General features: G+C 51.3%; 1 protein-coding gene and 1 pseudogene across 1 annotated transcript; both read left to right on the forward strand.

Annotated features, from left to right (window-relative positions):
• The first annotated feature begins 2,842 nt into the window (after positions 1-2,842).
• Positions 2,843-45,302, forward strand: BCAM (basal cell adhesion molecule (Lutheran blood group)). The gene is made up of 16 exons (XM_066639065.1): positions 2,843-2,957; positions 28,992-29,119; positions 29,248-29,464; positions 31,738-31,808; positions 32,347-32,443; positions 32,949-33,131; positions 33,544-33,668; positions 35,768-35,927; positions 36,049-36,164; positions 37,580-37,721; positions 37,895-38,019; positions 39,723-39,861; positions 40,412-40,447; positions 41,235-41,382; positions 42,396-42,510; positions 42,715-45,302. The coding sequence occupies exons 1-16, from the start codon at positions 2,894-2,896 to the stop codon at positions 42,718-42,720; spliced, it is 1,872 nt and encodes a 623-aa protein (XP_066495162.1). The 5' UTR covers positions 2,843-2,893; the 3' UTR covers positions 42,721-45,302.
• LOC136662026 (5S ribosomal RNA) lies at positions 19,203-19,322 on the forward strand (annotated as a pseudogene).
• Positions 45,303-60,612: the final 15,310 nt, after the last annotated feature.

Here is a 60,612-nt window from a genome sequence, read left to right on the forward strand (position 1 = left end):
AGCACCACTCCGTTGTTCTAAACAGGTTCTAAGAGGCTGAGCGGTGGGGAGGGGTCCTGTGCGTTTCTGCTTCCCCCATGGAAAAGAAACAAAAAACCTGCCTTATACTGACCCTTGACTCTTGTTGGTAGCAACAAGCTCCCCAAGAGTACAGAGGAGATTTTTGCTGCCCTATCAGGAAATTAAAATGGGGGTCTTCTTGGGCACAAAAGGTAGACGTTCTTCCGCTGAGCAGCAGCCCTTGAACCAAGGACAGGGAGCCTCCACTGTTCCACCATCTCTTGCTGCCTAGCCTTGGAAAGAGGCTCTCTAGCTCACGTCTCCTCCACACTTCCTTTCCTGTTTCCTGGTTTCTTCTTGAAACCACAGAGTGGGAAAAGGGAAGTGGCAGGCACACCACTGGGTGTGATGGTGGGATTTGATGGCCTCTTCAGCTGCGGGGAGCTCTTAGGTGGGCCTCGGGTGCCTGCTGACAGAGCTGGGCTGGCGTCATCCAGTTCCCAGGAAAGTTGGGTGTTTGGACTCCAACTCAGGGTCTGTGTCCCCAGCTGTGTGATGTGAGGACAGAGCTGACTGAGGGCCAAAACAGAGAGGACGCTGGGAATCTGTGAGTGGTCCAACTTGAAAAGCAAACAAACCTCAAAGCAGCAGCGAAGTCCAGTTGGGATTGGAGCAGGGACACAGGGGGTGATGTTTGAGCCTGTGTCCCTTGCACCATTTTCCCCAATGCGAATTGCCCCCCCCCTTGATCCACCCCCAGCATCATTAGCCCTGCTGCATGAAAACAGGCAGGCATTGTCTTTTTGCATGCTGGGAATGCAGTCCCCAGAGACGCAACCTGCTTTGTTTACCCATCTTTTTTTCTGCCTTTCTATTTTGACTGGCTGACCTTGAGCCAGGCTCCTATCTGCCCAGGACAGCTGGGCTGTCCCCTTGTCAGAGGATTCACCGGGGCAGAAATTTTAAGTCGCTGGTGATCCTGGCAGGCCTGATAGCGAAGGCGAGGATTGCCTCCCGACCTTGCAGTAGAGCCAAGAAGAGCTTCCCGGGAAACCAAGACAAAGGGAGCACACAGTTTTGTGTCACGCATGCACACGTATAGGGGATTCACAGGGTCCCACTCACAGAGAGTAGGAACGGACCAAAGAAAATATTTATTTACCCAGCATGTAATTAGTCTGTGGAACTCCTTGCCGCAGGATGTGGTGATGGCGTCTGGCCTAGATGCTTTTAAAAGCCACTGTGTGATACTGGAAGCTGGACCAGATATGCCTTTGGTTTGATCCAGCCGGGCTCTTCTGATGTTCTTATGGGAAGCAGTGACGAGATGAGCATCACCTTGCTAACTGGGCACTTTTTCAGGTGGTGTTCCTCTTATCTTTAGTGGGGCAGAGTAACTGTTCCTTTCACCCCAGCATAAGGTCTTTTCTGATGGCTATTTGCTGGTGTCTCTTCTGCATCCTTTTACATAGTGAGCCCTTTTGGGGGGCAGGGAGACATTTAGCTGTTTGATTTGCTCCGTCAACCGCCTCGTTTCTGATCAATATCAACGATCAATCCATATCTGATCAATATAAGTGATCAATCCATATCTGATCAATATCAATGATCACAATAATGCACAAGGCTTGATGGGGGGAGGGGGGAGATGGGCAGACAATTTCTAAGGAGGATGCTTTCCGGAAGCCACAAGACTGTAACGTGGCAGATTTTATTAGTTTGATTCCAGATGTCTGCCAGCTGCTTTTGTCTTCTCTATGAATAATCGCACTGGAGATTGAAAAGAAACCATTCGAAGAAGTGATGTAAGGCTACAATCCTATGCACACCTTCCTGGGAGTAAGCCCCATTGAGCTAAGTGGAATTTACTTCTGAAGAGATATGCATAGGATTGCGCTGTAAGTTGATATCCAACGATCCCCACTGACTGGACATCGCCAAGCATGTGTCATTGACTCCAGTGTTTCTCAACGTTTGTCCTCCATTGTACCACTTCACATGGTCCTTTATTCAAAGTACCACCATAAGTAACTGGCAGTGACATCATCACCAATGACTTCTGGATTGGTAGGCCCCATGGACTACCAGAGATGGTGGGACTCCTCACAGCCGAAGTTGACACTTCATTGACAGCTAAAGACAGTCTCTTCTCCACCCTCTCTGGTGGTCTGTGGGGCAAGAAGCTTAAAGTGATCCAGGCTATCTCTTTTTTTTTCTGAGATCTTGTGGACCACTTCTCAGGGTCTCACGGACCACCTGTGGTCCCCAGACCACAGGTTGGGAATCAGGGCCCAATCCTATCCAACTCTCCAGTGCCGGTGCAGCCGTGCCAATGGGGATCGAGCCGCATCCTGTGTTGGGGAGGCAGTAACAGGCTGCAATCCTATCCACACTTACTTGGGAGTAAGCCCCATTGACTGCAATATGACTTATTGTGAGTGTGCATGCATGGGATCGGGCTCACGGAGGCCTGCTCCAGGTATGGGAACTTTTGTTCCCTGACTTCCGGGCTGCACGGTGCTGGAAAGCTGGCTAGGACTGGGCCCTCGGCGTCCTAATCCAACGAAAACACAGCCTTGGGGAGCGCTCTGCACGTGCTCAGAGGCACTCTCGCTGTGTGTTAGAAGCCGAGGCCAGCAGGAGTGAGAGGGGGCCAGGGAGGTCCGGCTTGGGCAGCAGGGCCAGCAGTGGCTTTGGGGAGCGCAGCCGCTTGGAGAGGAGGGTCCCCAGGGCCGGCGGTGCGTGCGCGGCTGTCCGGCCAGCCGGCCGGGGATTGGGCTGGGCGGCGGGGGCGGTCCGCGGGGCGGTGCGCAGCCGGGCAAAAGGGGGGGCGAGGGAGGCGGAGGCGCTGCTGCTCGCTCCGGAGTCGGCTCGGAGGCGCAGGGCGCGCATCATGGGCTCCGCTGCTCGCCCCGCGACGGCGCCGCTGCCGCTGCTGCTGCTGCTCGCCTTCGCAGGTAAGGGGCTGGCCGGGGCGCCCCGGGCGCGGCAGCCCAGCCGCAGGCGCCTCCCTGGCGCCCGCAGCCTGCCCGGACGGTGCGCTCCCAGCCCGGGATCCACCTGCTCCTCCCCGCTCTCCGCCGCCCGGGCTCCTGCTCCTCCTCTTCCTCCCGGCCGCCCCCTGCCAAAGACCCCCGGCCGGCTGCGCATCGCTCCTTGCCCGAGGAGGGGCCGCGCTCTCTCGCCCAGCCCCGAGGGAGAGGCAGGGATGAGCGGCTGGGGCCGGGCGGGGGCGGGCAGGCAGGCAGGCAGCGCGGCGCCCAGTTGGGTGCCCGACGGATCTACGGGACGGTGGCGTAGCCGGAGGGGGGCAGAGCACCAAGTTGGCCAGGGAGTCCCTGCCAAGTGCCTGCTCAACTTAATGCTTTGACCCCCCTCTACCTACAACACTTTTTTGCTCCCCCCACCTGGAATAGCTCCACAGGGGAGAGACCCCTTGCATGCTGCGGTGAGGCTCCCAGCAAAACTTAATGCTTTGACCCCCCCCTCTAGCTATGTTACCGTTTTGCTCCCCCCCCCTTGGAATAGCTCCAAAGGGGAGCGGCCCCTTTCACGCTGGGGTGAGGCTCCCTGCAAAACCTAATGCTTTGACCCCCCTCTAGCTACGCTACTTTTTTGCTCCCCCCCCCACCTGGAATGGCTTCGATGGGGGCGGACAACTTGCACGCTGCAGTGAGACTGCTGCACAGCTTAATGCTTTGACCCCCCCTAGCTACACCACCGTTTTGCTCCCCCCTGCCTGGAATGGCTCCAAAGGGGAGGGGCCCCTTGCACGCTGTGCAAAACTTAATGCTTTGACCCCCCCTCTAGCTACGCCACTGATATAGTATGCGCGTAACTGGAGCGAGTGGGTTCTTTGGAGCGCTTGCAAGAGACGCCTTTTTCGGAACTCTGCAGGCATCCCCTCTAAAGCAGTAGTGGGGAAACCAGGCAAGGTGCCTCTGCCTTATCTGCCTGCTCCAGCCCACCCTCCTTCCTCTCCCCAATTAATACTTTCCAAAATCCTTGGCCAGAGAACAGTCACCGGGGGGGGGGGGAAGCCATCACTTCTCTTTCCCCCTCCCCAGCCTTCCCCTCTGCTCTTCCACCCCATCCACACCCCTTCCTACCCCCTCCACAGCTCATCCCTCCCCCATCCTCTTTTCCCATCCCATCCCAGCTGGCATCATCATCATCCCCCCCCCCCCACATTTTCTTGGCTGTTTCTTGCTCAGCAGTGACTTGGCCTTTCTCAAGTGACTCATGGGAAGGGTGATGTGATGGGAGGGGGGCTGTTTGCAAGATGGAATGGGGTGAAATGGGTGTGTGTTGCAGTGGCTGCAGCCTAAAGAGACATCTCCCCCCCCCCCCAAGAAAACATGTGCTGAGCATTCCCTTAGATGGGGAACAGAAACTGGGGAGTGGCAGTGTTGTGAGCCATCTTGTGGGCACACCTGCTTCGGACAATGAATGTCCCAGACTATTTTATTTCAAGTTAACCGACCTGCACCAAATACCAAGCTCCGGTTCTATATTGACATTTACAACATCCCAAAGTGTCCCAGGACACTCCAACCTTTCCCTCCGCCCCAAACCACTGCCACCCTTAAAACCCCCATCTTTTTGTGATACTTTTAACTGAATTTTTAAGGGGTTAAAACATTCTGCATAAAGGTTCTTATCCAGGGTCTTAATTTGTACTGGGACTTGACTGCAGAACTCATTTTGAGTGCCAAGGTGGTGTGCCTTGTCTGGAGCATGCTAGTTGCTGCTAAAGAAGAGTATGTGGAGCCATGGAGCATGTACAAAGTTGATCTCCCACCTCTTTCAATAACAGCAGCCCACCTCCCTATATTCAGAATCAGGATATCAAAGTCATTTTCATGCAGGCTTGAGCCCACCTTAAACATAATAGATCAGCTAATGTGCAACCTGAATTTGCTTAGTTTTATTTATTTAGGCCACAACAAAATATAAAAGCCACTTGTAAAAGAGAATCAAGACATTGGGGCCACTGGCTTAATGATTAGGATCAACAGGCTTCCAAATTACCAATCGTGAATTAACAGATCCCAGCTCCAAGCAAATAGAACAATCTGATAATGTGCACCTTTTTCCATAACACTTATTACTTTGTCTTTTAGTGAATTATATTTTAATTAAGTTAAGTGACTTTTGACAGCCTTGCGGCAACTGGGCTCCTGCCTGCCGCAGTGTGGTTCTCTCTAGTCGTAAATGGAAGACTTTTTGACGTTCATATTCGTGGTGTTTTTGATATTTGTGGTGTCTTTGATACAAAACGATCACTGGGCTGTTTCTCCAGGCTACCTTTTAAATCTGCCCGGAGGCTATTGCAACACCAGCAAACAGCAGCCCGTGTTCCGCACCTCCTATTTAATCAAACATGCATTAAATTCCAGTGATATCAGGGCTTGATTTTTGATTGCTGTCACTTCAGCCCTCTTGAGGGTTTGCAACAGTCTCTGTTTTCAGTGCTTTGCAAAGAACCTGAGTGTGGAACGAATGGGGGAGGGGCTGTCGCTTTGCACAGACCTGGTTCAGCCCCTGACATCTCCAGCTAGAACTGGGAAAGACCCCCCCCCCCAACCTTGGGAAAAAAAATGCCACTAATATCCAGCAGGATGGAGCTGTGGTCTGATGGGCTAGGAGGCAGCTCTGAATGTGTAGAACTTTGCCTCTACACATGGTGCCTCTTCAATGGTTCTAGCCATTGAAGGCCACTCTCCTTCCTAGGTGAGGAGAGGAAACCCAGGAGTTTTGCCTTCCCCCTTTCTATGTATCAACTTTTCTGAACTCCAGAGTGCTTTGGATTGGGTCCCCTGGCACTGAACTCTGCCCGCAACTGGTACTGAGAGGAGGATGTTTACATACTACTTGCTCCTTAGGGAGGGAACTGATTTGGGCTGGGATGCCAGAGTGAGGAGGAGGAAGGTGAGGAGGACAGGACCCATGTAAATCAGTCTCAAGTCACTGGTCCCCTCCCCCAGCTTGAAGCCCGGGGAGGGATGCTCTCTTTCCCCGAAACATGCCCCAGCTGGTTATTTGCTCAGCCCCAGCCCCTTACATTCCAGGTCCCCGGCTTAGCTTTTCCCAGCCTCCTGGGCTGTGTCTGCAGGAGCCGCTCCCTTTTGCCACTCCAGGCGATGGGGGAGCTCTTGCTGCTCTAGAATGGGTCCTGCTTTGCACTGGGTTGGAGGGAACAGAGCTGGGGAGGAATTTGCAAGGGGTGCAGGCTAGGCAAGCTGGTTCTCAGGATCCTCCAGCCCCCTCCCCAGGTCCTCTCAGCCAGTCCTTAATTCCTAGGGCTTCAGCCTGCGTGGAACCCACCTAGCCGGTTAGGTAGCGAGACTGCAGGCCGGGCCCCTTTGAATGTGTTTCATTTAATCCTCTGGTCCTGAACAGGGCTGAGCATCAGGCCATCTCCTTGCCTGGAAGTCCCAGACGTGTGAGGCTGGCCATGGTGCCCGAGTAGCGAGGGAATTGCACTCTGTAGGTCCTCAGAGGATTCAAGCCATTACCTCGCCTTTGCAACTCATTCTTCTCCCTCTGGGGATCCACACTTTTGCGCAATGTTTCTTGGGAGGGTGAGAGGCAGGACAGCTCCTGCCTTTCTCCCCTGCACCTGGCTACTAGGGGTGTTGTATCTAGTTTGACTAGCCTCTTGAAGTGGGTAGCTGCCCTCCCCAGTGGCTTGCCTTCACTTCCTCTCCTCCCAGGGGCACGAGGTTGGCACGAGTGCTGCCATCTTAGCTGTATTCACAGCCCCAGTGTATATCACCAGAACTTGTGGCCGGTCGCTCAGATCGATTTTAAATTGACTTCAGCCAATTGCCTCTTGGTTTCAGCGTGGATTTTAAAAACGGTTTTGACGTATAGTATTTTATTAAGTGCTTTTAGAGACTGCCAAGAAGCAAGGTGCAAACTTTAAAAGCAAAGAGATAAGATGGGAGGGATCTCTGTCTCTGGAGGGCTCACACTGCAAGGGCATGTAATCCAGATTGCTGAAAGTAGTTCCATTACTCTTGGTGCTCTATAATGTCCTTTGATTATGTTGTGCTAGCAGCGAATCTAAGCACCCCATTGGTAACTTAGGGGTGGCCATAGAACTGCAGAGGGGATTGGTCGTTTGTACTGTGTACCCAAGTCGGTACACATAAGGCATGCGTGTGTATCATTTCCGCAGGTTTCTGATGTGGTGTGGACGTGTGCAGAGAGACTCCAGATGGCCAGCTCTCCATGTGGTTGCGTGGCTGTTCCAATCAGACCCCCCCCCCCATTCTTCCAAGCACATGTGAGGATAACATGGTGATTCTAAGCCCCATTAATGGTTAGGGCTCCAGAACAGGGGCACGTTTAGTTAATGTGGGGTTTGCAATTACAATCTTGTGTGCTGCGGCATCAATGAATTAAGAAGAAACAAGGGAAGGAGCATGAAGGGATGTACAAAGCTTAAACCCTTGATGCGGAAGTCTTGGTGCTTGAGACCACAATCCCAAGCATGTTTACTTGGGAGTAAGTTTCAGTGGACCCCATGAGATTTGCTTAAGTTGGACAGTAACCCAGATATGGCATGCTCAGCTAGTGGTGAATTCATACAGACCAGTTGGTCACTGACTGCGGTGGGCCTAGAACTGGGGAGATAGCTAGTTGAACCTTCTAGAGGGGCAGGCTGTGGTTGTCTCCCTGTTGCTTACAGTATTGTTGCTTACAGTATTTGTTCATGTTGCAGTTTGTTGCTTAGGTGTTCTTCTTGGCTGCTTTTGTCATTTTGTGGTGTCCTGTTTTAATAGTTTTTTGACCGCTGTGAGCTGTTTTGAACCTCATTTTGACGGAAAGCAAAACAAACAAACAAACAAACAAAAAAAAGAGCAAAATATTGTTGTGGGAATGTTTGTTTGCTTTTACACATTTAAGTTTCTAGTCCTCATGGACACAGAGAAAAGTTTAAAACCAAAAGGAGTGGCTAGCAGAAGGGGTGGCTAGCAGGTTAGGGAATAACAAGCCCAGTTGGCAGATCTCTGTCTAGGGGGAGGGAGGTTTGAGGGTGGTGCTGTCTTGGTCTGTGGGAAAGGTTGGATTATTGTGGTTTGCCTCTTTGGGGCTTGGCCTGGGGCGGTGTTGTGACCGAGGCTGATGTGTACCTTCTGGTCTTGTCTGGCACATGTGGCGATTGCCTTGGCCTGCTCTGGGGAGAGCCGGTTGCGTTAGGCCAGGGAAGAGACAGGGCTTGGTCCAGCCTCCCACGAGCGAGTGGCTCGCAGATTGCCAGAAGTCCGCGTCTAGGTGGCGGCCGCTCCAGACAGGGAGGTGTTTGTGCCTCGCCGTGGCCCCCTGTGCCGCACATTGCATGCGCCCCCTACACTTTCCCATTCATTCTGCAGAAAGGCCCTGGCAGACTTCTGTGCATGTGGGTCTGCCTGGCAGCACACAGGACAAACGGCATAGCATCTTCCATGCGAAATGCGTGCCGGGCCAGTGCAGTTTCAAGCGGCACCCAAGCCACCCAAGCGGCACCCTGTCTGCGTGCCATGTTACCTTGTTGGATCTGCCTGCCTCTTCCTCCCCCCACCCCTTGGCTCCTGGCTGCCTGTGCCAGAGCTATGCAAACACTTGGCTTCCCAAAACCCAAACACTTGGCTTCAACGTGGCTTGCAGCAGTGGCCATGTTTGATGTCTTTCCTGTAAAGGGGGCCCGTCTCCGCCACCTTGGCTTTCCTGGCAGCCTGGATGCCACCTTGCCCGCTCTTCCCCCCCCCCCCCGTGTGTCTCTCTCCCACCCTCTGCCTCTGGCTTTCTGCCCTGCTGATAACATCACATAGGTATTCCTGAGCTGGCACACAGAGAGACAACCGGTCTGGCCACTTCCAGGGGCCCTCGGAGCGGAGAGCGGCTGGGGGAGGCCTTGGCTGGAGAAAGGGACGCAATTATTCCCTCTTGGGGGCCTGCGTGGGGATGCGGCACCCTCGCCCCCTCTCCCCAGCAGGCCTGTTGTCCCGCCCCCCCCCCGCTTGGTTTCCCCCTTTTCACCGAGGCCTCTCCAAGCCCCTCTGAGTGGGCGGGCTGCGGTTTCAGGTGTGTTCAGGCCTGTCCTCGTCCCACAAGAACACCTTTCATGACTTGGCACCTGTCCCCGGCTCCCCTCCTCCCCTGTTTTTGCGCTCTTTTGCTCTCTCTTTCTCTGTCTTCTTTTCTTCCCCCCTTTCCATTTCTCCCGCTCTGTGCGACTCCTTTGCCCGCCCGCCCTCCTTTTGCGGCATTGTGTTTGGCCAGCGGACCATGTAACCTCTTCAAATCACAGGCTAGAAATTAATGATTTTTCTTTCTCTTCCGCTCCCACACGTGTCCACTGCGGGGCTCGATACAGATCCCACCCACCCCTTCATTGAACGACTCCAAAGAGTCGCTTCTTGTCACACAACAAGAATCAGGAATTTGATCCCGAGGGCTTGACTTCCAGGGCTTAAGGTTGCCATGCCATCCTCCCCCCCCCAACCTGGAGTCCCTGCCTGAAATCCCATCCCTCTGAACGTCAAGAGCCACGACATCAGCTGTGCTTGGGAACTAGGCCTGGAACCATTTATCTGACAACCCTGCAAAGCCTTCAGTGTCTCTGGGCACGTGCAGAGGGGCTTTGTCCCCTAAGTGACAATAGCCAGCCTTTTGTGCATTTATGACCATCAGAGAGGCGTACATGGTTTCCTCTCCCCCCCCCGACATTTTATCTTCACGACAACCCTGCCAGGTAGGTTAGATGAGAGAGCGGGCAGGTCCACAGTGGCAGACCCAGTAAGCTTTGCAGCTCAGCCAGGGTCTGAGCCTGGGACATTCCCCACCCTAATCCTTTCTAGGCAGGACACCTTCCATCCAACTTGGACACCTTCCATCCAACTTGGAGAAAGATGTGACTGGATGTATGAGAACGGATCCCAGGCATCACTGCTATGACCCATATGTAGATGCCATTCTCTTGGAATTCACCTCCTCTCCCCCCCCCCTCGCTTCGAACCAGGGCTGCGTCTGTGCTGGTGTGTTTCTCCCTTTCTTGCTTCCTTGGCTGTTTCCCCCAGGTCCCCCCCCCCAATCTTAATTATCTACGAGCACCCAGGCACAGCTGTGATGCCGAGATCATTCCTTGCCCTCCTTGCTGTCCTGGGAGCCAGGCGGATAAACACCCGTGTCCAGCGGGCACCACCCACTCTTTCATCCTTAGACGGGCACAGTGGAGTTGTGGAGGGGAGGGGGCCGGAGCTCGAAAAGTCCTTGCACTTGGTTATTTCTAGAGCTGGGGCCTTTTTTTAGCTCCCCTGGGGACCTGGGGCCCGGTCTGCCCAGGCAGCCTCCAGCTAGAGCTATTCATAGCTGGGGCATTTACTGCTGAATTTTCTCACGACAGCCAGGAGGGGAGAGGAGCAAGCCTCTCGCTGTTGGCTCAGAACGTTGACACCGGAGCAAAGGAGCATCGTGGGATTTTGGTCCCTGGCTCCACCTCCCAGAATGCATGTGTGGGGCATATCGCAAACCTGCTTTTGTGCACACTGTTCAAGCGTGACCAGGAACCCTCTCACACGAGGGCTGTAGCCAAGCTCCAGCCCCAAGACTTGGTTGCACACATAAATGAGAGGTCCTTGGCACATGGGGAGGCCGGGTCTTAGGCACTAGTGCCTTCTGGTGTGCCGGGACACCCTCCTGTGAGTCTGCCACAGAGGGAGGGAGAGAAGTGTATTGTGGTTGGTGTGCATGAGCTGAGAACAAGTGCAGATGATCTGCTTGTGGAGTCCAAATGCTGCCACGGGGGGAAGCAGAATATTGCAGATGCATTAAAAAAATCTATCTGATTCACCCACCTTTCCTTCTCCAAGGAGCTGAGTGCAGTATATTTGGTTCTCTCTGTTTTATCCTCACAACAGCCCTGCGAGGTAGGTTAAATTACCAGTGAACATCATGACTGGGAGTTGGGGAGGGGGGGTTCAAAGTCCAGTCATAGGGTGGGTTACTTTAAAGACAGCCTCCTCATTTTGTATCAGGGTTCCAGGCCATTGAGGGCCTGAAACAGCAACCAGTGGGTGAAGTCCATGACTGGCCTCTTGGTTTATAAGGCATGTGGGTAGCTGGACGAGGAAAATGTCTCTTTCGGAGACCCCGAGGCTCCCTGGAGAGCTGAGTTCAAGAGAAGCTGCCTTATAAGACACTGGTGGGGAGACCGTGTCTGATATGCAGGTCCTGATGATGCAGGTCCTGTCGGCAAGGGAGCTCCCTCCCTCCCTCCCGTAAGTGAACTTTTCCGAAAGTGTTTACTGCACCTCTGTCACCCAGAGAATCCCAAAGATGCACCCGTCTGCGAGCTTAACAGTCCAGCCCCTTTCGCTGGCCTGGTTCGGGATGATGGACTGATGTCATGCGCTCTTTTAGCAAGGCTGTGACACCTCTTTGATGTTTGATGCAGGCCTGTCGACCTGGTCACGTGCTCAGAGGGTGGGCACACGGGTCCGACGTGGCCCAGGAGTGACGGAGCTCTCAGGAAAGGCAAGGATGGCTGTGGGTAGCTGCGAGGCTGACCTCTTGCTGGTCTGTTATTAGCGCCATCTCTGCCTGGAGCCCCTGGTTTCCATCTCCTTTTGGGCCTCCCTGCCTTCCTCTCCCCTGGGCCCTGGACCCTCCCTCCCTTCTCCTCTCTGTGTTGCTTCCTTGGGTGTCCCTGGCTCCTTTTTCATGGCAAACCACAGCTGTTCTCTGGGCCAGCCCAGAGCACCTGTTACTGTTTAATCAGTCTCTCTGTGCTTAGTGGCCTTGTAACTCCTTGCTGCCCGCTGTCCTCAGGGACTGCCTGGCACCCACACAACCAGTGAGGGATTCCCTGGGGGCCCCTTGCAAAGTGAGGACGGCCTGGGATCCAGATATCAGTGGCTGCCATTTCCTCATCAGGATCTAACCTTTGTTGTCAAGTTGGCAAATAGAAATCAGGGTTCAATTGCAGCACAATCCTGTCCCCATCTACTCAGCCCAATCCTAGCCACACTTTCCCGGGAGTAAGCCTTATTGACAGTAATGGGACTTACTTCTGAGTAGACATACATAGGTTTGGGCTCTTTTAAGTTCAGTGGGACCCGATTCCAGGCAAGTGTGTCTAGGATTTCAGCCTCATTCATTCGGTTATTCATCTTCCACTTTTTCTTTTCAAAAAAGAACCCAAAGCAGCCCCGATAAAGATGTCTGCCTATCAGAAACCTGAGCTGCTTATTCGGGAAGGATGCCTTAACCCAGATCAGTTACCATTCAAAACTTTTAACCGTGATGTTGTGCAGAGGGCTGTTTTTCCATCCTCCTGTTGCCTGCTTAACAAACTGGCAAGTTCTCCAAACCGTAACTGCAAGCACCTAATGGAGAATCTTTGAAGGAACTGTGTTTCTCCCAATTTAATCCAGCAAAACTCCTTGCGTGAAGGAAATGTCATCTTTAACCACCATTCATCCTCCTGATGCAGTTACACACCAGAGCCAAGAAGACTTAAAAGCCCCCTGGAGCAAGCCAGCATCCCCTACCTACAGCCTTAGCCCTGGCCATGAAAATGTCCCTCCAGTTGGCTGATGGAATCTACAGGTGAACCTGACGAAAGCTTGCAAGCCAAATGTTTAGGGCAGGGGTGCTCACACTTTTTTGGCTCGAGAGCTACTTTGAAACCCAGCAAGGCCCGGAGATCTACCAGAGTTTTTTTTACAATGTTCACGCCATCATAACATATAACATTTATGTGTACAATGTATGTTGGTGTACCTTGAGCCCCACTGAGTATAACAGGACTTACACCTGACTAGACATGCCTAGAATTAGGTTGTGAGGCTGCAATCCTAGCCACACTTACCTGGGAGTAAGCCCCATTGAGTACAATGGGCCTTACTCCCGGCGTTTCCTCCCAGAGGCACCTGAAGGGGGGGGGGGTCGGCACTCCGCGATCTACCCATTTTGCCTCGCGATCTACCAGTAGATCGCGATCACCTATTGAGCACCCCTTGTTTAGGGGGTTTCTCCTGTGTGTTGGTGAACACCTCTATTGGGGGAAGGGCTGATCATTCCAGATGAACCATTGCAGAGTAGGAGGGGTTGTATGTGACATCTGGGTAAAATCTTGGGGCTTTTTTCCCACCCCTTCTCCCAGTGCCATGCAGAGTTTCTTCATTGCTTCGTGTCAAGTACATGATGCAACTTGTTTGCTGTGCTTCCCCAAAGTTTGGGGAAGTGTCTTGTACTTCCTTTTCTCTGGGGTGGATGCTCAAGTATAGGGGATAGGTCTGACCTCTGCCCCTTTCTCCTGCTGAGGGGGCACCCTCCGCTGAAGTCAACCTTGCCTCGCCTATGGATTGAATTTTTGCTGCCAGCCCACCCTGCGGGCCCCACCAGGAGTAGAAAATCAGGATAGAAGTATTTTTAAATGAAGTACACCTACTGACAAACAGCCAGCTAGCAAAGCTTCTTTCTCAGCTGTGAAGAGGTATTTGGAGAGGGTCTGTTTTAGTTTTGCACACACTGCAACGGAGAGGTATCCGAAGGTGCTGCAGTTGTCCATTGGAGTAGAAAAGCAGCTCTCTCAACATGGCTGGTTTTTTAATTTTTAATTTTTTTTTAATTATTATTATTTACTAGCTGTTTGTGGAATCCATTCCTTCACCCACTATGCTGTAGGCTAGAGCAAAAGAGGCCAGCAATTATCGAGGCAATTGGCTGTTTTTGTCAAGGGACCCGGGGCGCCACCGAGACAATTCTGTGTTCCTTCGCTCCTGTGTGACCTGGAAGTGGCTTCCAGAGTGCCGTTGAGTGCACTGCAGCCCTGCAAATGGCACAGTTTTGCAGCAGTATGATTCTGACTTTTTAAAAACACTTCTAAAAGCAGACCCTGGCATCTGCGCATAGTGAAATTCACAGATGCCAGGTGGATGCCCATCGTGGATGCCAGACCCACGGATAAGGCAGATCCGCTGTGCAACATTGTGTATCATTGCATTTCTTCTGCTGGGAACCACGCAGGGGCAAGGACCGATGGGAGCAATGCAGGTCGCTGGTTATATTCTCAAGACACCCCTCCTCCCCAAATATTATGGAGGCAGGCACAGGTGTGGCCTGGAGGTTTAAATCCACCCCTTTGCAGCCAGACGCAGGCTCGGGGTGGGGGGACGGGACCTCGCTTCGTGTCCTGGGAGCGTCCCCAGCGCCAGCTGTCACCGGTCTGCATCCCCTCTGTGGGATTCCCACTAACGAGGCTAATCTGTCACTCTGGCCTCCCTTCCCCAGCAGGGGTGGCCTGAGGGAGGACAGGGCAGCCTGAGCCCAGACGGAGCTTGGGGTGGGGAGGGAGCGGCCGCGCGCAGATGCACTGGCTGTGCGGCTTTTGTGCCTGAGCGTGGCCAAGGTGGGCAGCGCGGTTTGTGGCCTGATGAGATGGCGCCGGAGCAAGCCAGGCGGGCCCAGCTGAAGTTTGCCTTCCACCCAGAGTGCGCCTTTTAAAAACCGATAACAACCCTTGAATAAAATCCAAGGGACTCTCGGGATATCTAAAGGAAGCAGGTACTTCCGTTTGCAGGTGGAGGAAAAGTAAACAAAAAGAGAGAAAGAAATCGGGATTAGGAAAAGAAAAGGATTGGCAAAGTTTTGTCTGGGACTGGAAGAGCAGGTAGAGCCGTTTAAATTTAAAATCATGCAGACACCCGGTGAATGGGCTGATGTGCCTTCAGGTGGTTGTGAATGCTGAGCATTAATGTGGCATCTTTATTTATATATTTATATTTTACATTTTCATATCCAAGGAACTCAGGGCAGTGTACACAGCTGCTCTCCTCCTTTTTATCCTCACAACAACCCTGTGAGGTAGGTGAGTCTGAGAGAAAGTGACTGGCCCAAGGTCACCCAGGAAGCTTCATGGCTGGACCATGGTTCATGGTTCAAATGGTTCATGGTTCAAACTTCATGGCTGGACCATGGTTCATTGACCATGATCATGGTTCAAATCTGGACCTTCCAGGTCTAAGTCCACCTCCCAAACAACTACACCACCCTGGCTCTTCATGATTTGGGATATATATTTCCTTTGAAAACTAAAACAAAGGGTTTATGTGATGAATCTTCGTGGTACAAACAGTGTTTAAAATTACCTTTATAAAGGTGGGTCGCTTGGCCCCTAAGACTCTGTCCTTTCCTCTTTTTTGGTTTTTTTTATAGTACCCTCACAACAACCCTGTGAGGGAGGGAGACACTCTGTGCACTACAAAGATATCTCAGTTTGGTCCCACTAGAATGGTCAAACAATTCTTCCAAACAAGCCTGAGAACTGGAGAAGATGCGGAGAGTTCTTTTATTCAGAGATCTCCAAACTTCTCCCACTAAATCCCCCAACCATTTGGGTACTGCTGCAGCCTTGGGCTGTGAGTCCATAATGTTTTACGTGGCCCCCCATTCCCATTTCAGACTGTGATTGGACCTCGTCTGGCCAGGACGGGCAGGGAAAAGGCACACAAGCCTGAAGGTTTATTTAGGGCTAACAATCTCAAAAAGTTAGCCCCCAGGGCCCAATTTCTAATATTGAGGTTCATGTCTATTTATGACCTCATCTGAGCATTTCCACTCTGCACCTGTTGGAGAATGCCTCAGAGCATGTGCAGAGTTTGGTTTGCTCACTAAAGGGCCACCCCAGCCTGTTTCCTTTCATCTGAAACTGATCAGGCCTGGGATTCTTCCAGAAGCAGCCTGGGTGCTCCTTATTTTACAAAGTGGACACAGCAGAAAATGCATTTCAGGGACATTTCTTGCCCACACACATGGCTGTGTGGAGGGGGGATTAACTGTACGCTATGGGCAAACATGGCAACATGCTCCCCTTCACTTGGTTGCATAAAAACAGGCAGCAGGACAGGGGGCAGAAGTATAATTTGCAGTCAGCCAGATGCACATGTTCAGTTTGATGAGCTTTTACCAGAAGGGCAGCCTCAATTGGGGTCATTCACTCTGTTCACTTTAACTTCTAAACTTGGGCAGGAAGACAGCCTGCATTTTAGCAGCAAAGCACAATCATGTTTGGGTTGAACAATCTACATGAGAACATAAGAACAGCCCCACTGGATCAGGCCATAGGCCCACCTAGTCCAGCTTCCTATATCTCACAGCGGCCCACCAAATGCCCCAGGGAGCACACCAGATAACAAGAGACCTCATCCTGGTGCCCTCCCTTGCATCTGGCATTCTGACATAGCCTGTTTCTAAAATCAGGAGGTTGCACATACACATCATGGCTTGTAACCCGTAATGGATTTTTCCTTCAGAAACTTGTCCAATCCCCTTTTAAAGGCATCTAGGCCAGATGCTGTCACCACATCCTGTGGCAAGGAGTTCCACCTGTGGCAAGGAGAATCTGCTAGTAAACCAGCAGCTCTCAAATGTTTTAGCACCAGGACCCACCAGAAGTGATGTCATTAACCTGGAAGTGATGTCATGGCCAGAAGTGACATCATCAGTTTAGGCTTCAAACCCAAGCTGCAGTCAGCCAAAGGTCCCATTCCACAACCTGCTGGTGCTGTTCAAACTCCAGCTCAGAAGCAGACCTGGGTCCTTCTCCAACCATGCAGCTCTCCCCCCTTTCCAGGGTCCCATCTTCCCACCTATTTATGGGAGAGAGGGCAAAGCACCAGTCCTCTCTCCCACCAGGAGCCCGTCCTGCCCAGCAGCTCCATACCCTGTATTTTCTGCTCTGTATTCTCATTGGTGACTGAGCTAGGCGACCCACCTGAAATTGTCTGATGGCCCACCTAGTGGGTCCCGTCCCACAACTGTGCTAGTTAACAAACCCATGTGCCATTTGAACTTGGCTGATTCTTGTACCCAGGTTCGAAAAGTAAAACGTGAATTCTGAGATAAGAACATAAGAACAGCCACACTGGATCAGGCCATAGGCCCATCTAGTCCGGCTTCCTGTATCTCACAGCGGCCCACCAAATGCCCCAGGGAGCATAAGAACATAAGAGCAGCCCCACTGGATCAGGCCATAGGCCCATCTAGTCCAGCTTCCTGTATCTCACAGCGGCCCACCAAATGCCCCAAGGAGCACACCAGATAACAAGAGACCTCATCCTGGTTCCCTCCCTTGCATCTGGCATTCTGACATAGCCCATTTCTAAAATCAGGAGGTTGCACATACACATCATGGCTTGTACCCCCTAATGGATTTTTCCTCCAGAAACTTGTCCAATCCCCTTTTAAAGGCGTCCAGATGCCATCACCACATCCTGTGGCAAGGAGTTCCACAGACCAACCACACGCTGAGTAAAGAAATATTTTCTTTTGTCTGTAACTCTCCCAACACTCAATTTTAGTGGATGCCCCCTGGTTCTGGTGTTATGTGAGAGTGTAAAGAGCATCTCCCTATCCACTTTGTCCATCCCCTGCATAATTTTGTATATCTCAATCATGTCCCCCCTCAGGCGCCTCTTTTCTAGGCTGAAGAGGCCCAAACGCCGTAGCCTTTCCTTGTAAGGAAGGTGCCCCAGCCCCGTAATCATCTTAGTCGCTCTCTTTTGCACCTTTTCCATTTCCACTATGCCTTTTATGAGATGCGGCGACCAGAAATGGACACAATACTCCGAGATGGACCGTTCCATCTACCCCAGTGGTTTGCAACCCTTCCCATGTTACCTTTGCTGTGCCATGTCTACCGTGGAACCATTGTATGTTGTAAAGGATTCTGGGCTGTGTTGTAGGGCAAGTTTTCCTGTAATATTTGCAGTGATAGCAGCAATAAGAATATGGTTGTGTTGAAGAGCTTTGTAAACTGGTTTTTAAATGGAATTGTAACGAAGTGGTGAGCATAATCCAAAACAGATGACGAGAAATACAGTAGTTTTAAGAGAGAAAGGTCAACGGGCACAAACAGTAGAATGTTTAGTTGCTAACAGGCAGCAAACCACAAACAGCTGTAGAAAAACTCAAAACCAGTATGAAAAGCAGAATGGGGAAATTGAGACCAGTGGCGTAGTTAGAGGGGGTGCAAAGCACTAAGTTTTGCATGGAACCTCACCGGAGCGTGGAAAGGGCCCCTCCCCTTCAGAACCATTCCAGGCAAAACAGAGGCGTCTGCTTGCTCCCACTGCCTGGAATGGCACTGAAGGGGAGGGGCCCCTTGCACGCTGCGGTGAGGTTCCGTGCAAAACTTAGTGCTTTGCACCCCTCTAACTATGCCACTGGTTGAGACCCCAGAGCAGCCAAACTGATCCACAAGTGGGGTTGGCTCCAGGTTTGTGGGAGGCCTTTGGCAAAGCGCCCCCCATTCATTCTCTTCCTTTGTGGGTGGTGAGGTGCGCACCACCTTTTCCTGGGGTGGTGCAAATACGGTCAAGTTCTTTGCCCCCATTCTGGAGAGTGTCTCCATCTCACCCATCCTTGGAAGAGGAATGAACTGCTTGCTTTGGTTCAGATCCCATTTCAGTCATGGGTTCCCCAGTCTTGATGCTCCTTCCCTCCGTATCTATTTAAGAGGAAACCAAAGTGAATTTGTGTCCATTGCTTGAGCATCCATATTCCCAATTTAACTTCCCTGCCAAGTGCCAGGCAACGCTAGGGTGGGGAGGAGAGAGGGCTATGTTAGGAGTCATGCCCAGCCATCCGCTGCCAAGGGGCACGACCAGGGCATTCAAGCGGAGTCCACTTCCGAAATGATTTGTTGTGCGATTCTAGTTTGGCTTCCCTACTAATGCTGCCAGGATAGGGGGCAGGAAGTAAACACGACTGGCCAGCTTCTAAGGCTGGCAGGCTTGTGCCCCAGGAGTTGTAAAAAGCTTAGCGTTGGCACCGCCTGTGGCTTACTGACCTGATCAAGACAGTCCTGGATGAATGTCTTCTGTGCAGGATGTGGGGAGCACACCCCAGGACCCCTGGTAAAAATTGCCTTGTGTTTGCATAATCCCTGGCACCTTCTGCTGTTGCCTAAAGCAAGATAAAGGAAAGGATTCTCCCAAAGCAATTAACAACAATAATAATAAACCAGCCATGATGAGATAAGAGACTCTTATCTACTTCTCCCCATCGTATTCATGGATCCTGCTCTGTAGCAGGGTGTGCAAAATGAAAGCAGGCTCTCTCCAAATGCCTTTTCTGCAGCTGAGAAAAGAGCCGTGGTGGCCTGTTTTCGTAGATACTCAAGGCAGCAAACAAGAAATGTTTGCCCCACAGGCAACAGCAACGGTTACCCTGCACATGCCTGATCTCGTCTGATCTTGGAAGCTAAACAGGGTCAGGCCTGGTTAGTACTTGGATGGGAGACTGCCTGGGAATGCCGGGTGCTGTAGGCTTCTACCATGATCTCGGAAGCTAAGCAGGGTCAGGCCTGGTTAGTACTTGGATGGGAGACTGCCTGGGAATACTGGGTGCTGTGGGCTTATACCATAGTCTTTCGAGACTGAAGGTTGCCAACCAGGCAAAGACCAAGCTGGCCTTAGGAGAGGGTGCCTTGTCAGCAGCAGAAAGGGGGAAAGGTTGGACAGCTCCCCCTCCCAACCCTACCATGCACGCAAGCCAGATCAGAGGAAGTAGAAGGTGCTTTGCAAGGGCAGGGAGTGTGGTCAGCCAGCTCGTTTTCACGCCCCAGGTCACGGGAAGAGGGCTCCTTCCACAAGCCGGGTCTAACCAGAAGGACTCTTGATGTGGCCCAGAGTTCCTCAAACCTTTGTTCTTTCTCACCAGCAGGTTGTGCTTCCCCAAACTTCAAACATAAATGCAATAATTTGTAGACAAAAACGTCCATGGCTGCAGCCAATCGAAGGAAGGTGGGATCCATATGGTTTCATGGGAGACGGCATACTGGTGGGCCACCGGGAGGAGGACCCCAGGGAAGCCATTGAGGAAGCAGGAGGAGAAAGTTGATTCTCAGCACCAACCCTTGTCGCAAGGACTGGAGTCTGCCAGGCTCTTTGGCTTGTGTCTCTTTGGGCAGGGTGGCAGCTAGTTGGCAGGGTGCCTTCTGGCAGGTTCCGCCAGGCACTCTTAGCACTTCCCTGGCATCTGTCTCCCTCCCTCCCACGAGAGGCCCGTCCTGCCTTTGAAAACCACGGATGTAGGCCAGCCCGGCTCCAACCGAATGCCGCCAGTTTTCTAATGTAAAAAAAATTACTTGTTTACTAGTATTACACTAAATATCTAGCGATGGGACACAACACTTCACACTGGCGTTGCATCCTGATATAATTGGGTGAGAGAAACAGAAGAGAATACAGAAAGAAAGCAAGGAAAATGACCTGATTTTCAGATCCATTAACAAAGTTGAAATGGATGTGCTTGTAAGAACATAAGAACAGCCATCTAGTCCAGCTTCCTGTATCTCACAGCGGCCCACCAAATGCCCCAGGGAGCACACCAGATAACAAGAGACCTGCAAGGCCTCCTGGGAATTGTAGTTTAAGAACATAAGAACAGCCCCACTGGATCAGGCCATAGGCCCATCTAGTCCAGCTTCCTGGATCTCACAGCGGCCCACCAAATGCCCCAGGGAGTACACCAGACAACAAGACCTGCAAGGCCTCCTGGGAATTGTAGTTTAAGAACATAAGAACAGCCCCACTGGATCAGGCCATAGGCCCATCTAGTCCAGCTTCCTGCATCTCACAGCGGCGCACCAAATGCCCCAGGGAGCACACCAGATAACAAGAGACCTCATACTGGTGCCCTCCCTTGCGTCTGGCCTTCTGACATAGCCCATTTCTAAAATCAGGAGGTTGCGCATACACATCATGGCTTGTACCCCATAATGGATTTTTCCTCCAGAAACTTGTCCAATCCCCTTTTAAAGGCATCCAGGCTAGTCGCCATCACCACATCCTGTGGCAAAGAGTTCCACAGACCAACCACACGCTGAGTAAAGAAATATTTTCTTTTGTCTGTTCTAACTCTCCCAACACTCAATTTGAGTGGATGTCCCCTGGTTCTGGTGTTATGTGAGAGTGTAAAGAGCATCTCCCTATCCACTCTGTCCATCCCCTGCATAATTTTCAGATTTAAAGTGTTGACTGGCGTGGTCAATTTCAAGTATGTCTGCAGCCAGTAGAGGTTAGAGAGAGAAAGACTGTCCCATGAGACTGTCAAATCCATAATCAAAGGGTTTTAGTAGCCCTGGTTTCAGGAGCCGTTAGTTTTCCAAAGAGATGAATAAAATAGCATGGAGCGTTGAGATCCAGCCCTGCCAGCTCGGGGCTAGAGAGCCTGTTCAGCTTCGGCGCTCACGCCGGCGGGCTGCGGCTAACCTGCCTGCCGTATTTATGCATAATTAGCTTGATTTGCATACAATTTAGCGTGTGCTCGGCGGGTGCCCTGCTCCAGCTGGTGGACATATTGCAACACCGCGGTGACAGTCTTTTGTGCAATTTCCCCGTCTCCGGGCTAGAAGTGGCTGTTGTTGTTTGCAGGGTTTGGGGGAAGGTGGTTACCTCTCAGGCTTGGGCAGGTTCAGAGTTGCATCCCCTCCTGCCAGGATTGCCCAGAGTGGGCAGGTGGTCAGTTTCAGGAAATGGGTCTCGTGCAAGCTTTACAAGTCTTCTATAAAACCTTCCATCCGTATGCAGTGGAGGGGGGTAGCTCCCGGACTTGTATCGATTGCATCAAGAGAAAATTACGACGGTGACAAGCTTGGTGTACCGTGAGTGGTCTGCAGGTGTGCTGTGGGAATTTGGGGGAGGGTCATATATTATTAGGGCCATTGGGGGGATGTGAACCCCCGGCCTGCAGTGCAGTGTGCCGTGTCAGTTGTCAAAAAATTGATGGTGTCCCTTGACAATTTTAGTGCTTTCTCGGTGTTCTGTGAGATGCAGAAAAGTTGACAATTGCTGGTCTATTCAGTCATCGTGGCGGTCGTAGCTTTGCACTGGTTTGGTACCCAAAGAATCACTTGAGCTTCCAAGCATGCAACTGGCAACCACAGCTGAGAACATCCTGTTTGCCTTGATTTTTGGCCTGCTCCTTCATCAGAGTGCTGCAGCCTTTAGAGGTGATGTGACATTACCATATTTGGCCAATGCTTGCATTTTGCCACACAAACCACAGATGGAAAAACCCACTTGGAACCACCGTGCTGGATTCTGGTTTGCAAACCCTGGTTTGTCGATCCGCACAACTCTCCAAACCGTGTTTAAAAGTCCGTGGTGTCTGAACTGAGGCAGAGCTACAAGGCTGCTCACCTTACAGGTTTGTTCGTTGAGGCCAGAGGTGCCCAAACGTCCTTGTTTCACAGCCCCCTCAGTGTATCAGTAATTTTTTTCACAGTGCCCCTAGGCCGTGTTCACAAATTTTCCACTGAAAATTTAAAATATCCTGCAGCGCTCCTGTGAGTTGACTGCAGTGTCCTTGGGTGCCACAGCACATGGTATGAATTGTAGCATTTATATTCTGCCTTTCTAGGATCAATCATATGCAAGACAGCTGATAAACAAATCACAGCAAGCCCCAGTTCAAAGGCCCCGGGAATTTCAACGCATGTGACTTTTTACTCCATTTCTCCGAGCCCAGGATGCGCTGTCATCCAGGCTTGTCAGTTTTTCCTCTGCAGGCAGGAAGCCTAGAAATTGAGGATGGGGTATCAAACAAGAAGCCCCCCTTCTCCCCTATTCTGCTGACAGAAAACCAGATTCTGAAGCTGGAATAAATTGTCCACGTCGGACAGCTGCCATCGCCTCCACGCACAAGGATCGCAGGGTTTGTTTGTGAAGCCCTGATCCAGTGCTGTGAGAGGTCCCACTTGGTTCACTGGGTTTCCTCGGAGTTCACTGGGTTTCCTTGGTTCACGTCGGTGAGCCTGGAGTCCCCGTGGAAGGAGGAAAGCCCTTTGTCGGCCTTTAGTTCTATGCATGCAAAGCAGGAATGCTCTTGCTGTTTATGCGCCGGCATGTGGGTTGCTCGGGGCAATTGTTCAAGAGGACGTGTTTGGATCTGTGGGAGGTGAGCGGCTGCAAGGGCTTGTTCTCTTGCCACCCATGTCATCCTGCACCCAAATTTCCAGTGCTCCCAAGGGGGCTGGGCTGAGCGTTCACAGAGTACCTTTCAAGAATTATTTTCTTTGCAAAAGCGGCTTGCCCTTTGTTGCGTGCCCCTGGATGCTGTGTGTTCCCCACCACACCCCTGTGAAGCTGCTGAGACAGGGCGGTCTGTCTGTTGGCAGCCTTCAGTCTCGAAAGACTCTGGTATCGCGTTCTGAAATGGTGGTTCTGACACAGCGTCTAGTGTGGCTGAAAAGGCCGATTCGGGAGTGACAATCCCTTCCACACTGGGAGCAAGTGCAGTCTGTCCCTGGTCTGTCTCCCTGGCTATGGGCTTTCCTTCTTTGCCTCTTTGCCTCAGACTGTTGGCCAAGTGTCTCTTCAGACTGGGAAAGGCCATGCTGCACAGCCTGCCTCCAAGCGGGCCGCTCAGAGGCCAGGGTTTCCCACCTGTTGAGGTCCACTCCTAAGGCCTTCAGATCCCTCTTGCAGATGTCCTTGTATCGCAGCTGTGGTCTACCTGTAGGGCGCTTTCCTTGCCCGAGTTCTCCATAGAGGAGATCCTTTGGGACTGCTGAGACAGGGCACTCTAGTGTCATCTGTACTGGCTGGCAGTGGCCAGGCAGGTCCCTCCTTCCCACTTGCTTAGCCCCACCCCTCCAAAGATGCGACTGCGTTAACTCCACCTCTCCCAAAGGTTTGTCACTGCAGATGATCCCTGGTCATCGGGAGGTCAAGGGATGGGGATGTCAGCGTAGGGACGGGGCTAAGCTGGCACGATCCTAGGAATCCCTCCGACGTTGGTTTCCCCATGGAGATGAGGACCTGAGCAGGGCTATGATGTCTTGACAGTCTCCTGATGTCGGGAATAGTGTTGGGAGCCCAGTTGGCAACCCTGCCACGGAGGCTGCCCTTTTCAGCCATCACGAAAACAGGTGACGCCACCCTGAATGTCCTAACAGGGTAGGATAGAATTTATTCCCTAAGAAGGAGTGAAAGAGAGCCGTGGGCCTGAGGGGCACGGGATCTGGGACTGCGTAGCCTTGAGGCGAACAGCGCTTCTAACGTCCAAGCCGCCTGCGGACACGTCTCTCTCTGCCACACGAAGAGTGATTTGGGGCCTCTTAACGCCCTGGTGCCTGCCTCGAAACGATGCCCAAAGTGGAAAGCTTTTAATTTGGCCTTGCAGCTGTTCCTGCTGGGCTCTTAATTTGTATTTCATTTCCTCCTTTCATCTTGCTGCTGCTTTATTTTCCCCTCCAGTTGTGCCACGGCAAGGCGCAAAAGTATCCAGGCCTCTTCTCCCCTCTCTTGGCAGGCCAGGGTGACACTGGCAAGTGGGGCAAACTGTTCTCTTTTACACATTCAAATGGGCTTTTGACAGCCAGGGATGGTGGGGCATGAGATGAGGCACATGTCTGAAGGACCTCTGCAAAAACCGGTGCCCCAGTCCTTTTCGACGGTACCTTTATCAAGGGAAATTAACCCCCCCAAAAGACTCAGTGGCACTGCAGTGACCGCAAACGGAGGAGGGTTGGCATATTTGCTGTGCATGGAAGATGACGGTGTTGCCCAGTGGCATATCTAAGGTATGGCAAACCAGGACACATGCCTTAGGTGCCACTTGAAGGGGGGTGCCAGCTTCTGTCGCTTCCTAAGTCACAAAGCCACTCTGAGTGTCCACAAGCCCCAGCCACTTCATGACTCAGGAAAAGACGGTGAGAACCCAGAAGTGATATCACATGATGTCATTATGTTTTCTGACATCACAACATTGGTGCCTTAGGCCCCACAGCCCCTGGGTGTGCAACTAATTTTCTCTATCGTTAATTTTGGGGCAGGGAGGTCTCTTAGTCTGATCGGTAAGCAACACCTACCAAAATCCCAGCTCCTTTAAGAGGAGCACAGTGCCCCCCAATACCCAGACACCTTCTCCAGCTCTTGGGGGGGGGGCTTGCTTGCATCCCCACTCGACACAAATATCGCCGGTTGTTTGCCACGATCTCCCATGTTGCCTGTCTGCTGTCTGTTTCCCTTGGAAAGTGTGTGGGGTAGAGAGAATGTGGAAGGTTGTGCCACGCTTTGGACTCTTGTGGTGGCTCCGCTGAAACTGCTTTGTGTAAGGACTGCTGGGGAGTGTGAGGCTGGAGGGGGGGGGCTCTTTTTCTCCCAGTTCTGAAAGCAGGACGTGAGCAGCATCGTTGCCTGCAGTGTAGATGCTCATCCCAGTCTTGACTCTGGGAAACCGGCTCTTGTCGGGCTTTTTTTGGAAACCGAGCAGGGGTTCAACAGAACGGTGTGTGCACAGAGCAGAAGTGGAGAACCCCCAACCCCCCTCCCCCAGTCTGCCAGTGCCTCTTCTACCCACTGGCTTTCCTTCCCACCTTGCAGCCACCCTGGCACTAGCCCTTGTGCCTGCCTGATCTGCATCCAAAGTGTCTTCCTTCTCGGCAGATCCAACCCTATTCTTGCCTCTTGCTCCGGTCTTTGGGCACCCTTGGGGGCTCCAGCCTTCCTGGAGGATGAGAGAGACAACCTGCCCTGCTCTGTCATCTGTCTCGGTTTGAGATGTTCTGCGGAGAGAAACCTTCTGTCTGTGGGCCGGTGTTTGTGAATCAGCCTCCCTTTCTTCTCTTGGGTTTCCCAGCTGGTTCCCTGGCGTTTAGCCGTTTCTGGGCACTTAGCCTTGCCAGAGTTTTTCTCGCCCCCCCCCCTTCCCTGCCCGACCGACAGGGAGATGAAAGCTCACTTGCCCTCCCCTCGTTCGGAGGGGCTTATCCTGGAACAAAGCCCTGAGTGCCAGCCTGGAATCCCAAGCAGCTGCTGACTGCTTTGCTGTGGGCCTTTCATATCGCCGAGCTCCCCCTCCTTTCACACCCTCACCCACACAGTCTCAAATAGCTGCTTTATTTCTCCCATCTCCCCCCCAGCACATTTTTTATTCAAGATTGCCTTAAGTATGGCCAGGGGCACATAATAAACATGCAAGGAAAACGGGAGGGAAAGAGGTGTTTGTTTCTCAGTGGAGCAAATGAGAAACTCACATCCTAGAGGCAAAGAGGCTCTGTGTGTGTGTGTGTGTGTGTGTGTGTGTGTGTGTGTGTGTGTGTGTGAGAGAGAGAGAGAGAGAGAGAGAGAGAGAGAGAGAGATGGCATGTCCCCCTCTTCGAATAACTAAAAATATTAATTTCAAAGTTGCAGATTTCACAGGTTTTAACAGATACCGGAAAACTGTGTATGTTTTATTGCCACACAGACTGCCTTCCAAACATGCTCCTGTCTCGCCTCCCCCCTTCCTTCTCTGTTTTGTGTGTTTTGCGCTACCCGCAGTTTGCTGTGACATCCGACTCGGGGAAACCAGGGCTAGCACTTGCTCTCCAAAGCAGACCCACTCAAGCTCTGGCCTTTAGTTCCAGGTTCTGGGCTAGCATGGGCCATACTTGGTCAAATTTCATTTTATGGCAAGCTGAGCTTAGTGCCCAACAGGGAGGGAAGTTATGCGCAAGAAGGCAGCAAAATGTGCACCAATCTGGGGCTCATTCATGAGCCTCTTTCGGTCTGAATTGAGTCGATCTCTCCTCGACAAACGCGCTTCAGAGTTTCAAGCTCCAGAGAGTGCTTCCTGAAAGCATCATCAGTGTACCGAAGAGAGAGCAAGGCAGGGAGCTTTCTGCCCCAAGGAGCTTCCAGTCTACTGTAAATTCAGACAGGTGGAGGAGACAGATGAGGGAAGGAGGGGATGGCAAAGCAAGGGCAAGACGGGATGGACTTGTTAGGTGCAATTTCACATGCTTTCCTAGATGTACATGTTTACTAGATGTAAAGAGTCATTTTGTGCACTGGGTCTTTCTGCCAGGTTCACGAATGTGTGATTGTAGGTTCAGTTCTCTGCAACAGAGGCTCACCGAAACAGGGGGAATTTGGACTTGAGTCTGAAGGATGAGAAGAGACGTGACGTAGGCTTTAAGGGACAGTTGTTAGGCGTGTGAGGCCATAGGGGAGAGTAGGTGAAGTATTTGGAGAAAGCAAGAGGCCTTTGGAGGTGTTACTCTCTTGCTGCTGTTGGCTTTTTGGGGGGCCTGTGTAGCGCAAGGCTGGTGGCTCATAGGGTTGCAGAACCTCTGCCCGGGCTCCCTAAGTTGTCTGATCCTGTGTGGAAGGCAGAACGGTGGTTAGTTTGGAGGGGTAGGACTCTGTGTGCGCCAGCTACAGCGCCACACAAAGTGCGAAAAAGTTAGGCTAAGGTGAGGTGCAGGACCCGAAAGCCAGAACCCCAAGCAGCCCCATTGATTCATATAGCAAAACTTGGAGTTATGGGGTGGAGGGGGGGAGGCTGCATCAACTGGGAATTTAAACTTCGACGTTTAGATGGCTTTGGAGGATGTTGCGAAGGATGTGGCTTCCTGGTGAGAGCCATTAGGTGGTTTTGCAGTGGGCTGGTGAGTGCAGTTTAAAAATGTTCATGCTTTCCATTTGGTGACAGAATTGGCGGGGGTTATTTTTAGAGAGGCCAAGGAAAGAGGAGACAGGGCGGAGTGCTGTTGCACGTTGGAGAGATGTGGAGGGCACAAGCTTATCTTTGGAAGGCTCCATAGTCCGGTGCAGGTTTGAGACACCTCTGGCAAAGTGCCCCTCAGTAGGCACCCACCGACATCACTGGACCCTGGCAAGCAGCAGCAGTGCATCTGGGGGACACAACATCTTGGGGGCATCAGCAGTGCCCCAGAGTGACGCTATACCAGGGGCATTGTGGGAAATTGAAATGGTGACTACCAGCAACTGTTACCCTACACATGCCTGATCTTGTCTGATCTCGGAAGCTAAGCAGGGTCAGGCCTGGTTAGTACTTGGATGGGAGACAGCCTGGGAATACCGGGTGCTGTAGGCTTATACCATGATCTGGGAAGCTAAGCAGGGTCAGGCCTGGTTAGTACTTGGATGGGAGACAGCCTGGGAATACCGGGTGCTGTAGGCTTATACCATGATCTCGGAAGCTAAGTAGGGTGAGGCCTGGTTAGTACTTGGATGGGAGACTGCTTGGGAATACTGGGTGCTGTAGGCTTATACCATAGTCTTTCGAGACTGCAGGTTGCCAACCAACCAGCTGGCCAGCATTGGAAGGAGCTCCGATAGGGAAAAAAAATTGTGTTTTCAATGGGGGGGGGGGCAGTGGTAGGCTTTGCAAGGCCTGACAGTGTTGTGTGCTGATGCCAATCCTGGAACAAAAATGTGCGTTAAAAACTGGGTAAACCAGTGTTTCCCAGCCTGTGGGTCAGGATCCACCAGTGGGTCATGAGCCAATTTAAGGTGGGTTTCTGTTCGTTTCAATGTGGGTTTTATTTTTAATATATTAGACTTGATGCTACCTTGACTGCATTTGAGAAAATGTTGTAGATTGTACTTTTAACAGGCTACTGTGTCTATAGTTTTAACAATGATAGTCAAGGGGGCTTACTCCTGGGTAAGTGTGGATAGGATTGCAGCCTTTGGGATGTTTGGGGAATTGTTTTTTAAACAGATTAGCATCTGGTTAGGAGGTCTCTTTTTGATATTAAATAAATTTTTAAACTTATTGTAAAGGTTTAATTTACCTACTTAGATTTGATTTTGTCATACAGGGGGATTGTTAAAATTTTTCCTGCTTGATGATGTCACTCCTGGCCATGACATCACTTCCAGATTAATGACATTACTTCCAGTGAGTCCCGACAGATTGTCATTCTGAAAGTGAGTCCCAGTGCTAAAAAGTTTGTGAATCGTTGGTGTGAACAGTTTCAGCGTTCACGGAAAAAGAGAGCCCAATTTTGTACTCTGGCCGTGCGGAGCTGGAGTGCGTGAAAGGGAGCATGCAGCCTGATTTTCTTGGAGCATGAAGAGGGAGATGAAGCTGTGAAGGTCCAAGCAGTCCATGCTTGCAGCAGAACGCCCTGGTAGCATTGCAGGGTGTGGTCCACATCCATCTAATCGTCTTCTGTTCTTGCTATGTTTTTCTCCTACCAGCATGCCAGGCTGAAGTGCAAGTGTCCGTCCCGCCCGTTGTGGAGGTGCTGCTGGGCCAAGATGCATCCATTTGGTGCACACACAGCGCGAAGGGGGCCGATCCCTACCTCCTGGTGGAGTGGTTCATTGTGAGTATGTGGGGTTCGGGAAAGGAGGGGTGGGGGTGCGGCCGTGCTCACGGTTGAGATGATTTCAAGGTTATTTTAATAACCGACAATTCCTTCCTCTCCCCACTGCTGGCCAAAAATGCAACCAGATGGACAGGAATGGGGAGCACCGGCGGGTGGCCTACAGCGAAGAAAATCGCCGCGGGGTGGACACAGGCACGGAGTACACAGACCGTGTCTCCATGGATGCCGACAACAGCCTGGTCATCCGCGCTGTGGAAGTGAGCGATGAGAGAAACTTCACCTGCCGGGTGATGTCAAGCACTTCAGGAAGCAGTGGGGGAGCGGCCCACCTCAAGGTGTATGGTGAGACTCCCACCAAGACCACTGTCCTCTGTTCTGGCTCCATGACACACTCATGTTCATGTTGGCAACCTTCAGTCTCGAAAGACTCTGGTATCGCGCTCTGAATGGTGGTTCTGGAACAGCGTCTAGTGTGGCTGAAAAGGCCAATTCGGGAGTGACAATCCCTTCCACACTGTGAGCAAGTGCAGTCTGTCCCTGGTCTGTCTCCCTGGCTGTGGGCCTTCCTTCTTTGCCTCTTTGCCTCATACTATTGGCCAAGTGTCTCTTCAAACTGGGAAAGGCCACGCTGCACAGCCTGCCTCCAAGTGGGCCGCTCAGAGGCCAGGGTTTCCCACTTGTTGAGGTCCACTCCTAAGGCCTTCAGATCCCTCTTGCAGATGTCCTTGTATCGCAGCTGGGGTCTACCTGTAGGGCGCTTTCGTTGCACGAGTTCTCCATAGAGGAGATCCTTTGGAATCCGGCCATCATGCGTCATGTCTATTCATGGGCTTCCTGTCTTCTTCTGTGTCCAAACCAACACACTTCTCCTCCCGCGCAGGCTTATTTCACCTTTCTCTCCCATGACCTTCACGTTTCCAATTTTGCCACCTTCAGCTGTCCAAAAAACCTCCCATTCTCTTAAATCAGTGGTTCCCAAACTGACCTGGGTCATAATGCCCTCTTCTTCCCGGCTCAGCTTATCTCACAAGATCCAAGATGGCTGCACCCAAATGTAGTGAGATCCAAGAGGGCAACGCCTGGATGGCGGAAGATTTGGGCACCGCCATCTTGGATCTCATGAGATTTGATGGAATCCAAGATGGTGGTGCCCGGGGGAAGGGAAGATAGGAAGGGCCCCGGGGACCTCCTGCAGCACGCCTGTGAATGCTGCATGTCGCAAACATGCTGAAAGGCATGTCCATGGTACCTGGAGAGGAGGGTCTGCCAGCACTGGACCAGCGCCAGTCAGCGCTGAGCCTCAGTGCCGCATGGAGGGCTGGCTGGCACTCTTGCAATGCTGGCTGGCAGTGAGTATTTTGGGGGCTGGGGAGTGGGCAGAATGGGACAGGGGAAGGGTGGGTTGGAACCAGCCTGGGAAGGGGGTGGGACTGGCTGAGCCCCGCTCTGCCGTATCCTATCCTCCGTGTTGGGCTGCAAAATAGCTGGCGCAGACTTGATAGTGGTGCCGCTGTGGCATTGCTGCACCTGGTGTAGCTACCGGGGATAGAATTGGGCTGTCGATCCGGTCGTTGCACAGAGCAAGCAGTTGCTTGAAGCAGCCCCCAGCTCCACTGAGCAGCTGCAAACACAGACTCCAGAGTGACAGAAACATGGCAGGGGGAGGCAGGTCTGTTTATTTTTTTGCACCTTCCTGGCTAACAAAAGGAGGCTTTCCATCATTTCCCTTTTTTGCGAGTGGGAAAACAGCGGGATTTATTATGCTCCTGGGATCCGGCTGGAACCGTCCAGCACAGTGACTTTCTTTTGAATCTTGCTTACAGGAGGGCTTGCGTTTTTTAAGGACATAAGAGCAGCCCCACTGGATCAGGCCATAGGCCCATCTAGTCCAGCTTCCTGTATCTCACGGTGGCCCACCAAATGCCCCAGGGAGCACACCAGACAACAAGAAGACCTGCAAGGCCTCCTGGGAATTGTAGTTTAAGAACATAAGAACAGCCCCACTGGATCAGGCCATAGGCCCATCTAGTCCAGCTTCCCGTATCTCACAGCGGCCCACCAAATGCCCCAGGGAGCACATCAGACAACAAGAGACCTGCATCCTGGCGCCCTCCCTTGCATCTGGCGTTCTGACATAGCCCATTTCTAAAATCAGGAGGTGGCACATACGCATCATGGCTTGTACCCCGTAATGGATTTTTCCTCCAGAAACTTGTCCAATCCCCTTTTAAAGGCATCTAGGCCAGTTGCCGTCACCACATACTGTGGCAAGGAGTTCCACAGACCGATTCGGGGGAGGGTCTTTAATTTTTGTTGTGGATAGGCTCCCCCTGAATTTTCTCAGTTCTCCCCCTTCTCCTTTCCCCTTGGAGCTCAAAATGCTGGGTCAAAAAGAGCCACCCTGCCTGCTTGGGCACCCACCACACATCTGATGGTGGGGGGCACGAGGCGCGGAGCCTCAGAGGAAGAGCTTCATGGGCGGGTTGGTCTACCTGGGCAAAGGTGGTCCTTATGTGAGCAGATCTCCTTGCTTTCTGTGACCTCCTCCCCAATAGCCTCCTGTGGCCCTGTCTGACTTCCAGACCTGCCTGATTACTCTGCTGTTCCCCTCACAGGTGCACCTGAGGCCCCAGAGGTGACCGTTAACCATCGGACACTGTCGGTGACTGAGGACGCCGCTTCCGAGGTGAGATTCGGTGTTTTAAAGAGGCAAATAGATATATCATATCACCTGAAGGGTCAGAGTTGGTTTGGGGTGGGTTGAAGGGGTTGACTGTGGTGCCTTAGTAGGAAGACAAGAGCACTCTGTACATGCCTAGAGGAATTTGTACTTCTCCAGCCACCCTTCGGGTTTTGAAGTAAAATGGTTCCTGGAGAGGTATGTGTTTGCTTAAAGGATTAACTAAGGTTGGAAAAAAGTTCTTTGTAAGCCGGTCAGAGCCAGCCCCACTTCACTTTCCTACACACCTTTGTTTTTTCCCCCATATCTGGCAGAAGCAGAATAACTTAGATGCAGAATAAGGGAGAGTGTGCTTGTTTGCATAAGTTAGAGAGCCTGTAGAATTCAGAATTTTGCAGATGCAGGACTTAGATGTATTTATCCTGAAACAGCACGGAGGACATGCGGTCCCACCTGTGGAGGGAGAGGACAGCAACCTAGGCGTGGGGAGGGCAACATCAAAGCAGGCCTCGGCAGTCATTCACAAGGTTTCCTTCCTTCCCAGATTGCCAAGTGTGAGAGTCGGAATGCCAACCCGCTGCCCACAGTCAGCTGGTACAAAGATGGCCACCCTCTGAACGCCCCCACCGAGCGCAACAAAGGTACAGACACGGCTTGCCCCTGTTGCCTTTCCGGCACAGACACCAGCAGTCAGAATACTCCGCTTCTCAACCCAGCCTTCACTTGGCCAGCAAAGATATGTTCCTGGCTGCCATCAGAAAGCTCTTATCCTCTGGCTGATTCAGGTGTTCTCTGTAAACAATAAATAATCCCCCCCCCCGCCAAAAATATAGCAGAGGTACCTTGCCAAAGTGCGGAAAAACCACCTATGCTGCCCATTTACTTAACATGCCCCTTCCTCCTGCCCCCACCCAGTGGCATACCTAAGGGAGGGCTGGGGGGGTCCATTGCCCCGGGTAGCACGCCTTGAGGAGATGTCAGGGGAGTGCCTTCCAGTGGCTTGGGGGTATGGGGGGGAGGTTAAAAATCTATGAGATCCGGGTGCCAGATGCCCTAGCTATGCTACCGCCTCCACCTCCCTCCACAGCTCCTCTGGCCTACCCCTTACACCCTCCCCGTTTCCCATATTTCCGTGCTCCTCCCCAGAACTGTACGTGGTGTCCCGAACCGTGACGGAGGCTTCAGGGCTCCACTCGATCTCCAGCGTGCTGTTCCTGCGGCCGACCAAGGCGGACAAGGACTCGCACTTCAGCTGCCAGGTCAACTACTCGATGCCACGCGGGGAAGTCGTCAGCAACTTCTCGGAGCCTTTCCAGCTCCAGCTGCACTGTATGTACTTTCCGGGAGTCCTGGCATGAAGTGTTGCTAGAGCCCCCCAAAAAGAATTTAGTGGCATGCATGCATTGCCAGCCGAATATTTTCTGGCAACGGTGGCTATGTGCCAAATGCTGGCACCCCTTGCCATGCGGTGTGCGGCACAAAGGCTCCTCCTCTTCCTGCTGTCTGGATTGAAAAAAGAGAGGCAACAAACAGAACAGGAAGTGGAGAGGAGTGAGCTAGTGCATTGCCACTCTCCTCCCTTCCATGCTTCCTCTTTCATTTCTTCTTGAATCTGAGGAGGGGTAGCAGCAGAGGGGGGGTGTCCTCCTGCCAGTCTACTGCCTGAGGAGATCTAACAGCCCCGCTGGTCCAGGTTGTGTGCCAGAAAGTGATCTTCCTTTTGCCTCTCCTCCCGCCCCAGACTACACAGAAAATGTGCGGTTTGTCTTGATCTCTCCGGAGGTCATCAAGGAAGGAGATGACGTACAGCTCCGTTGTCAGGGGGATGGGCACCCCCCATCTGAGACGGTCTTCTTCAAAGTGGAGGTAATGCTTGTCCCTTCCTGGGGTGGGTCGTCGCGAGGTTAGGCATGTCCCAGTGTGATCCGTAGAAAGAGATGGGAGGTTGGAATAGACGTTCTCCAGCAGTGTTACCAACCAGTTGACCAGCCAAACTTTGTTTTGTTTTGGATCAGACCAAAGTTCTGTTTCTTGCCATCCTGTTACAGTGGTGACTAGTTAGATATCTCTGGGTCGCTCACACTCAGCCGCTGGCCCAGTGTCACTATTGGCATAGACAACTATCTACTGGGGTTCAGTCATATCAGGGGCTCACTGCTTATCGTCAGCAGGAGCAACTGAAATTGATCCTCTGGACTCCAGCTTGTGCCTAAGCTGGTGAAAGACTCCTGCTGCCCCTGGTTTTCATTCCAGAGGAGCGGGAAGGCAGCCTGGCTGCTGAGCAGGCTTGGTTAAGCCAGGGAAAGACAGATTTCCTCTTGGGCTAAGAGGGGTCTCCAATGCCCAGACCTGGGCTGCTGCCCTGTTTACACAAAAGTTGCCTTGTGGAAGAGGTCGGGATGGAGAAGCAACCATGCAGAATCAACCATAGGTGAAAGATTGAAGCTGAGAAGCAACCACATGTGAGAGATTGAAGCTGAGCCTCAGCCCAGCCTGTGTGTGCATGTATTGGGAAAGAGGCTCCACCAAGATTCTTGTACTCAGGGCCCACAAAACACTGCAGCTAGCCCTGTTTGGCCCCTGTAGCAATAATTCCCAAACTTACCTGGGTCACGGTGCCCCCCGCAGCCTCTTCTTCCCAGCTCAGCTGGGCACTGGCATCTTGGATCTCATAAAATCTAATGGCATAAGAACATAAGAACAGCCCCGCTGGTTCAGGCCATTGGCCCATCTAGTCCAGCTTCCTGTATCTCACAGCGGCCCCACCAAATGCCCCAGGGAGCACACCAGACAACAAGAGACCTGCAATGCTTCCTGCGAATTGTAGTTAAGAACATAAGAACAGCCCCACTGGATCAGGCCATAGGCCCATCTAGTCCAGCTTCCTGTATCTCACAGCAGCCCACCAAATGCCCCAGGGCGCACACCAGATAACAAGAGACCTCATCCTGGTGCCCTCCCTTGCATCTGAAGAAGAAGAAGAAGGCATCCAAGAAGTTGTCACCCAAATCTCACAAGATTTTGAGAGATCCAAGATGGCAGCTGCCAAATCTCGCAAGAGTTGAATGCCACCACCTTGCATCTCACAGTCTTGTGGGATTTCATGAAATCCAAGATGACAACACCTGGGCAAGGAGGGGCGACTATGGCGCTCCTGTGAGTGTGCCACGACGTCATAAGGCAGGGGTCTCCAAACCCCGGCCCGGGGGCCAGATGCGGCCTGCGACAAGCCTCTATCCGGCCCGCAGCCAGCCTCTTGTCCCCTGAAAGCCTCTGGCCCACTCAACTGTACATGACCAAGCAGTGCTCTGGTTGTGTCTGGAGGGTGTTCTGAGGGCCAGAGAGGTTGAATGAATGAGCTCATTCATTCATTTATTTACTCATCTAAATTCCATCCTTGTACATGCTTGATCTTGTCTGATCTTGGAAGCTAAGCAGGGTCAGGCCTGGGTAGAACTTGGATGGGAGACCACCCGGGAAAACCAGGTGCTGTGGGCTTATACCATAGTCTTTTGAGACTGAAGGTTGCCAGACAACAACAACAATTTATTTATTTAAATTTTATATTTAAAATTTTTTTCCGGCCCTCAATGCCACGCCAGATATTTGATGCGGCCCTCTGGCCAAAAAGTTTGGAGACCCCTGCCCTAAGGTGTTGGCGATGCACACTTTGGGAATCCCTACCTTATAGCCTTCACATGCCTCTTTGATCTCTGGCTTGGCAGCTGCTGGGCCCAAAGATGCCTCTCACAAGGGCCACAACCTGTTGACTTCTTGGGGGGGAAAAGTTTGCTGCCTTTTGGTCCCAGCTGGCTGCAAGTTTGACCCAGTTGCTGACCCTGTCCCTGCACCTGTCGAAAGGTGTTTTAAAGGAACCTCTTAAGACAGTTTGGATAGCAGAAGTTTGCCAAGAGCAGGAGTCTAACATCTCTTCTTTGGGGCCACTCTTGTTGCTCAATGTTCAGGCAGGGAAAGCCATGGAGGACCTGGGCACCAAAACCGATGGGATCCTGTTACTTAACCAAGTGACCAAGGCCGACAGTGGAACATACCGGTGCCAGGTACTCGATTTTGATAGTCCCCCTGAGGTGAATCTGGAGCAGGAGATGACCATCGATGTCAACTGTGAGTGTCCTGTGGAATTCTGGTAGAGGTCAATGGGGTGTCCCTGGGGAAGGAGTCCAGTTCAGGCACCCGTAGCTTTTCTCTTTTAAGATGAACTGTGCCCTGCTGTGTCCTACTTTAGACCTGGACCCGCTCATTCTGAACCCAGACAAGTCAGTCTCGGTCAACCTGGGCGAAAGCGTCGAGCTCAGCTGTTCTGCTACCGGCTCCCAGACACCCAAATTGTCATGGAGGAAGGTGAGTGGCCATTGTCTGCGTCAGCTAATACTTTCCCTGCTCAAGGGCCAGAGGCATAGAACAGACAGGCAGAATAACCATACAGGTAACCTGTATACATATCTGTAGAGCAAATACCAGCTTCAACATGGATTTCAGGTGGGGAAATGGCACAGTGGAATGGGCTAACCTCATCCCTTCTCCAGTTCCAATATGAATTTTGTGTGTGTGTGTGTTTTCACACACCCTTGTGTCATTTTTTAAAAAGGCATCGCAGGCCTTGTTGATCTCCTGCTATCTTACCTAGTTGAATTGTCCCTCTCAATGCAGAGATATGGTAGAGTAGCCCATTCTGCTTGTTGCCTCTCTGGATGAGTCACGAGACACACCCAGATCAGAGACTCATGCAGAAACCCTGAGGATGCCCTCCTCTGCAGTGGGCTGCCACACTCCTAAAAACACAGGATTTTGGGTGTAAAGCTGAAGTAGATTCTGGCCTTATCTTACACACATTGTATCCTCACATCCACACCTTGCAACCCTGAACATGGGTCAGTCCAACTTGCATAGCTGACAACACCTAAACTTTCAAGCTCAAAAGAGCAGACTTATGGGCACAGACTTCAGGTAATTAACTCTGACCTTCCTCACTGAAATTGGGAAGATTTTTCTTTTGGCTGGATTGCAGCCAGAAGTTTCAGGGTTTTTATTTTGCCAGGGTTTGGGGGTAGGGTGTTTTCCAGATTTGTGAATAAAATATACAACACTACCTAATTCTGAGTCAGACCATTAAAACAGGTGGGGCCTCTGGTATAGATGTGCCCTCGGGATATTTTACTCTGTGCAGCTCAGCACCTCCTGGTGCCAGACTTGAGGCATTACATAAGAACATAAGAACAGCCCCACTGGATCAGACCATAGGCCCATCTAGTCCAGCTTCCTGTATCTCACAGCGGCCCACCAAATGCCCCAGGGAGCATACCAGGTAACAAGAGACCTGCATCCTGGTGCCCTCCCTTGCATCTGACATAGCCCATTTCTAAAATCAGGAGGCTGCACATACACATCATGGCTTGTAACCCATAATAGATTTTTCCTCCAGAAACTTGCATCTGATATTGAGCCAGGAAGCAAAAGAGTTGCCTCTCCCCTGCCCCATACCTTTAAAACTAATCCTGGATCCCATGATTCGTTCTCATTCAGCAAGTGGCTACTCAAATCAAAATTGTTTCACGTTATTTTTGTCTCTTCCTTCCCTGTGTTCTCTTCTCACTTAGTCTTAGATTTAGACTGTATGCCCTTTGGGGCAGGGATTATTCCTTTTGTGGCTGCATGACTGTTATGGCACCTCTCAGAACTTTGGGAACTTTCTAGAAAGTGTAGGCTGGTCAGGGCAACAGCCGAGCTGGCTCCTCTTACAGTTCTTTATCTTTCAGGGAAAGGAGCAGGTGGGAGAAGGCGAGACCTTGGCCCTGAATTCACTCACGTACCACATGGCCGGGGTGTACACCTGTGAAGCTTCTGTGCCCAGCATCCCTGGGCTGCATCGGGACAAGACAGTCAAGGTCATCGTAGAAGGTATGGTGGTGGGTGGTGAGTTCGTTGCCCTTCCCTCTGAGAAGTGGAATAAATTCTGCAAGAAAAGGCTTTATGCACATTGCAGAATTCACCATTTTCTCCGTGCTGAACTCTGAGCTTTTGAGTGCAGAGGCAATCCTGGGTGTGACGTCCTGATGCCCTTCCCAAAATAGGAATGCCAAAGTTGGAGCAACGTCAGACTCGGAGCCATTACCACAGTCTGAACCAGGTGGTGAAGTTGACCTGTTCTGCTTTGGGCCATCCAGAACCAGAGATCAGGTGGAGCGCACCTGGGACCGTGAGTACATCCACAAGAGGTTTGTCCAGGTGGTCCATTGGTCAATCTCATCTGATCTTTGGAAGCTAAGCAGGGTCAGGCCTGGTTAGTACTTGGATGGGAGACCGCCTAGGAATACCGGGCGCTGTAGGCTTATACCAGAGTCTTTCGAGACTGAAGGTTGCCGACCAACCATTGGTCAAGACAACAGGGCAGTGATAGATCAATGACTTCCCGGCCGTTCCACTTTTCCCTGCATCCGCTGCTACTCTTAAAGCAGGAAATTTTCAGAAATACACTCAGAGGCTCTGTGAGGTTCCTTGCAAGCTGATCAAGGGTTCCTGTGCTGAGAAGATCAGAAGAACTTGTCTGAAAAACAGCTTTCCCATCCATACTGACAATTCATTAAAACAGTGGTTCTCAAACTTTTTGGTACCGGGACCCACTTTTTAGAATGACAATATGTTGTGACCCATCAAAAATGATGCCATTAATCTAGAAGTGATGTCATGGGCAGAAGTGACATCATCCAGCATAAATATTTTTAACACCCCCTTGTGAGAAAATCAAATCTAATTAAGTAAAGTAGGTAAATTAAAAGTTCATAATAAGTATTAATTTAAAAATTTATTTAAAATAAAGAACTCCCCCTAACCCTCCCAAGCAGTTGCTGATCTGTTTTTCAGAAACACCCCAAAGGCTGCAATCCTATCCACACTTCTGGGAGTAAGCCCCATTAACTATTATTGTTAAAAGCATATACAGGTGTGATACATTCTCCAATCCCTGTTGTTATGTGATTAGGTTGTTAAGCGAGTATCCAGCCCAATCTAGTGCCTTTGTTTACACTCCCTGCCAGAAATTAGCTGGCTATACCGGCTACTGGAGATAGATTGCCTCTTCTTCTTTGCACTAAGAGTCTTTTTGTTGTGTTAACACACACTTTGCTCCAGCCTATGGGAGTCCTGTCTGCCTCATTAAGAGCCCCTTTGTTGTGTTTTGACCTCAGTCCTTTGTGCAGTCCATTGTTAAGTGCAAGGCCTGTTAAAAGTACAGATCTGTAGCAAATGCAGTTACATACAGTACTAGGGTAGCATCAAGCCTAATATTTTAAAAATAAAATGCACATTGAAATGAATGGGGATCCACCTTAGATTGGCTGGCAACCCACCTAGTGGGTCCCGACCCACAGTTTGAGAAACACTGCTAAAACATGCAGCCCTGGGGGACCATTGAAGGAATTTTAGTCTTGTTGACCTTCTGAGTATACCCATTTACACTACAACTGCATTTAATGACGCTCCACTAGCCCGACATTGCAGCATGCCCTTGGTAAGGGGCAATTTGCATCAGAGGAGAAGGCAGGGGAGACCTCCCCTGCAGTTCTTGCCCAGCCAGTTACTTTTCCCCTGCAATTCCTTGGCTTGCAAATATGGGAGGACAACAGGTAATGGTTTGGCAGAGTTGAGATTTGAACCAGCAAATTCCTGGTTTACCGCTCAGTCTGTTGTCACTGCACTACACTGGCTCCCTTACCAGCAGTAGTTAAAACTCCAGCATTGGGAGGGGGGATGTTGCCAAGTGCTGGATAGAACTGGCATCTGTGTGCCCCATATGAAAGGAAAGGTAGAGACAGAACTGATAAAGGATGGTAGGCCCCAAGCTGTAAGGAAGGGAGAAGTGGACCAGGGCTCGCTTCTGAACCATCATTGCTTCTCCGCTAGGTTTCAGTGAATACCTCTGGCAACAGAGTCACCAGTGAACTGGAAGTGGAGGTGACTGCGGAGCTGGCCCAGCAAGGAGTCACATGCCAGGCAAAGAATGCACACGGCACGGTCGATCAGAGGTTTCAGCTGGAGATAGGTGAGTCATTGTGGAGGGACTTATTTTAATGCACTTGTTTCCAATTATTTATATCCCACTTTTCATGTAAGTTACCTAAAGGGCTCAGATGTAACAAACAGAAGCCCAGCAACTAGCGACAAATGAGAATTGGAGCTTAACACAGTCCAGAGGGAAGCAATTTATCTGCTAAGCAGCAGAAATAACTTCAAAATGCCTTCTGGAATAAAAAGTTCACTAGATCCATCTCAGATTGGGAATGTCAGGGATATGCCTGCCCCTGGCTCTTCAGGACAACAAACAGGACTGATTGACAGCCCAATCCTATGCATGTCTACTTAGAAGCAAGTCTCACTGTGTTTAGTGGGGCTTTCTTCCAGGGACATGTATATAGGATTGCAGCCTGAGCGCACAGCTGATTTCCCCCACACATTGTCCTGCAGCCAACCAAGAGGGCAGACTACAACAATGGCTAAAAAGACCTTCAGGGCAATTTCTTCCGGGTGGGAATGTGGATCAGGGCAAGGAGTTCAGCACAAATCTCTGCTAACAGACCTGTCTCTCCTTGTAGTTTCCCCAACAACATTGGCTTCCCCGGTGCCAACAGGTGAGTCCTTCCCCACAGCACCACCCTGTCCACAGTTCTGCTAACCTGGTGGGTGGGCACGACCTGGGTGGGGGAACATTGCTGGCAAGCCAGATCAGGGGAGGCCGCCCGCTAACTCCTTTCTCCCTTTCCTACATGCTGCTTCAGGGAACCCTGTGCTCCAGACAGGTGGGTGTTGGGGGTGGGAAAGAGAAGGCAACAGGGGCTCCCCCCCACACACACATTGGATATGGACGTCCCTGTGGGTGGAAAGGAGAAGAGAGAATGTCTGGGGATTTCCGCATTTTCTCGCTTGGATGGGGAAACACGCTGGGTCTTCCTGGGAGGAGAAACGCAGAAGGAGCCATTCTGTGGAAGCCCGCAGAGGTTGGAATACGTTAATTCCCCAGCTGCAGCTGTCTTGCTGCAGGTGCTTTCTCCACGTGCACAGCGAGGTCGGAGAAGGTTCAGCGTGTGTAATCGTGAAACCCAGAGGGCATAGCTGGAGTTCACTGGAGTTCTGTGAACTCCAGAGAACTGGAGTTCAAGGGAAAGCCCTGCCGTTGTGCCGAAATAGCACTCTCGGCTCTGGAAGACTGCCGGCGCAATCCTAATGAAAGGCGGTGCGGCCACAAAAGCACCGTCCATGCTTTGGTTGGATTGGACTGTGCAGCTGGCAGCACCTCTGTGAGGCTCTTCCTTTTGCCCGGCTTCTCCAATCAGGAATGTCCTTTGCCCCAGCTCCCTAGGTTGCAGGGCAGAGAGATGTGGTGCCCCCTCACTTCATTTGCATCTTTCTCCCCGACAGTGGATGGGCAAGACGGCCAAGGCGGCAGCACGGTGGCGGTCATTGCGGTCTGCGTCTGCGTCCTGCTCCTGCTCTTGATCGTGGGGTTCTTCTACTTCATGCAGCGCCGCGGCTGCCTGCCCTGCGGGAGCGGAGAAAAGAGATCGCTGTGAGTGGGAAATCCTGCGTTCCGCGCAGCCAAGCCCTCCGCTTCCGAAGGCTTCGCTCCCTCCCTTGCCATTCCACGAGTCCCCCTCTTGCAACGTCCCTGGGAATTTTGTCAGGCAGGCGGAAGGAGAGGCTCATGGCTGTGATGCCCCATGGAACACAGTGCGATGCAGTGGTCAGTGTTCTGCACCAGGAGCCAAAAGAGTGGGGTTCAAATCCCTGCTCAGTCAGTCCACGTTTCTCTGCCTTGTCCACAGGACTGCTAGGAGGAGAAGATGGATAGTCAGCCAGGGGAGGAAATCCTGGCCTTGAAATAGAATAATTTGAGTCCCCGAAAGGGGGAGGGTGGAACTTGTTAAAATAGCGCACAAATTAAACGTGGGCCTTTGGCATGAACTTCTACCAGAGCTGTGTACCGTGATGAGGCCACTTGATAGCTCAGGGGATCATTCTGGCCCAGATCCCAGACCTCTGCCCCCTTAGGAGGCAAACCAGCTGCTTCCTCCTTGGCCAGTTCGTACACAGGCAAAGGGACTTTTCACACCAGCCCCTTCTCAGTGTAAATGGTGACAGAGGCTTTGTCACGGTTCTCCCGTGTGCATCGAAGCCGCCCCCTCCTATTTGCGTCTTGGCTGTCACGAGAATGTGAGACACTGAGATGTGCCCTCACAGGGCTCTAGCCCAGTCTCTGCTTCCACACCCTCTGGGAAGGGGGGAGGTGAAAGAGCCCTTTTCTGTCGCCAGTGGGCGGGGCTAATTGGCGGCCCTCTGACTTTTCATTGGCTCGAGTGGCCTTCTCGGTTACTCTTGGACATGTTCAAATTCACGAACATCCAGTGGCACACTGCCCTCTTTTGCACAGTCCATGCGGACTGTGGCAATCCTACAGAGATGAAGGACGCAGGGGCCTTTATAAGGGGAGCAGGCGAGAAGAGCACCCAGCGAGTGACTTTATCCCACTCGTCCACCTGTCCCAGGAACGTGCTCGGACATCTTGTTTCCTTCCCCTGCTAGGACTCCCAAGGAAGGGAATCCTGATGACACCCTCGTGGAGATGAAGACAGACAAACGGAATGAACAGACGGGCCTGCTGAGCCCCGGGGGCGGCGGTGGAGGTGGGCCAAATGAGGTGAGAAGGATGCCCCCTCCACGCCACCCCTAGATGTTGGAGTTGGGTGCCTACCCCTTTTACTGATGTGGAGAGGTGCCAAAGGATTTCAGGGGCCTGCGTGAGCAAGGAGCAGTTTTTGCTGTGCCTCTCAGGAGACTGGGGAGGAACGAGTGGGAACGATTCTGGTGTGTTGACTGATTCCGATCTCCTTCTTCCTTCCAGTGCTGAGAGGAAGTCTGGAGTGGACTGTTCCAGAGACACCCCTGCCCTGCTCTGCACCCCGCCATGGATGAAGAGGACACAAGATCTGGACTGTACAAGGGGAAGGGGGCACCGCCAGACCCTTCTTTCCAGTGGGGGCCGAGGGCACCCACGCATCTGGACTTCTGCTGCAGGGCAGGTGGGGGCATTCAGGGGTTGTGCTGCCACTACTTCTTCCTTCTTCAGAGACCTGGTTTTTGCTTTTGTTTTTTTTTAAGAAAGGACTGACAGATGCCCAGACCCTCCAATGGGAGCAGGCACACCATCAGTGCACCTGTATCCCCAGGTGTTCCGCCCCCAGTGTGCCTCCCTGTGAACATAAACGAGCTCAGATCACACATGCACTTACACCAGTAACTCACAAGCACAGCCTTGCAAGTAAATCCACCAAAGTTACTGGCCCCACATTGTTTTACCAGCCTCTCTGCCACACGTGTCCATTTGGGCTCAGAAAGGAGCCAGCTTTTGTCAAGTCTTCTCAGCTGGTCCCTTGGGGGAGATTCTTGCTCACCAGTGGCGATCAGGCGAGCTGCCACTTTCACGCTTTTGCGAAGACATGAGAACACCCATGTTTCTGTATATACATTCGCTCACACACCTGTATTCTCAACATAAAGAATACAGTCAAGTGAACACATGCAGACAGAACCCTGTTCTCCACAGTAGTTCTGCATACCTGTCACCCACAGGGCACCTGTTCCCACATCTTCTTGCTCATGCACTCATCCTGCTCAAACATGAATGTGTTCATACATGCCACTGATTTGCCTTATGTATGTGTGTAATATATGACACACGTGCCCTTCTTTGAACCCCTGCTATCCGTGTACATAGACCTGATCTTAGCACATTTGCAACCCCCCAATTGTGCATCTTCGCAAGCATGCAAATGAGCGCATTAGAGCTGCCAACTCTTGAGTGGTGCCCTCCAGCTATCTTCTTAAACACCTGTGGCAGCAGTGAGCAGGGGAGCATGCTTGCCCCCCATGCTCTTAGTGGCAGGCTTCTGCAGATCAGCTCTCTCATAAGGGCATTGCCAAAGGTTGGATCTTCTTTCCTGGTGAGTTGGCAACCCCTATAACAGAAGACATCTTTTCCTGAGGCATTGCAGGTGCCACGTATGCCAGTGTGACCACACCACACGTGCTTAGTTTAAGCGTGGGTTCCTCATGCTGGAATCTTAGCCCGAACCATTCATCTTGTTTCTGTCTCTGTGCCTGGAAAGCTGGTTTGTAGAGACCACCTCTCCCTTTCCCTGGTGCTTCCATAGTCTGTCACAACCTCTGGCTCTTGCACTACCAAGGGTTAGAGGGTGGGCCGTCCCCAGGCACTTCTGAACTGTGGCATCTTCTGGGTCACAAATGAAGCATTGTCTCTGGTATGTGCAGGCTGCACATTTCCTGTGTGAGACAAGTTCACATTGCTGCACCGCCTTCCTTCGCGGGCTGGAGGACACCCGGCCTAGACACCAAGCCTTACCACGGGGCGGCTGCGCTTTTGGGCTATCTTTGACCCCTCTCCCTGTGACCAGAATGCTGGTCCTTGGCCCTTGATCCAAGGGGGGGGGGGCCTGATCCTATCCCTTCCCACCTTTTTGAGGGCCCAATCCTATCCCACTTCCCAGTGCTGATGCAACTGCAATGCAGTCCTGACATATGGGGACAGATGTTCCCTTACTTTGAGGAGACTTCTACGACTGCCCCCCAACTGCAGGATGCAACACGTGCCATGTTGGCACAGCTGCGTCAGCACTGGAAAGTGGGCTAGGATTGGGCCCTTCTTGAAATGTATTGTTTTTATATGGCATTTTTGTGTGTATTGGATAAGCTTCTGGGGGAGGGGGTTGTAATCTTCCTGTCTTTCCCCCACCCCTGTCCTCCTCTCCACCCTATCTTGCTTTTTCTCTCTTGCACTGTCTGGTCAAGACACTGGGTTTGTTTTTGTTTTTTTTTTGGGGGGGGGGGAAGCTGGGGGTTTTGTGTTTTTGTTACAAAATGTAGTGTATTTAATGGTGTTGCATCCCAGAGAAGGGGGCATTGGCGAGTTGTGAAGCTATGGCAGGGCACGAGGGAGGCAGCAAGGAAGACGGGAGGGGGGTGAGCGACCACTGATGTAATAAAGAAGCATTCTCATGGGGAGGGGAGGTGGAGTTTTACAGAGTTGCACCTTTCCTCTTTGCAAGGCAGCTGAGAAAAATAAAACTTACTCTCTTCCCCACTTTGTCCCTCCCCTTTGCACACTTCCCAACAAGAGTGGGGTTGCATTTGCATCACACAACCCCCGTGGCCAAAATGATTCCCCTCTACGCCCCCCCCCTTTTCCCCACTCCCGCAACCTTTTTAAACCCTGCTGCCAATGGTTAAGGTGGCCAACACTGGCTGCAATCTTATACTCACTTTCCTGGGAGTAAGCCCCACTGCACACAATGGTTGGCAACCTGGTTGGCCTCCTTCAGTCTCAAAAGACCATGGTATAAGCCTACAGCACCCGGTATTCCCAGGCGGTCTCCCATCCAAGTACTAACCAGGCCTGACCCTGCTTAGCTTCCCAGATCATGGTATAAGCCTACAGCACCCGGCATTCCCAGGCGGTCTCCCATCCAAGTACTAACCAGGCCTGACCCTGCTTAGCTTCCCAGATCTGACAAGGTCGGGCATGTGCAGGGTAACAGTTGCTGCACACAATGGGAATTGCTTCTAAGCAGTCGTGCATAGGGTTGCAGCGTGTGTGTGTTTAAGCCGGTTCGCACTGCTCCTATGCCTTTCACAGCAGCTTGATTTGCAGGCCAGGAGCAGGTAGCAGTCCTTATTACCATGCAGTTTCACCTGCGGATACCTGCAAACCAGGCTGCTGTTTACAGGCACCAGAGCAGCTGGCTCAGAGAGCAGTTGGCAACCTTGGCCAGGCACCTGCCGCAGTTCATGACTCCAATGCCCCCCTCCCTTCAGATGTGTCTTTTGCCTGCTGCCCTTTCCCCAGGTTACACTGTACAATAGCATTAAAAGGACTGTAACCTCAGTTTGGCTCCTGAGTTTCTGTGGTTCCTTCATCCGTTTCCTGGCAGATGCCTGTCTGTCCGTCCCCCTGCCGCTCTTTCCACTAAATTTCAAAAATATAGCTCCTCTAAAGTGTGCCATCCTGAGCCTTTGAAGTCCCAGTGGGACCACAAAGAAAAAATCCTTCAGGGACAAGTTTGGGAATGTCTGGCCTTCCGTTTTCCTGGGAAGGAAACTTCCAGCTGCATGTTGAGAAGGAAGGGAGGAATGTTGTTTGTTTCCTTCTGTCAAGGTAGCCAGCATTGGTCATGGGCAGACTGGCTCCCCCTCCCTGGCATGGTCTATTTATTTTCATGCTATACCCCACCTCCCCGAGGGTTCCCTGATATGTGTGAAATGAACAGAGCAAGCGATAGACTCTTGATCTCCAAACAGCTGAGGGATATCTAATCTGGATCAAGTGATATTGAGTGTGCCCTTGGAATATCAGACCAGGGGTCTTCTTTGCAACAACCTGGCAAGCGGAAAGCACCGAGTGGTCTACCAGAAATGGGTTGCTTGTCTACTGGTAGATTTTGTTCATTCTGCTTAGAAGAGCATTCTCGTTACTCCTGCTTGAAAAACAACCATTGCTTCCATAGGTTGAGTGTGTAGCGATTTTAGTGTTGCCAGTCCTTCTAGGTTTGTCTTGGATCTACATGTCGTAATGCACCCATGCTTGCGTCCCATGCTTGCGTGATGGGACTGAAGCCTCTGGCGTTCTGATTGGTTGAATTGGTATGATGTCATAGAATGTTCACGAGCTGTTCCATCTGCTGTGGGAACTAGCCAGCTGTGGCCTGGGCAAGTTTGAGGCAGCTCAGCTTTTTGAATTGAGCTGGAAGATAAGCTTGGCTGAGAAAAAGCAGGACAAGACCCTTTAATGTGGCCTTAGGAAGAGAAGAAATGGTGTAGGACCAAGAGAGACTTGAGGACTAGAAAGTTGAGTAGGAGGAATCCCAGAACGTAGGGAACTCATGGAGCTTACAGAAGGGCTCTCTGTTCCTCCACACTTCCTCTTGCATTCCCTTTTTAAATACATTTCTGCCCAATGTTGCATATATGCAACAGGGATCAAATGTTTACTCATGTGGGCTGGGCAAGAAACGGGTTAAATCCAAGATGCTGTGCAGGGGGACAGTCTGCAACCTGAAGCAAGGGTCTCAGTCTGCCTTATGGATGGGCCGGCCCTGAGATAAAAGGTGGAGAAGAGTCATGCACAAGCTGCAGAGATGAGGAAGGCTGAAGGCTGCCCTTTGGTCTGGAACAGCCAGCCAGCCAGCCAGCCAGCCAAATCTTTTGGCTGCAGAACTGCAAGCCTGCCACTGTGTGCGTACGTGCAGCCCCTCTGCAACTATGCCACTAAATGCAGAGTCTGTGAGCGACGGGAGCTGCATGCAAGCGGACTGAGAGTGCTGCTAGGGTGGGGGCCTTGCAAGCTTATGGCTAATAACCCCCAAACACAAGAAAGAGGGGTGGGGAAAAGATGTGCCTTATGCTGACTTCCAGAGGCCTTTGGCAGCTCCTGTGGCTGCCACTGCCTTGGGCTGCTGCCAAGGTCCCCTTTCCGGAAGCCGACCCGGGACTGGGACTGCTGTGAGCTGGAACTTGGCTGCAGGCACCTAAACAAAGGCAAGGACTTGGAGGGGGGGAGAGATTGGGATGCAGTCTTGACAACGCCCTAACAGCCTGGCTGCCTCTCCTGGAGGGCTGAGGCTGGTGAAGAGCAGCATCTCTGCACCCCAGAGCAGTTCATGCGCGACCTCCTGGTTGCTGAGCACCAAATTCAACATCGCAGCACAGAGGGTGCATGGACAGCAGGGACTTGGTGGGTTTGAGGTGCTGGGTGGCTGGAAGGGAGCTGCTTAACCCTTTCCCTTCTGGTCTTTTTTCCTCCTCCAGATCCCACCTTCCCAATTGCTTTTCTGTATCTGTTCCCCTGTGGGTGGAAAAGCAGCTGGGGGAGTAGGCTAAGTGCTTATTAAAGAGGAAGGGTTCAGTGGCCTCTTCCCCCCCCACCTCCATCCCATGTCTGCTGTTCACTTTCCCCTAACAAAGCAGGCCGCCATCCTGTTCACATCGGTCTCCCGCGCAACTTCTAGTCCGGCAAGCCCAAAGCAGTGAGCTGAGAAAAGATGCAACGGGGACCCATCTGCAGGGACGGGGGTCACTAATTGCTGCTCTTATTGGGAGCGACGGAAGGGTCTCGATGCCAAGATGCAGCAGGGATCTCCTCCTGCAGGAGAGGCTGAGTGGAAGGAGGTGAAGCTAGAGCAGGGGGTTGGGGAGAGACAAAGCAGGACCCCCAGGGCAAGGGGTCAGCAAGGCGAGGGCCTGCCACCTGGCCAGCTGACTCCTAAGCCTTCATTGGGCAGTGGTAGCACCCAAAGTGTCTTTGGGGTGCCATGGGAGAGGCAGTGCAGGACTTGTGAACATCCTTTTCAAAGCACTATAGGATGCTCTCGCCTGTGCTTTGGGATGTTCAGCTCTAATGCCTGCGATGAAGCTCTTTGCAAGCTGATCTGAGGGCCAAATGAGACATTATGCTAAATGCATCCTCATCTAGTTTCAAGCTTCTCCTTTTTGCATTAAATCGGCAGCTGTGTGTGTGAAATCTTTGCCCCCACTAGACTGGTCTCATCGGGATGGAAGCGGCCTGATCTGACCGGAGCAGAGGAAGAGGGTCAAGTTCCCATCCCATAATGCCACAGTCCTAACCTGGATCCTCCCCCCCTCCCCAGCACTATTCAGAAGACAATAATGTGATGTGCCAGCCAAGGTACACGTTAATTCCAAGGAAAAGTTTGATTAGTTTTCCCCTGATAGGCAAAAAATGTGCGAGATTTTTTTTCCCCCGTATGGTCAGTTCCTACGGGTGACTCTGTCACTTGGGCTCCCGCCATATCCAAGGAGGACATCCAGGTGCAAAATAGTCATTGGCAGCTTGGAGCCTGAAAAAGAGGAGGAAGCTCTTTCCGCTTGCCTCTGACATGGTGCTTTGAGTTCAGATGAGGTCAGGATGAGAGCAAAAGGTTGTGCATGTGTGAATCTGGGGTCCCCTCTCGGATTTGGGTTTTTCAGCCAGTCACCAAGCCCTGACTTGACCGGATCAGGCATTTGGCCTGCATGAAGTTTTACTGGCTGCATATATGTTGTTTGGGGTCCTGTTGTTCTTTTCAAATGCAATTTCTTAATAGCTTTTAGTGTTTCTCTCTAAACCGCACTAGAGGCTTCCTTGCAAGGTGGAAAGCCCCCTATAAATCTCGACAAGGCAGAACTAAAGGGCTGGATTCCAAATTTGGCCCTTTCCAGGCTGAGATCAATCCTTGCAAGCGTATGGTGTGTTTTTGTTTTTTTTTCTGTCAAGGGTATTTGAGTTCCCAGCTTCCACACATCCTCCAGGGGACCCTCCAACTGCTGGAAGACTCATCAGCTGCTAATTAGAGCAGTTCCTTCCTTGTTGGCTCACCAGTCACCGCATCCTTCCCTTGTTTCCTTCGGATCACTCCCTTGCCGTTAACTCGTTAGACCCTTGTTCTTCTGTGAGTACTTTGGAATGGAATGCAGAGCTCACCCAAGGCCCCCTGACAAGGCATGCACACCATCTCCACTGCTCCTCCTCCTCCTTCCTGGATTTGAAAAGAAGTGAACAGGAGAAGAGGAAGTGTGGAAGAGAGGGGACAATCCAGCCCACCATTCTCTTCTCTTCCACATTTCCTCTTCTGTTCCATTCCCTTCTATTTGAATCTAGAGAGCGGGAGGAGCAATAGAGACAGGCCTCTCTGTTGGTGTTGTGGAGAGGCTGGTCCTGCAGGAATGCCAGCTTCCAGCAGGGCCTACTGTAGGAGTGCCAATGTTTTTATCAGCCTTGGCTCCTGCGCCTTTAACAACAATTTGATCTGCAAATGTTAGCAGGTGACAAGGCTTATCTCCCGGGTGCGGAAAGTTCCACCTGGCTTTGGCAGATCTCTCTGCTGCTAGACACAGAAGCAGTTGTGTCTGGTTTTTTTCTGATCAGTTGGCAACTTTACACTAATTCCTTCCTTAATCAAATCACCTTTTTTGGTGCTTTCCAGTGCTTACACTATGGAGTGTTGAATGGCTTTGCGTATATTCTTCTCCCAAACCCTTACAACAACCTTATGGGGTGGATCTATACAATTCTCAGCTTATTCTCTTTGCCATTGGATTGTGTGAGACATCCGGCCTTTTCTGTTTGTCCCAAGCAAAACTTGATCAGGTTTGAAATACAATTAGGAAAAAAAAAAAGTACAAACCTGCACTCTTGCCAGGTTTTGTCCAGCGTGTTGTTTCAGCTCCAGTGTGTTTGGGAAAAATAATCCGTTTAAGATTTACACAGTTGCAGCACGTGGAGGGGGAAGGGGAAGAGAGGGTGATGTTGGAGTTTCTGCAAGGGTTGTAGGATGAGGATGGCTGGGGAGGAGAGAGACAAATGGGGGGAGAGCTGTTCTCAAGGACCAAGATCCATGCCATTTTCTGAGTTGGGAGCTGGTTCGTAGCATGGGAGGCTGTAAAGGACAGTGAGGTGAGGTAACCAGAGATCAGATGCCAGATGCCTCCACCAGCTGGTGATCCCAGACTACCCCATCTTCTTCAAGTTCCATGCAGACCCTGAGGGCAGCGGGGGCCTCTATGTGGTCAGGAGGCTGCAGCATAGAAACTCTGCCCTGCCCCACACCTGTTGCTTGGATGTCACTGCTTGCCTTGGGCTGAAGTCAACATGCCCCTTGCCAGAAGGACAACTGTCTTTCCCTGGAACTACTAAGGGGGCAAGGTTGGGAAGAAGAGAAGACATAGGGGGGAGTCAGGACTGGGAGTCAGTGGGAGGGAAGAGGTTTTGATGGAAAGCCGGCAACAACTGAAAGTAGGGTCCAGCCCCAACTCAGTGCTGTGATTATGCCCTGGACCAGGGGTGCTCACACTTTTTTGGCTCGAGAGCTACTTTGAAACCCAGCAAGGCCCGGAGATCTACCAGAGTTTTTTTTACAATGTTCGCACCATCATAACATATAACATTTATGTGTACAATGTATGTTAGTGTACCTTGAGCCCCACTGAGTATAACAGGACTTACTCCTAAGTAGACATGCCTAGGATTAAGCTGTGAGGCTGCAATCCTAGCCACACTTACCTGGGAGTAAGCCCCATTGAGTACAATGGGCCTTACTCCCGGCGTTTCCTCCCAGAGGCACCTGAAGGGGGGGGGTCGACACTCTGCGATCTACTCATTTTGCCTCGCGATCTACCGGTAGATCGCGATCCACCTATTGAGCACCCCTGCCCTGGACTATGAAGCACAAAGAGTGTCTCTGAGCATACACAGAATGCCATTCGTTGTCCAGAAACAAAAATGGTCCCCACGCATGTCTTGGAGTAGTTGGAAAGGCTGCCAGATCCAAGGGTGTTCTTGAGCCCTAGGCAGGGACAGGCTCATCCATGAGGCCAACTGAGACAATTGCTCAGGTGGCAACATTGGGCAGGGGGACAACCACCGGCCTCTATTCCTCCTCCTTCCTGGATTTGAAAGAGGAAAAGCTGAACAGAGCGGAAAAGGAAGTGTGGAGGAGACATTTGACACGGTGCCTCTGGTGCTGAAAGGTCTTGGGCCAGACCTGGCTATAGGGCTCCCTGGCTCCATTTAAGTGCCATTCTGAGGTCAACAGTGGCCTGGCTTGGGCAGCCCCATCAACACAAAATCCCTGGTCTAAGAGCCACGCTCAAGCCTTGTTTGTGTCTAACGTTTATCTCACAACCATCAGGGGAGCCAAGAACCGAGTAAATAATGTAAGAGCATTTAGGATCTTTTGTTTTACAGTGTTCAATAATGTAGTACGTACAATGGGAGATGCTCTCTAAAGCCCTCTGATTTCCTACCTAGGCAATCTGCCAGTAAAAGTTTTTGGCAACTTTGGTGTTACACAGAGTTCTTTGGCAAGCAGAAGAGAGGCAAGAAGAAGGTGATGATGCACCCAATGCAAATGGCTTGTGCTAAATTGTTAGTCTAAGGCAGTGATTGTCAACCTTTTTCATCTCACGGCACACTGACAAGGTACTAAAATTGTCAAGGCACACCATCAGTTTTTTTTTGACAATTGACAAGGCACACCATGCTGTTGGTGGGGGGTTCACATCCCCCATTGGCCCGACTAATAAATGACTCTCCCCCAAACTCCCGTGGCACACCTGCAGACCATTCGCAGGCACACCAGTGTGCCACGGCACAGTGGTTGAAAATGGCTGGTCTAAGGCTATCACCTTTGTTTCCTTTTAGGACTCTTGTGCTTTTCTTTACACTGTGATAGGCAAAGATTCAACTATGTGCAGAAGTATAAGGAAAGCATCCCCTGTTGGATCTCTGCCTGGCACACAATTGTTAAAGACAGAAAAGGCCTGCCTGAGGGAGGAAACTGGGGGTGTGTGGAATCATAAATGATCCTATCAGTTCCTGGTTTGGACACTGGGTACTTTCCTGACAGGATATTACAGTTTGTTCTTAGGGTCCCACCTCCCCCACTTTTAGGTTCCCTGGGGAGGTCTTGCAGGTGGCTCTTGACTTCAGAAAGGACTCCTCATGACTGAGATGCTGTGGCCCCATATATCCAATCTCATGAGTCATGGAACAAAAGGTTCTATTTTAATTCTGAAATTACTTTTTCTACATTTCTGAAATTACATCATCCCCCTCCCACTGGGGATTTTCCACCACGCCCCAGCTGACCCCCCTTTGCTGTTTTGTTCAACGTCATATCCAGCCCTAAGAAACATCCTACACAGCTTGCTGACTTTTTAGTACCTTCCTGGTTTGTCCTAATAAAGGTATTGACTTTATTTATTTGTGGCATTCGCACCCTGCCTTTCTCCCCAAAGGGACCCAAGACAGCTGTCAATGTTTTGATTTTCGTTATATTCTAATGCAGTTATGTGGCTGCAAATGTTATTTGAAATAGACCCATTCACTTCAAAGCTTTCATTTCTGGACTTCTTTCATTGCAAAAGCATGGATTAGCTCCCCAGAGTCAATTTCCCTTGCAAGTTTGTACTTTAGTTTGTAGAGTTTGTCCCTATAGTTTGTACCTATGGACCAGGGGTGTCCAAAGTTTTTGGCAGGAGGGCCACATCATCTCTCTGACACTGTGTCGGGGGCCGGGGGAAAAAATAATTAATTTACATTTAAAATTTGGAATAAATGTACATAATTTTACATAAATGAATATATTAAAGATTATCTTATATGAATGAAAGAAGGTCTTGAAATAGCTCAAGGCCTATAAAAGGCCTTGCACAAAGCAAGGCTGGCCTTTCCTTTGCTGCTGCTACTGCATCACAGATGTGAAACAGCAAGCAGTGGAGGGAGCCCTCATCCCACAGCTCATGCGAGAGCTGTGAAAGGTTAAACAGTCGCCCTCACTCTGAGAGCAGTTGCGGGCCACTGAGAGGGCCGGTGCGGGCTGCAACAAATCTCCGGAGGGCCAGAGGCTCATTGGAGACTGGGAGCTCCCTGAGGGCCGCATTGACAGACCTCAAGGGCCGCAAGTGGCCCCAGGGCCGGGGTTTGGGCACCCCTGCTATAGACTGAATAGGTAGGTGACTTAACCGTTCTTGCCCCATAAGAGAACACCTGCAATTTTGGACGGAGAACAGCTTGCCGGAACTTATTTCAGTTTCTGAATCTAGTGAATGGGAGGGGCTCTGGAGGCAGTCAGGTAGAGTGTCTCCCACCAATTTATCCCTAAGGCAACCTTCTCAGTTGACCTCTTGGATGGGGCTGGCTCTGCTTGAATCCCTCTTGCATTCTGGTTGAGTTCCTGAATACAAAAGCCTAGTGAGGTTGCAGGCCACGCACCACTACCAACAGGGGATCACTAAACACCACGGCTACAGTCCTATCTGTGCTTACCTGAGAGTCAGTCTCATTGAATTCAGTTGGTCTTGTACTGTAAATTCAACAGCTAGCTGGGCAAGGAGTTATCATTCGGCTGCTTGCTTTAAAATGACTCAGGGCTGCCAGGAAAGAGGACTGATCCTCTTGGTTGGAGGAAAGGGGGCTGTGAAATGCACACTACCAACCCCTCCTGGAGAAGTACTGGTTTCTGCTAAGGGGAGGAACTTCTGACTATTTTAAGTCTCAGAGCTGCAGGTCTGGGGGACTTCCCAGCATGGAGATGCTAGTTTTGTGGAATACTCCTGTTCTGAAAAACAGGGACTATTCTGCATTTTCCCCTTTCCTGAGCAGTAATTTCATGCATATTGAGTTTCCTTGGGTAGAGAGATGATGCTATGGTGTCTTTGTCATGATCTTGTAAATGGGAGATCTTGAGCAGATATTAGTGTAGCACAGAGGCAAGAATTTCTAAGCTGAGATCAGTTGCAGCCAGTCCACATCTAATGTCCCTCCTCTGTAGAACTCACTTGCACAGACTCAGGGCATGAAACTCAGGTTGGTAAAAACAGCTCATTTGAGGGCTGTCTCTCCGTTCTAACCTGTCCAGGTGCGAGCCTTTCAACCCCTTGAGGAGTTCATAAAGAGTCAACCACTCATGTGTAAACAGCTTTCCGCAGTTCAGTCCTGTGCCCTGTTTCACCCTGAGGCCTTCTAGACGTGCTTCTAACACAGTAAGGTCACAGGGCAGCACCGAATTCTCAGCATCATCAAGGCTGGCCAGTCTCCCCCCCCCCCCCCCCAAAACAAAAGGGTAAGTCTCAAATTGCTGCTTCCCAAATGTCCTCATACACACACCAGTGACATGTGGTGAGGTCCCTGACTGGGGAGGCGCAGCGCTTAACGCTCCAGGGTGACATCACACCACAAGTCATTCTGGGGTCTACTTGGAAGCCCAGTGCCTGTGCAATCACAGCAGAGGTTGAGATGCTGCTGCTGCAAGCTGTGGTCTCTTGGAGAGACTTGGACAGTCTTGGAGAGTGTCTTGGAGAGACTAGAGGCAGCTACATCTCAACCTCCCCAGTGATCTTGCAACCACTCAGAAACTGGGTGGACTATGTGCAAGCACAAGAGAAGTTGAGTTGACGGGACAGGGGAGGCTCTGCCTCTCTTGACCACATGTTACGGACACACACTCTCCACTATGCCAGAGTAGCTTGACTATGGATCCTTGGTTGGAGGCTTTGGGCCAATTCCTACATGCACTTATATCCCTTGCAACGGAATGTGCAAAAGGAACACTGCAAAGTGTCTGAGGTGGTGTGGCAGTTCTGTCTGTGTCGGAGTCAAGAGGCCTCCTGCACTTGTGACTGGATGCTGCAGTTGTCATGGTAGTAAAAACGTGTGTGCACATGATGGACCATTAAATGGCTACCCGTCTTTGCCCTTCAGTCATCACCGCGCTTCATACATGGGGATTATCCTTCATCATGCTGCAATTCACCAAAGCATCTTGACACACCCTGCACAGTTGGCAGGCACAGATGCCAGTTCTACCCCTTGAGGATTTCTCATTGCAGTAAAAATCATCCTCTGCTGAGATGGCAGCTCCCATAAATGATGACAGGTACAAAAGGGAGAGAACACTTAACAAGTGCAAGTCTGGGCCTGTCTACTCAGAAGCAAGTCCCACTGAGTTCAAAAGAACTTACTCCCTGGTAAGTGTGTGTAGAACCGCAGCCTTAATCTGGGAGTGGGTAGACAAGGTGGGGAAGACAGCTCCTGAACCATCCTCTGAACAGAAGCAATTGAGACTTTGTGATCACTTGCTCGGAAGAGAGAATTGCACTCTGCACATGTTTAAGTGCATTTTTTAGCGTCTCTGTCAGAATTTGGGGTTCTGTTCTTGGAGTTCTATTGTAGTGGAATTCTGAGAGCTGGAACAGGAAAAAGCAGGAAGTAGAACTCCTGGGATGGTTGCCATTTAAAGATACAAGAGCCCTTGACATATCATATAATTAATCTGTGGAACTCCTTGCCACTAGATGTGGTGATGGCATCTGGCGTAGAGGTCTTTCAAAGGGGATTGGACTGATTTCTAGAAGAAAAGTCCATCCCAGGTTATAAACTGAGATGGGCATACACAACCTCCTGGCTTTAGAAGTAGGCTACCTCAGAACGCCAGATGCAAGGGAATGGCAAACTGGACGCAGGTCTTTTGTTGTCTTGGGTGGCATCTGGTGGGCCACTGTGAGATGCAGGAAGCTGGACTAGATGGGCCTTTGATCTGATCCTGCAGCGCTCTTGTCTATATCCTAACCCCACTTCCTACAATGGTGAAACTTGCCCTTTTTAAAAAACCTGCTTTGTTCCTGTGCCTTTAACAGTACCCTGAGCTACAGATGCTCAGCAGGTGAAACTGGACCTGGTCTGGCCATAGACTGTGGGGAGAACATTTCTGTTGACCAGGTTGTTCTCAAAGGCTCAGGAACTGGACTGGTTTAAAAAAATGTCTCACTCTCCATCCAGCAGTCAATCCGTGCTCCATCTGACTGTATTGACAGGTGGTTTAGGAGAAAAAGAAACATCTATTTCCCTGTTGCCCTTTTAAAGTCTCCCAACAGTAAGTACCAAAAGGGACAATGTTTATCTTGGAGGATCACACAGCTGGCACATTAAGCTATTATTCTATGTGTGCGCTTGGAGAGAAGAGGGATTTTTACTCATTGTTAGGCCAGTGGTGCGCTGGCGCTGGGATGGGTTCCCCTTTGGGCGGAAGGGGCTGGGTGGGGCAGCTTGCTTCCTTCCCTTGAGCAGCTACTGGGTCGGGCTTTAATTCCCTGGCAACTGGGAGAGTGTTTGGGATCTGGAAAAGTGTTCACAGCAGGCTAGGGGCACTGGGGTGTGTGTGGAAAAAGGGTGGTGCAGAGGTGGTAGAGAGGGAGAACATATAAGAACATAAGAATAGCCCCACTGGATCAGGCCATAGGCCCATCTAGTCCAGCTTCCTGTATCTCACAGCGGCCCACCAAATGCCCCAGGGAGCACACCAGATAACAAGAGACCTCATCCTGGTGCCCTCCCTTGCATCTGGCATTCTGACATAACCCATTTCTAAAATCAGGAGGTTGCACATACACATCATGGCTTGTACCCCGTAATGGATTTTTCCTCCAGAAACTTGTCCAATCCCCTTTTAAAGGCATCAAGGCTAGTCGCCATCACCACATCCTGTGGCAAAGAGTTCCACAGACCAACCACATGCTGAGTAAAGAAATATTTCCTTTTGTCTGTCCTAACTCTCCCAACACTCAATTTGAGTGGATGTCCCCTGGTTCTGGTGTTATGTGAGAGTGTAAAGAGCATCTCCCTATCCACTCTGTCCATCCCCTGCATAATTTTGTATGTCTCAATCATGTCCCCCCTCAGGCGCCTCTTTTCTAGGCTGAAGAGGCTCAAACGCCGTAGCCTTTCCTCATAAGGAAGGTGCCCCAGCCCAGTAATCATCTTAGTCGCTCTCTGATGGAGGGCTCCATCAGGCCCACAGAAGTTCACTGCGAGGATTGTTGGATGCTTGTGGTCCAAGATCTGACCACTTAAATAAACTGGAGTGCCACCTGCTTCCCCATCTGTGCATCTCTGCTTGTGCCCCAGCCTCTCTCCCCCTTCCTTTTAAGGACTTTTCCTTTTAGCTTTTTCTTTGGCCTAGTTCACATGACAGTCTTCCCTTTCCAGTCCTCCGTACCCATGTGGCGAGGGACAAAGGGGGCACCTTCCCTCCCTCCTCACTCAGTGAGCCTGATCTGCCATGGGCGTCATGTTCTCAACGCATTGGGTGTAGGCACAGATCATGTGGTCCTGGATTTAAGCTGCAGATATTGATCGTATCATTCAGGCCCATGCATGTTAAGCTTGTTATGCATGCCTGCCCTATTAAAAGTCACACCCATCCGTGGGCACCTGGTGGGCCACAGATGTGGGAGAGGCACCTGTGTTGTTGAAACTTGAGAGTCCTAAGTAATGTTGGCAACTTTGCTGATTTGGTTACACGATTGCACCCAGCTCTGTGGCTGGGCTGCTAACACAGGCCTGTGTCAGGCTTTTTTCCCCCTAGTCTAAGGTGTGAGCAGACAGTTGTCTCAGACAGGGGGTTCTCTGGGGGCACCTGCCTCTACCCATCCACACTCTTCCTCCCACTCCCTGAATTGAAAGGGGAATGGAATGGAAGGTGAAGGTTGGCGGAGAGGACAGTGTGGAGCTAAAGTCACTGTTGGCAGCCTTCAGTCTCGAAAGACTCTGGTATCGCGCTCTGAAAGGTGGTTCTGGAACAGCGTCTAGTGTGGCTGAAAAGGCTGATTCGGGAGTGACAATCCCTTCCACACCGGGAGCAAGTGCAGTCTGTCCCTGGTCTGTCTCCCTGGCTATGGGCCTTCCTTCTTTGCCTCTTTGCCTCAGACTGTTGGCCAAGTGTCTCTTCCAACTGGGAAAGGCCATGCTGCACAGCCTGCCTCCAAGCGGGCCGCTCAGAGGCCAGGGTTTCCCACTTGTTGAGGTCCACTCCTAAGGCCTTCAGATCCCTCTTGCAGATGTCCTTGTATCGCAGCTGTGGTCTACCTGTAGGGCACTTTCTTTGCACGAGTTCTCCATAGAGGAGATCCTTTGGGATCCGGCTAAAGTAGGGGTGTCATACATAAGGCCTGGGGGGTCAGATGTGCCCCCCAGAAGCTCTTTATTCAGCCCCTGTTATGATGGGGCTGTCTCATCACTGCCCTTTCAGCAGTGCTGCTTCTGCTGAGGATCTGGGAGGGAGAGACTGAAGGAGGCTTCAGAAGGCAAAGAACGCTACAGGTGAAGGGGCATACCAGGAGGGGTGAGATAGGAAGATGCGGCCAGGGTACTGGGAGAGCCCAACTGTCATGTGGGCTGCCATTTCTGCCCAGGGGTCACTTCACAGACCAGCTCTCAGCTTCTAAGCTCTAGTGCAGCCGAAGCAGCACTGCTGAAAGGGCATAATTGACTCTTTCATATCTTGAAAACATGATCAAGATTTGCAGATTTTTCTCTTCTGCCTTTGGCAGCTAATGAGTTTCTAACTAAAACCAAAGTGCTTATTTCTGGCCGCCTTCTGCCTAATGACATCACTTCCTGCTTAATGATGTCACTTCCGGGCCTCAGCATGTACCATGAATGCCATTCAGCACACTATATGAAATGAGTTTGACACCCAAGGGTGGGTCAGAGCCTCCCCACATCTGAGCAAGCGGCTGTTTGCAAGAATGAATTGGTGGAATTGTCATGGCTCTGCCCTTGCTTTGCAATTAGACTTCAGCAACAGCCCCTCAAATTTTGCAAAATTAAATAAGGGTTTCCACACACACACACACACACACACACACACACACACACACCCCAAGCTTGAATCTGACTGAATGGATAGTTGCAGTCATAGCAACCCTCCATCTGCGGACGCCAAGGGGCAGCTCCAGTTCAGGAGTTTCTAAATTGGTGGCATTCATTACCTTGGGGTGGGGGGGGGAGGTAGGAAGGACATTTTTGCCTTGAAATGAGTGATGTCTTTAAAATGGAAGAGACAGCTGGCAATGCTGCTTTCCTCTGGGCAGTGCATCTGACCTCCAGAAGAGCATATGGAAGGGGTCTCAACTGATCTATGCAACGGCCCCTCACCCTGCCCTTAAGAGCACGCATGGCTGCGTGGGGGCAAAGATCCGTCTCTAGGCTAACAGTAACCTCTCCAGAGGCTTCTGGGCTGCTTTGAAAATGGGCTGCTGGAGCCAGGCACCTCCCCTGTCGCCTGGCTTCAGCATCTGGAGTTCCATGGTGTAATGCCCCTGAACATGGAAGTTCAATCCTCAGGTCCATCAATGGCTATCAGCCATAATTACTATCTGCTGCTAATGTATGCATTCCATCCTGTTAAAATGCAGTCTCTAACTTGGCAGTAATTGCTAGATTATTTGGCCACTTTAAGGGCTTTGTAGTAAGCTACATAGGAGTGTTTCATGCTACGCGCCCCAAGATGAAGCTGCTAAAAAGCGAGTTTTAGAACTTGGTTGTTCTCATTAGCTCAAGGAAGTGAGCCAAGCTGTATACTGCTGGGGGGGGGGAAGAGTCCCCTGTTGGTGCAAAGGGGAGGAAAAATGGGTAGGAAGAGAATAGGGGACTGAGCCCCTAAAGGAGCAGGGAGGACGCACGGACATGCTCTAGAACAGGGGTGCTCAATAGGTGGATCGCGATCTACCGGTAGATCACAAGGCAAAATGAGTAGATCGCGGAGTGCCGACCCCCCCCTTCAGGTGCCTCTGGGAGGAAACACCAGGAGTAAGGCCCATTGTACTCAATGGGGCTTACTCCCAGGTAAGTGTGGCTAGGATTGCAGCCTAATCCTAGGCATGTCTACTCAGGAGTAAGTCCTGTTATACTCAGTGGGGCTCAAGGTACACCAACATACATTGCACACATAAATGTTATATGTTATGATGGCGCGAACATTGTAAAAAAAACTCTGGTAGATCTCCGGGCCTTGCTGGGTTTCAAAGTAGCTCTCGAGCCAAAAAAGTGTGAGCACCCCTGATATAGAATGTTGGCACAACAGGCAGGGAAGTTTGAGCTAATGAGCCGACTCCGTTTAATGGAGTTTGAAAGAAAATGAGCACCCGCCAAAGAAGAGCCAGAATTTCCTTATTAAGACCTCCTAAGCCCCAGTGAGCATCCAGCCCCTCGGCAGCGTCACATGGGACTGCCGGTGTGTGAGAACGCGGAGACAAGGGGCTGAGGGCAGGGCCAGCATAAGGAGCTGTGGGGACCGACTGGAGACATCTTTCTGCAAGGCCCCAGGTTCACAGCCAACGTATGTAGAATCTTCGAGATATAAATAACATTGATTAGAGATTTTCTATCTCTGTG

The sequence above is a fragment of the Tiliqua scincoides genome, chromosome 10, assembly GCF_035046505.1.
Source record: "Tiliqua scincoides isolate rTilSci1 chromosome 10, rTilSci1.hap2, whole genome shotgun sequence".
Taxonomy (NCBI): domain Eukaryota; kingdom Metazoa; phylum Chordata; class Lepidosauria; order Squamata; family Scincidae; genus Tiliqua; species Tiliqua scincoides.

What these genes read in the sequence shown, in the direction of transcription:
- BCAM (XM_066639065.1), top strand. Translation starts at nt 2,894, where the DNA reads ATGGGCTCCGCTGCTCGCCCCGCGACGGCGCCGCTGCCGCTGCTGCTG. An exon ending in GGCTTCCCCGGTGCCAACAG is followed by an intron (nt 40,448 to 41,234) that starts GTGAGTCCTTCC and finishes TCTCCCCGACAG; the next exon opens with TGGATGGGCAAGACGGCCAA. An exon ending in AGCGGAGAAAAGAGATCGCT is followed by an intron (nt 41,383 to 42,395) that starts GTGAGTGGGAAA and finishes TTCCCCTGCTAG; the next exon opens with GACTCCCAAGGAAGGGAATC.